The sequence below is a fragment of the Salvelinus namaycush genome, chromosome 14 (assembly GCF_016432855.1).
Source record: "Salvelinus namaycush isolate Seneca chromosome 14, SaNama_1.0, whole genome shotgun sequence".
NCBI lineage: Eukaryota > Metazoa > Chordata > Actinopteri > Salmoniformes > Salmonidae > Salvelinus > Salvelinus namaycush.
The window spans coordinates 20645235-20717323 of NC_052320.1; positions in this window are offsets into that span (position 1 = coordinate 20645235).

Below are 72089 nucleotides of genomic sequence, written 5' to 3' on the forward strand. Positions count from 1 at the left end.
ATAGAAACAGAAAACATAGACTGCCCACCCAAAACTCACGCCCTGACCAATAAACACATACCAAACAACAGAAAACAGGTCAGGAACGTGACAGAACCCCCCCCTCAAGGTGCGAACTCCGGGCGCACCCCTACAACTCAAGGGGAGGGTCTGGGTGGGCATCTGTCCGCGGTGGCGGCTCCGGCGGTGGACGAGGACCCCACTCCACCACTGTCTTTGTCCCCCTCCTTAGCGTCCTTTGAGTGGCGACCCTCGCCCCCGACCATGGTCCAGGAACCTTCACTAAGGCCCCTCCTACATAGAGGAGACAGCTCAGGACAGAGAGGTAGCTCAGGACAGAGAGGTAGCTCAGGACAGAGAGGTAGCTCAGGACAGAGAGGTAGCTCCGGACAGAGAGGTAGCTCCGGACAGAGAGGTAGCTTAGGACAGAGGGACAACTCTGTACTAATGGCAGCTCCGGACTGAGTGGCAGCTCCGGACTGGGTGGCAGCTCCGGACTGGGTGGCAGCTCCGGACTGGGTGGCAGCTCCGGACTGAGTGGCAGCTCCGGACTGAGTGGCAGCTCATGACTGGAGGGCAGCTCATGACTGTAGGGCAGCTCATGACTGTAGGGCAGCTCATGACTGTAGGGCAGCTCATGACTGTAGGGCAGCTCATGACTGGAGGGCAGCTCATGACTGGAGGGCAGCTCATGACTGGAGGGCAGCTCATGACTGTCTGGCGGTTCTGGCAGCTCCTGACTGGCTGGCGGCTCTGGCAGCTCCTGACTGGCTGGCGGCTCTGGCAGCTCCTGACTGGCTGGCGGCTCTGGCAGCTCCTGACTGGCTGGCGGCTCTGGCAGCTCCTGACTGGCTGGCGGCTCTGGCAGCTCCTGACTGGCTGGCGGCTCTGGCAGCTCCTGACTGACGGACGGCTCTAGCGGCTCCTGACTGACGGACGGCTCTAATGGCTCGGGCCAGACGGGCGGCTCTAATGGCTCGGGGCAGACGGATGGCTCAGAAGGCGCTGGGCAGACGGATGGCTCAGACGGCGTTGGGCAGACGGATGGCTCAGACGGCGTTGGGCAGACGGATGGCTCAGACGGCGTTGGGCAGACGGATGGCTCAGACGGCGCTGGACAGACGGATGGCTCAGACGGCGCTGGGCAGACGGATGGCTCAGACGGCGCTGGGCAGACAGATGGCTCAGACGGTGCTGGGCAGACAGATGGCTCAGACGGTGCTGGGCAGACAGATGGCTCAGACGGTGCTGGGCAGACAGATGGCTCAGACGGTGCTGGGCAGACTAACAGTGCAGGCGGCGTTGGGCAGACAGCCGACTCTGACCTGCTGAGGCGCACAGTAGGCCTGGTGCGTGGTGCCGAAACTGGAGGCACTGAGCTTGAGACACGCACCACAGGGAGAGTGCGTGGAGGAGGACCAGGGCTCTGGAGACGCACTGGAAGCCTGGTGCGTGGTGTAGGCACTGGTGGTACTGAGCTGGGGCGGGAAGGTGGCGCCGGATATACCGGACCGTGCAGGCGTACTGGCTCCCTTGAGCACTGAGCCTGCCCAACCTTACCTGGTTGCATGCTCCCCGTAGCCCGTCCAGTGCGGGGAGGTGGAATAACCCGCACTGGGCTGTGTTGGCGAACCGGGGACACCATGCGTAAGGCTGGTGCCATGTACACCGGCCCGAGGAGACGTACTGGAGGCCAGATATGTTGAGCCGGCTTCATGGCACTTGGCTCAATGCTCACTCTAGCCCTACCAGTGCGGGGAGGTGGAATAACCCGCACCGGGCTATGCACACGTACAGGAGACACCGTGCGCTCTACTGCGTAACACGGTGTCTGCCCGTACTCCCGCTCTCCACGGTTAGCCTGGGAAGTGGGCGCAGGTCTCCTACCTGCCCTAGACCCACTACCTCTTAGCCCCCCCCCCAAGAAATTTTTGGGTTGTACTTGCGGGCTTTTCGGGCTTCCGTGCTAGACGCGTCCCCTCATAACGCCGGTTCCTCTCTCCGGTTTCCTCCGCTCTCCGAGCTGCCTCCAGCTGTTCCCATGGGCGGCGATTCACTTCAACTTTAGCCCATGGTCCTTTTCCTTCCATGATTTCCTCCCAAGACCAGAAATCCTGCTTCGTGCGCTGTCCGTTAACCCGCTGCTTGATCTGGGTTTGGTGGGTGATTCTGTAACGGTCGTCGTAATATTCCTCCTCCTCCTCGGACGAGGAGAGGAGAGAGGGATCGGAAGACCAATTTGCAGCGAGGTATGATGACATAATGAACTTTATTAACAAGACGAAACTAAACACACGAAGAACACTTGATAATTTTACAAAACAACAAAACGACGTAGACAGACCTGAACGAGAGAACTTACATAAAACATGAAGAACGCACGAACAGGAACAGACTACATATACTAACGACAACGAAACAGTCCAGTGTGGTGCGAACATACACTGACACGGACGACAATCACCCACAAACAAACAGTGAGAACAACCTACCTTAATATGACTCTCAATCAGAGGAAACGTCAAACACCTGCCTCTAATTGAGAGCCATACCAGGCAACCCAAAACCAACATAGAAACAGAAAACATAGACTGCCCACCCAAAACTCACGCCCTGACCAATAAACACATACCAAACAACAGAAAACAGGTCAGGAACGTGACAATAATGTATCTATTTCTATGATGAAACATACCGATATGTAGCCATACCCAGGGGGTCATTTGGGTTTTTGCATTGGAATTATATTGAATTATGCTTATATCATGCGATACCACAATAAACATAAAAGCTCAAATGCTTTTGATCAAGAAGTTGACCAGGTTCAATTGCACGAAATCGCTGCTGTGCTCTATCAGCACCATGGACAGCGCCCTACACACTAAAGCAAGATTGTGATTTTAAAAAAACAAAACAAAAAACAGCTAGATTGTTTCAATCTTACATTTTCAAATTGCAGCCTCCTTGATTCTCTGTATCGATCATTCCATTCTCCCCGAAATCTTCTTGTTAGATCCTCCTCAAATGCCAGTTGGATTAGTTGAGCTTTCCTCGGGTGTAACATGCTTCTTCTGCTCACTGAACACGTTTGTCAAAGTGGAACATTTATTATCGCATGTAGCTGTGGATGCTCCAAAAGTCTGGCCATGTTTCAGTGCACGGTCGGCATAGCAGAGAGAGGCCCAGAGAATCATTGCAGGATATCAAGTAGGGTCCATTTGTCCTCATGGGAGCCAGAGCGGGCGATATCAGTCTGCAAAAACTGGCGAGCACACTAAACTCAGCTTCCACCAAATTTGTTTTGCTTAGATCCAGCAGTGGTTTCACATTTTTCACATCTAGAAAGTCATGGCTCTCTGGGTCCAGGGCACACAGAGCCTCCTTGATGCTGTTGCTGCTCATCGCTCTCCTTCTCCTGCTTTGTTTGGGTACTTTGGTGAAGCCAATTTCTGATACCCATCGTGGCAGAGATTAGCTGTTTCGAGCTAATAACACTAACGCTTTTTACAGCTAGCTAAGAAGCTACCTAACTCGGTAGTGGTGAAGCATGAGGCAGAGTTGATTGAAGTAGGTTTAACGAAAAACTTAACCCCACCTTTATAAATCACAATAAAATATTACAGGCATATTACGTTATTCACTTAGCCTATCACAGAGAAGAGAGATGAGAAGCATTTTTCACACTTTTTATGGGAACCCAAAGGCGACAACCTAACCACCCTATTGCTTTCCATAGCCCCCCCACACACACCGCGGCGCGCTCTGTCCATTGTGCTGACACAGCGCAGAGTATATGCATATTTTTTCCGCCAACCTGTCACCAAACACACACTATACCATTTCCAGGAGAGGCTTTGTTATGGCGAAGGGATGTTGAGTTGAGTGCTGAAGGATGCTGACTACCATAACATGCATACAACATGTTCACAGAATGAATGTAACATATTTCCTGTATGCTGTCTGTTTGCAGAGCTCTATTCTATGCTGAGAAGGATGCCCTGTCTCACGTAGGGAGGACAGCGGCACACAACACAAGCCGGTGAGACATCTCTGGGCCTGATTAAATATGCCTGTGAATATTCCCCGTCTGATTTGTCGCCCATGTAGCTTTGCATCTACATTCACAGATTGATTACAGCTTTACAGGGAATGTTTGACATGGAAGTCAGTTGTTTTCTATGAAATTATGGCATAATTTCTATGATGATATCAATAATAGTGGGATTACAGGTAAACGTCTTTGTATTCCTGCTACTGACTGCAATACAGAAATTAATTCAAGACCTTGAAATAACCTTGAATGCTCTGGACCTTAATGTCTGGATAAATTGTGGTTATGTAGACATACAGTACCAGTCAAATGTTTGGACACACCTACTCATTCAAGGGTTTTTCTTTATTTTGTACTATTTTCTACATTTTAGAATAATAGTGAAGACATCAAAACTGTGAAATAGCACATATGGAATCATGTAGTAACCAAAAAAGTGTTAAACAAATAAAAATAGATTTTAGATTTTAGATTCTTCAAATTAGCCACCCTTTGCCTTGATGACAGCTTTGCACACTCTTGGCATTCTCTCAACCAGCTTCACCTGGAATGCTTTTCCAACATTCTTGAAGGAGTTCCCACATGTAGATGTCTAATATCTGTTAATAATATATGAATATATCCAATATCTATCTCATATATTAGCACCAGAGAGATAGCATTCAGGAATTTGTTGTTAAAGATGGTGAAGCTATCTGAACCCAATATCTCACCTCTCTTTGAAGTGTTTCAACAGTTTCCTGCCACCAGGAGACTATTTCTGTTTCTAGAATCGCCTCTAGGGGGCACTGTGGGAACCTTATTTAGAGGTGTCAAGAGAGTGTGAATCCATTCCTTCTGTCTAGCAGGGTAACTCTCCATGGGAACAGCAAAAAAAACTAAAATTGTCTTCTTCTTCCTCCCCAACCTCCTACACCAGTGATCTAGAAACACATTCTCACTATTATAAAACCAACCTTTAATACTTCCTGTGTCATACTCAAAATGTCAATGCTGTAAGGCCCTTTCTTCTCATAGAAATGCTTCAGAAAGGCTGAAAAAGCTGTATCTGGCCATTAATCAGCTGCACATGATTGAAACATATTAAATTAAATAAAGTCAAACCTTTAAAATCCCAGTGTGATTGCTTCTGTCCACCGGTCTCTCAGTTGGTCTGTCTCTGTCTGATGTTCATGACACTGTTCTAAGGGCCAATCACTTACATGAACAGGGTAATATGCACCTTTCATCTCTCCCCTCCTTCTTCAATTTTCTCCTGGTGAGAAGCTGTCATGGAGAAGTGACTCCAGAGAGCGAGAGGATAGGAGAAGGGAGAGGGGGTGAGCCGAGCCCAGCCACAGATACCAATCTGCAGCAGGCAAAGAGAGGGAGAGGGAGAGGGAGAGGGAGAGGGAGAGAATGAGAGGAGGAAGCAGGTTCCCATGTCATTACCCACTCCACTGCACTAACATCTCAAATTAACAGCAGCCCCATCCTGATTATTACATGTTTTCAGGATGTTGCTCTGTCTCCGAGACCGATCTCCTCACACTCGGCTGGGCTTCACACCCGTTCAGGGGCAAGGCAGCTATGCAAAGACATGCAGCCAGTGGAAATGCATTCCTTCCCTTTTTTAATCTTCATCTTACGTAACTTTTCCCGTTCCAATCCACTGTCTCTCCTGCTCCTCCAGGCTGTAAGGAGGAGAGTCATGTGGCTGGGGCCTGTGTCCCAAATGACACCCTATTTTATACATAGTGCACTACTTTTTGACCAGGGCCCTGTATTGCTGTAGTGCACTATATAGGAAATAGGGTGTCATTTGGGACGTATCCTGGGGCATTGGTGCATAATCATAATCAGGTCTCCAGTGTGTTTTGTCCTCCCTCCCTCCCTCCCTCCCTCTCTCCGTCCTTCCTTCGTTCCTTCCCTCCCTCTCTGCCAGTATACTATGAGGTGCATAATCAGCTATATACTTGACCTTGGCTCGTTAAATTAATTCAGGGAGCATCTTGTCAACTTCTCCTCTCACCAGCTGTGCCCTGGAATGTAACCTTGTCTCCCTGAAGGTCAAGCATACATATTGTATGGAAAAGTAGAGGCTGGTCTACAAACAGCACTATAGAGTTACATTTCCTCTGTCTCCCTCTCTTATTGTCATTGATCCTCTTCTCTCCCTTCTATGTAATAGAAAAACAGCAGCCTTCATCACCAGACTGTGTTCTGTAGAGGAGCTGAGGCTGGGGCTGAGTATCTAGGCCAGTAGTAATGACAGAACCTATGGGGTAACAATGGTGGCAGGTGAGGAAGCCCAGTAAATTAAATTAGAGCTATGGCGCCTGCCTGCATTCACTTTATTATAGAGGGGCTAACAAAGTCCCCCTGCTCCAGGAGATAAAACCAAGGGCTTCTGGCATTTGTTAGTCCCATCAGAGACTGCTCTGATCGGGCCCAAGATGTCCCAGACGAGTCCCTCTATGGCCTGGTGGCTGGGGATAGAATTTAAAAAAGCAGTTCATTCTCTTCCTATCCAGAGTTTTGCTAGAAATAACCATTTCTGCCAATGTCGTTACCCCACTTCCCCTCCCAGCTCCTTTCTCCTCCCCAGCCTGCTTTCAAATTTCATTAAGGGTTCACTAGTACATTAAACAGCCAGCAAATGAAATTCCCATTCTGGGAGGAGAAAGAGGGTTAAATGAGCCTTTCAGGAGAGTTGGATTCAGGCTGACTATTAGCTTGCCAGGCGGTGCGTACACTTATCCTTGGCACACCCTTTAAACCCCTACTGACTGCCTTACAGGAGTACTGTCATTCAGCACCCTTTAAACCCCTACTGACTGCCTTACAGGAGTACTGTCATTCAGCACCCTTTAAACCCCCACTGACTGCCTTACAGGAGTACTGTCATTCAGCACCCTTTAAACCCCCACTGACTGCCTTACAGGAGTACTGTCATTCAGCACCCTTTAAACCCCCACTGACTGCCTTACAGGAGTACTGTCATTCAGCACCCTTTAAACCCCCACTGACTGCCTTACAGGAGTACTGTCATTCAGCACCCTTTAAACCCCCACTGACTGTCTTACAGGAGTACTGTCATTCAGCACCCTTTAAACCCCCACTGACTGCCTTACAGGAGTAATGTCATTCAGCACCCTTTAAACCCCCACTGACTGCCTAACGGGAGTAATGTCATTCAGCACCCTTTAAACCCCCACTGACTGCCTAACGGGAGTAATGTCATTTAGCACCCTTTAACCCCCCACTGACTGCCTAACGGGAGTAATGTCATTCAGCACCCTTTAAAGCCCCACTGACTGCCTAACGGGAGTAATGTCATTCAGCACCCTTTAAAGCCTCACTGACTGCCTAACGGGAGTAATGTCATTCAGCACCCTTTAAACCCCCACTGACTGCCTTACAGGAGTACTGTCATTCAGCACCCTTTAAACCCCCACTGACTGCCTTACAGGAGTACTGTCATTCAGCACCCTTTAAACCCCCACTGACTGTCTTACAGGAGTACTGTCATTCAGCACCCTTTAAACCCCCACTGACTGTCTTACAGGAGTACTGTCATTCAGCACCCTTTAAACCCCCACTGACTGCCTAACGGGAGTAATGTCATTCAGCACCCTTTAAAGCCCCACTGACTGCCTAACGGGAGTACTGTCATTCAGCATCTATTTACAATGGGATCCACTACTTAAAATCACAGAGCTCAAGAATTACTCAAATCAAGCCCCTCTGATTGAGGCTAGAGAGCACTGCACAGGAGCTCTCCTCGGTGCGTCTGAAATGCCACCCTATTCCCTATAGTGCACTATGTTTGAATATAGAGGGACTGGGGTGGCCTTTCAGACGCACCCCTTGTCTGTCTGCAAGGCCACGGTGCTCAAAAGGAATTATCTTTGTTTATGAGGCGACGAGGCCATCCTAAATGAATTTGGGTGGAAAAGCTGCTGTTTGTCGTTAGATGTAGAAACACAGGGGGGGCATGGATTTTAGTGTGAGCAGGATCTGACTGTTTCATAGGAGTCTGGCTTGTATGAGGGAACCCACTGATCAAATCAAATAAAAGTTTATTTGTCACGTGCGCCAAATACAACAGGTGTAGTAGACCTTATAGTGAAATGCTTACTTACAGGCTCTAACCAATAGTGCAAAAAAGGTATTATGTGAACAATAGGTAAGTAAAGAAATAAAAACAACAGTAAAAAGACAGTGAAAAACAGTAGCGAGGCTTTATACAGTAGCGAGGTTATAAAAGTAGCGAGGCTACATACAGACACCGGTTAGTCAGGTTGATTGAGGTAGTATGTACATGTAGATATGGTTAAAGTGACTATGCATATATGATGAACAGAGAGTAGCAGTAGCGTAAAGAGGGGTTGGCGGGTGGTGGGTGGTGGGTGGCGGGACACAATGCAGATAGCCCGGTTAGCCAATGTGCGGGAGCACTGGTTGGTGGGGCCAATTGAGATAGTACATGAATGTATAGTTAAAGTGACTGTGCATATATGATAAACAGAGAGTAGCAGCAGCGTAAAAGAGGGGTTGGGGGGGAGTAGTCATCCTGCTAGTCGGTGTGAGCTGAGTGAACCATGAAGGACGGAGACCACAGGTCACACTCACTCACACACATTCAGGTATCAGGGGGGAAGGATATTTGTGACGCGTAAAATATGAAGAAATGTTGTTGTCTGTCATGTGAAATATATTCATTCTGAGACATTGGATGAATAAATATAAATTTGTATTTATTATAATATATGTGATATATGTGATATATGCATATGTTTTAACCCCTTGTTCATGTTATCCAATTGGTAGTTACAGTCTTGGCCCATCGCTGCAACCCCCGTACGGACTCGGGAGAGGCGAAGGTCGAGAGCCGTGCGTCCTCCGAAACAAAACCCAACCAAGCCGCACTGCCCATTTAACCCGGCGACCATGCACTGCAGCCGGTCTATCACAGGAGTCACTAGTGTGTGATGGGACAAGAACATCCCTGCCGGACAAACCCTCCCCTAACCCAGACGACGCTGGGCCAATTGTGCACCGCCCCTGGACTCAAACCCAAAATCTCTAGTGGCACAGCTAGCACTGCGATGCGGTGCCTAGACCACTGCACCACTCAGGAGGTGGATGAAGATTTCTGCCTGTTTTGTGATTTCAAATAGTCTAATATTGTATTCCATTAGGGGCCTTACCAGTTTTTGAGAGCGGCTGCCTGCCGAAAGCGTGTGTTTCAGGGAAAGCAGGGTCGTCGTCCTGTTTGGATGAAAATAATTTCAGAGTGGTCTAGAAATGCAGGTGGGCCAATTCATAGCCCAAAGTACTGCAGGAGATGTTCAGGGAGAGAAACATAAAGAGCAAAGAATACTTTTAAATCCACAGGCCACACACAGTCTGAAGTGTTACTCATTTTAGTTTCCCCGCTCTGGACTCCTCAGCACCTTTGCGTGGTTCATTTTTACTGAGGTTGAACAGTACCTCCTTACCAGTGGCTCCTGATCTGCTGATCTGTTCAAGTAACCATCCCTATGACTGACCACTTTGACCTCCCTACATTTTAGATTTTGTTGGAAAGACAAATGACTCCACTGGCTGGGTAGATACATTCCCACATGGTTATATGAAGTGGTTACCAACTTGGGGAATGGACCACTGTAGCATCAGACTCCCACGGCGATCGCTCAGCTCCGATCCCTTTGTGACTAATGGTAGAGCTCTTCCTGTGGGGTTAACACCAGGGAGGAAAAGAGAGGGACACAGACAAGGGAAAGAGAGTGAAATGAACACTACCACAGCCATGTAACATTTACACACATTCGTCATGCTAGTGTAAGTATCCCTCTGACTGTCTGTCTGAGAGAGAGAGAGAGAGAGAGAGAGAGAGAGAGAGAGACAGACAGACAGACAGACAGACAGACAGACAGACAGACAGACAGACAGACAGACAGACAGACAGACAGACAGACAGACAGACAGACAGACAGACAGACAGACAGACAGACAGACAGACAGACAGACTCCCAAGTGGCCCCTTCTCTCTCTGAAGGAAACCTTGGAAGATGAGGTGTCATGGAGTCACAGAGCCTGAAACAACAACACTGTCGGGGTGCAGGTCACCCACCCCTATTCTCAGTGCTGCAGACCTCATGGCTGCTAATAGTGTAATTCCTTTAATGGTAGAAAGGCTGTTTAGTGGATTAATTAAGGGATTTGGTTTCACACTGAAAAAGCCCAAGAGGGAGTCCAGGGCCACAGCCAGGGGCCAGGAGAAACAAATAAACCTGTCAGCTCTGTGTCGGGAGGCCTATGGTGAGAGCACACACACGCACAAGCACACACACCACAGGACTGCACAGCAGTCTGGATGCTTGGTTTGCCCACACCACAGTTCCATACCAACAGAGTAGAGTAACCATATACAACCAAAACACAGTTAAAAGACAAATCGGTGCCTAAAGGTAGACCTTGAACAACCTTTTTACAAGCTTTGTAAACATTAGATTTATGTACAGTCACATGTTCTCATCTACTGATATTTACCAGAAGACTGGAACCAGTTTTGTGATTACAAACTAAGAAATGCCCTTCACAGAGGATCTAGGCCTACTACTTCTTAAGCCTAACTGTTTTCATATGGAAAGAACATTTTACATTATTACTGCTTATTTACGAATTGCTGAAATGGAGAGTAGAGAAAAGGCTTATTGTGTTTCAGTTTCTTTAGTAAACATCTGACTTGTCATGTGTCTCCCAGGTTGTTTACATTGTGAGAGACGTGGAGGGGCCCTAAATGTCAATAAATGTCAGCTGTTGAAAATTGATGAGCATTGGATGCAGTGAATGTTTACCGTCCATCTTTATATTAAACATACCCTTTGTTGTCCCAAGTCCCTCCACCACCTGTCCCACTTTCACCATTTCCTCTCCCCGTCCCCTTCCCTGAGTGAGGTGCCAGTTTGGGGTTAATGCCCCTACGGAGGCTGAAGTGAGTTATAACTGAATGATCAAATCCAATTCACTAAAACACTATCAAGCTTCTACTTCTAAAAAGACTCACTCCACACTTTGTGTAATTGCCCACATAACCATGTTATTTAGTGGATCTACACTAATGCAGTCCCCAGGCTTACTGTAGTCAGGGAAATGCTAATGTTGAAAAAAGAGCGTTGTCTTTTAGAATTAAAAAAATCTCAGATGGATTTCTTGGTAGTTCAGCACCCATAAAAAGCATTTCTTTCAACCATTAATGTGATTTGGCTTCATCAACAATACATTTCAATACCTCAGGTTAAACAGTGAAACATTAGCAACAAATTATAAACTCCTGGCTAAACTGCCTTCTCTTTCCTGTCCCAGCCACTTCCGCCCACGCCTGGGGACAGGTTACTTTCCGGCTAGCCTCTAGCCAGCTAACCCTTACAAGGTAAACATCTTATTCTTCACCAAATATATATTATCGCAGATGAAAGGGGAAACCTAGTGTTACTTTAGTTATAAATATCTTTGTTATCATTTGTGCAGAGTTAACCAGGGCCAAAGGACCACACTGACTCAGTTTAGCCCCAGCAGCCAGCTAGCCAGCCAGTCCATCCAGGCTCCAGTGAACCCCAGCTGTGAACACTTCTGTATGGAACAGCAACATAGCAGGGCTCATGGACGACAGTTGCTTGGCAACCCTAAACTCTTGCTGCTTAGGAGGTAGGTGAGGTGAGGTTAAGGTGGTGAGTTGGCAGGGAAGGACCTGAACTCTGAAGTCATAGCCTACAAAGATTCACCTCTCATTCACTTTACAGCGTATGCATACGATCAGTCTGCTCCATGGGTCGGTCATCTCTATTGTCCGTTCTTCATACTCCTCCTGCTATGTTAAGTTTAGGCCTACATGTTCAGCAAACATCCTTATTTTGCTATTGTAGGTATGCAGTTCCATTGTCAATGTTAATCTTTGCTATGAGAGACTATCTATCTTTAATGCATGTCACTGCTTACATCCAGCTTCTTCAAAGGTTAGACTAGGAAATGAACCCTGCATATGGTTGTGTGTGTGAACCTCAGGGAGACCAGTGTGTGATACGGAGGTTCCATAAAACCTTTCTACAGCCAAGGGCATGTCATCATCATTCCTCTGAGTGATCCAATTATGATCAAATTATGATCCAATTCTATCTGCTCCACAGACGGGAGAAGGAGAGGGGGAGGAAGACTGGGGAAGAGGATGGGCAGGAGGGAGGAGGAGGAGGGGGAGCGGAGGACTGGGGAGGAGAGGGGGGAGGAGAACTGAGCAGGAGCATGAGCAGGAGGTGGGGGGCGGAGGAGTGGGGAGGAAGGGGGACAAGGGGAGGACGAGAGAAAAATGAGGAGGGGGAAGGAGGAGGGGGAGGAGTGGGGGGAGGAGTGGGGAGGAGAGGGGGAAGAGGAGTGGGGCGGAGAGGGGGAAGAGGAGTGGGGAGGAAAGGGGGAAGAGCTCTTTCTTTTACCTCAGCCACAGGGATGCAACTGGCACAAAATGGAAACCGTGGAACACTTAGGTAATTGGCTTGGCTTTCTTAGTGTTTTCCCTCAGAAATACATCAGTACATTATTACCTTGACTTTTTTAACCATGTACTTTGTTTTTCACACTTAGTGATTTACTGACAACCGACATGAACTTGTTCTATTAAGAAGAACACCAATAATTCTTGACTAAAGTAACACCTACAGTGTGCTGCAAATCTCAATAGAAAAAAATCCCACATAATAATACATAGTATGTAGCTATTCTTGAAGTTCACTGCAGCCTTTTTCATTGAAAGGGGAATGTGTGTTTCACCATTTTCATTTGTGGTGGCTCATTGGGTCTATCTTTCTGCTACATTAGGAACATGGCCTTATGGATTCTCCATTAACATTGGGTCTTAGGGTGTGTGCCATTGTCTATATTGCAGTTCCACTACAATCTCAACCCATGAAGTGAACATAAGCCTACACACTTAAAGTGAACATATATAGGCCTACACATCTACACACGTGTTGTGCTTTCATAACCAGGAGTTTCCTTGTTAATGATGATCTAATACAGGGGTGTGTTTGGGGATGATCCACAACATATTACCGAGCTACCCTACATCCCCATGCTGGCTTCCGAAGATCATTGTCTAAGATGAGAATGTTTTCTCAATGCAGCTTGCTGGTACAATGAAAGGTATGCATCTTCAATGCATCCGAACTGTTAACCAACTGTATATCTTCATGGGTAAATAATCCATCTGAGAGGTCTATCGGTGAATACAGACAGACAGGCCATCCCTGACAGACTGACAGACAGGCCATCCCTGACAGACTGACAGACAGGCCATCCCTGACAGACTAACAGACAGGCCATCCCTGACAGACAGACAGATAGCCCATCCCTGACAGACAGCCCATCCCTGACAGACAGACAGACAGGCCATCCCTGACAGACAGACAGATAGCCCATCCCTGACAGACAGCCCATCCCTGACAGACAGACAGGCCATCCCTGACAGACAGACAGGCCATTCCTGACTGACAGACAGCCCATCCCTGACAGACAGACAGGCCATTCCTGACTGACAGACAGCCCATCCCTGACAGACAGACAGGCCATCCCTGACAGACAGACAGCCCTTCCTTGACAGACAGACAGCCCTTCCCTGACAGACAAACAGCCCATCCCTGACAGACAGACAGCCCATCCCTGACAGACAAACAGCCCATCCCTGACAGACAGACAGCCCATCCTTGACAGACAGACAGCCCTTCCTTGACAGACAAACAGCCCATCCCTGACAGACAGACAGCCCATCCCTGACAGACAGACAGCCCATCCCTGACAGACAAACAGCCCATCCCTGACAGACAGACAGCCCTTCCCTGACAGACAAACAGCCCATCCCTGACAGACAGACAGCCCTTCCCTGACAGACAAACAGCCCATCCCTGACAGACAGACAGCCCATCCCTGACAGACAGACAGCCCATCCCTGACAGACAGACAGGCCATCCCTGACAGACAGACAGCCCTTCCTTGACAGACAGACAGCCCTTCCCTGACAGACAAACAGCCCATCCCTGACAGACAGACAGCCCATCCCTGACAGACAAACAGCCCATCCCTGACAGACAGACAGCCCATCCTTGACAGACAGACAGCCCTTCCTTGACAGACAAACAGCCCATCCCTGACAGACAGACAGCCCATCCCTGACAGACAGACAGCCCATCCCTGACAGACAAACAGCCCATCCCTGACAGACAGACAGCCCTTCCCTGACAGACAAACAGCCCATCCCTGACAGACAGACAGCCCTTCCCTGACAGACAAACAGCCCATCCCTTGACAGACAGACAGCCCATCCCTGACAGACAGACAGCCCATCCCTGACTGTTAGCGAATCCACGTGTAGTCACATGATGATGGACCATGGTGAGATGGTCTGGCAGGAAGAGGCAGTCATGTGTGAACGGTAATCATGTGGTGTCAATCATATGCTTAGGCTTCAGCCAAGTATCAATCAGCATTCGGAAGCTTACAGACAAATCAGCACAACTGCAGGTGCACTGTTTGACTGGCAGCTTATTCTGTCAGTGGTGAGCAGTAGTAAGAATTCTATGTGTGCATCCCAAATGGCACCCTATTCCATTAACAGTGCACTACTTTTACAGTGCACTATTAATGGAATAGGGAGCCATTTGGGACGCTCCTATACAGCGCTCCTTCTGACATTGTAGATTCTTCTGTGCCACTAGATTGTACGGCAGACACTAGGTTAGTAAAATGTATTTCAATGTGAAGACTAAATATGATCATCAGTTCGGTATCAATGATTCATTTACTCCAGATGAATTAGCTGGTTAGAGGACAGCGTGGTGATTAGTGATTGGCATAGAAACTCCAACAGGCCTTGTGTTTTGTCCCGTAATAGCAGTAGCTGGCTCCATTCAGGTGGCTCATCGTGCCTTTTTGTCTTTGATGATCATGTGAATCTGTTCTGAATGACTATTTTGAGTTACTTTAGATTGGGAATATTAGGTTTGTATTTTAGGAAGGAGGATACTTGTGTTTTGGGATGTATTCCAAGATGAATGACCATCTGTTTCAATGGAAGCTAGCTGGTCCTCCAACAGTCTGAGCCAGTATCCCAGAGGGGCGGGCTGCGTTTCAGGGAGAAATTATGCTTTGATTGTAGGCTCTACAATTGCTTGTATTTACAAAGCAATTAAAAGGGCAATTTGAGCCCATTCTGCCTGTTTCCTGTTAATGACCACAAAATAATAACTGGTGTGGACTAGAAGAGTAGGAAGAAGGTGGGGTGGGAGTAGAGGACGGGGGGGGGGGGGGGGGGGGGGGGGGGGGGGTGCAGGAGGAGGAAGTGGTGCAGGAGGAGGAGGAAGGTGTGTAGGAGGAGGATGAAGTGGTGTAGGAGGAGGGGGAGGAAGTGATGGAGTAGTTGTCCCCCTCCTCCTACACCACTTCCTCCTCCTCCTCCTGACTTCCTCACCCTCCTCCTACACCACGTCCTCCTCCTCTTCCTACACCACTTCCTCCTCCTACACACCTTCCTCCTCCTGCTGCACCACTTCATTCTCCTCCACCACTTCCTCCTCCTCCTACACACCTTCCTCCTCCTCCTGCACCACTTCCTCCTCCTACACCACTTCCTCCCCCACCTCCTAAACCACTTCCTCCCCCTCCTCCTACACCACTTCCTCCTCCTCCTCTTACACCACTCCCCCTCCTCCTACACTACTTCCTCCTCCTCCTACACCACTTCATTCTCCTCCTCCTAAACCACTTCCTCCCCCTCCTCCTACACCACTTCATCCTCCTCCTACACCACTCCATCATCCTCCTCCTACACCACTTCCTCCTCCTCCTAAACCACTTCCTCCTCCTCTTACACCACTTCCTCTTCCTCCTCCTACACCACCTCCTCCTACATTACTTCCTCCTTCTCCTCCTACACCACCTCCTACGTCACTTCCTCCCTCTCCTCCTACACCACTTCATCCTCCTCCTACACCACTCCATCATCCTCCTCCTACACCACTTCCTCCTCCTCTTCCTACACCACCTCCTCCTACATCACTTCCTCCCTCTCCTCCTACACCACTTCCTCCTCCTACACCACCTCCTCCTACATCACTTCCTCCCTCTCCTATTACACCACTTCCTCCTCCTACACCACCTCCTCCTACATCACTTCCTCCCTCTCCTCCTACATCACTTCCTCATCCACCTCCTCCTCCTACACCACTTCCTCCTCCTCTTCCTACACCACTTCCTCCTCCTACACCACTTCCTCCTCATCCTACACCATTTTCTCCTCCTACACCACTTCCTCCTCCTGGGGTCCAAACACATTAAAGCACTTACATTATATTTAAAACAAAAGATACAACAGTATATCTGTCACGTTCCTGACCTGTTTTCTGTTGTTTTGTATGTGTTTAGTTGGTCAGGGCGTGAGTTGGGGTGGGTAGTCTATGTTATGTGTTTTCTATATTGGGTTTTCTCCCGGGTGGCGCAGTGGTCTAGGGCACTGCATCGCAGTGCTAGCTGCGCCACCAGAGTCTCTGGGTTCGCGCCCAGGCTCTGTCGCAGCCGGCCGCAACCGGGAGGTCCGTGGGGCGACGCACAATTGGCATAGCGTCGTCCGGGTTAGGGAGGGTTTGGCCGGTAGGGATATCCTTGTCTCAGTATGTAAAATGTAATAAAATGTATGCACTCTACTGTAAGTCGCTCTGGATAAGAGCGTCTGCTAAATGACAAAAATGTAAATGTAAATGTTAATGGTTTGCCTGGTATGGTTCTCAATTAGAGGCAGGTGTTTGACGTTTCCTCTGATTGAGAACCATATTAAGGTAGGTTGTTCTCACTGTTTGTTTGTGGGTGATTGTTCCTGTGTCTGTGTTTACCACATGGGACTGTTTCGTTTGTTCGTTCGTTTTAGGTAGTCTGTTCCTGTTCGTGCGTTCTTCGTCTATATGTAAGTTCGTTTGTTTCAGGTCTGTTGACTTCGTTTATTGTTTTGTAGTTTGTTCTAGTGTTTTGTCAGTGTTTCGTCTTTCATTTAAATAAATTAGTATGTATTCATCACCCGCTGCGCCTTGGTCCGTTCATTCAGCACAAGACGAACGTTACAATATCATATAAAATTATTACACCACTATGTATCTACAAAACAAAATGTATAATACCACCATGCAACAATCTACGTGTGTGTGGAGTGCGTGTGCGAGCGCTTGTGTGTGTCTGCACCTTTGTGTGTGTCTCTTCACAGTCCCCGCTGTTCCATAAGGTGTATTTTTACCTGTTTTTAAAATCTTTCTTGAGCTCCAACCTGAAAATCACAAACATCATGATTTTACCTTGTTTTTTCCGAGTTCTCAGTTGTCTTGAAAGCAACATAAATCCAGAGAATACCAGACATTGATGACAAAGTTTGATGACAAAATTTGCCCACGAAGGACCGCCATGCCACTTTCCTGTTCAAGTAAGCACAGCACAACAAGGTGAGTCCAAAAATGTATTGTATGCTGCTGCATAAATTATGTAATATTCCAGGGAGATATGTATACTGTAGCTAAGAAAGTAATACTAAGTGTATGTTGTGTAGTAAGCTGTTAGTAGCCCATGTGCCTCACCTTAATAATTTGTTCCTTTTTCCCCTCATAATTTAGCCTACTGTTCTGACTTATTGGTACAAATGTAGCCTATAGCCTGTTTTAGAGAAATGTTATCAACGAATAATGTAAGAACTTTCATTGTCTGCTTGTAGGCCCCCTTTATTAATCCTATGGTTCTAACTTGGTGTACAGGAAGAATACTGTAAGAACGGCCCATGTTCTGAATTCTGTCGCTGTACATTCAAAAGTGCTGAACAAATAGTTATATTGACTACATCCGTCCTAGCTCGCTCATTAATGTCTTAATGGAAATTACGGATTGCCTCTTATCCGCTCGTCGTCCCCTTATGCCATTGTTTGTACATCTCAATTGTCAGTAGAAACCATATTTGTTTAAGCAAGTCAGCTATATCAGCTATGTTTTTTTAAAGGCAGTAAATAAGGCTATTTTGCTGCCTGACAAGGCTCCGCTGATAGCCAGGTGTAACAGTGGTAAGGTGTTGGGACTCTGCTGTTAGGATAGCTTTATATAGGCCCTAACAGTTTGTGGGCACCGTTTGTCACCGTTATAGTCCAACTAATGTATTGTTTAGTGTTGTGTTGTGGAGTGACTTTGCTGGCATGCATCTAAAACAATATTTTTTTAGTTTGCCCCACCAAGATTTACATGCTAGAACGACACTGAACACAGCATACAGTGCACAATAACTAAAGAAAAATATATCATGCTAATGAGTGATACATGTTATCCCCTCCCATGACTGTTAGTGTGTCCACGTTGTAAGGTACAGCAGGGCATCTGTATAGAGAGCCTAGAAAAGCATGAACTACAGTGAGCTTTCAAAAGTATTGGGACAGTAACACAGGTTATTTTCATCCAATTCAGGTGAACCGTGTGGAAATGACAGCGCTTTTTGTACATAGTCCCCCCACTTTAGGGGACCAAAATTATTGGGACAAATTCACAAATATATGTTTATTAAAGTGGTAGAAAGTTTAGTATTTAGTGTCATATTCCTAGCACGCAATGATAACATCAAGCTTGTGAATCTAGAATCTTGTTAGATGCCTTTGCTATTGGTTGTGTTTCAGATTATTTCGTGCCCAATAGAAATTAACGGTAAGTAATGTAGTGTCACTTTATTGTAAATAAGGAGAGAATATGTTTCTAAACACCTCTACATTCATTTGGATGATCAAATTAATGAAACACCAACGTAATTTCTTAAAAGGGCGTTGGGCCACCACGAGCTGCCAGAACAGCTTCAATGCGCCTTGGCATAGACTCTACAAGTGGAACAGGAAAATGCACCCCACACACCATAACATAAACTTTCTATCTCTCATTTACTTAAGTGTTCCCTTTATTTTGGCAGTTACTGGTTGCCTATAGTCGGGAGGCCGCAATTTGGGCAGCATGCATGCTAAACATACAGCTTGTTATGGCCAAAGACATACCATATAATCCATAGAAGAGTTTTGGAACTTCTCACCCTGACAATTTGAGTGTTAAACTCATAGGTACGCTAGATTGGCAGTCCTGGTTTGAATGAGAACTGCCATCTATGGATTATATTTCTATGGTTGGTTGATGCTGTCTGTTTGCCTTTTGCAAATTTCTAAATACAATTGCGGTAAAAACAAACAGTTTGGAAAGCAAATTCCTACCACTGAAAATAGAAGACAAGTCTGTTTATAGAACCAATTGGAAAAAGGTGTTCTCAACAACTATCAATTTTTTATGAACAGCTGCACTGTTTTTCAAAGTAGCTCGTCTTGAGGAGCGCATCGGCCATCACCATGAGTAGTAGCCTATGGTTGAAACTTCATCATTAGTTGAGTCAGTGTGCCACTGGAAATTGTATTTAGTATTCAGTCTACTGTGGCCTATAATATACTGTATGTGTGTTTATGACTTCATTGGCCTGGGCCATTCTTTATTTGAATTCAAGACCAGATTGATTTCAGTTTGTCAGAGTAGCCACTCATTTCAGTCATTTGTGTGGTATTAAAAACGATTCAGCTAATGTCTTGTCGGGTAAATGTTGTGGAATACCATGAAATGCTCTTTTAATAACTTCTTGTGGCTGCAGGGGCAGTATTGAGTAGCTTGGATGAAAGGTGCACAGAGGTGCCCATAGTAAACTGCCTGCTCCTCAGTTCCAGTTGCTAATATATGCATATTATTATTCTTATTGGATAGAAAACACTCTGAAGTTTCTAAAACGGTTTGAATGATGTCTGTGAGTATAACAGAACTCATATGGCAGGCAAAAACCTGAGAAAAAATCCAAACAGGACGTGGGAATTCTGAGGTTGGTCGATTTTCAACTATTGAACACACAGTGGGATATGGATGAGTTTGCACTTCCTACGGCTTCCACTAGATGTCAACAGTCTGTAGAACCTTGTCTGATGCCTCTACTGTGAAGTGGGGCCGAAGGAGACAGGAAATAGTCAGGTCTACCATGACCTGGCCATGCTCTGACCATGTGCGTTCACATGAGAGGGAGCTTTGTTCCATCGCACATCTGAAGTCAATGTAATTCTCCGGTTGGAGCGTTACTGAAGATTTATGTAAAAAATATTCTAAAGATTGATTCAATACATCGTTTGACATGTTTCTACTGACTGTTACGGAACTTTTGGACATTTCGTCAGCTTTTAGTGAACACGCTTTCTGACTTTGGATTTGGTTACAAATCACGCTAATAAAAATAGCTATTTGGACATAAATGATGGACATTACCGAACAAAACGAACATTTCTTGTGGAAGTGGGAGTCCTGGGAGTGCATTCTGACGAAGATCAGCAAAGGTAAGTGAAGATTTATAATGCTTTTTATGAGTTTTGTTGACTGCACAATTTGGCGGGTAACTGTATGGCTTCCTTTTGTGGCTGAACGCTGTTCTCAGATTATTGAATATTGTGCTTTTGCCGTAAAGCTTTTTGAAATCTGACACAGCGGTTGCATTAAGAACAATTGTATCTTTAATTCTATGTAAAACATGTATCTTTCATCAAAGTTTATGATGAGTATTTATGTTATTTGACGTGGCTCTCTGCAATATCTCCGGATATTTTGGAGGCATTTCTGAACATGGCGCCAATGTAAACTGAGGTTTTTGGATATAAATATGAGCTTTATCGAACAAAACATATATGAATTGTGTAACACGAAGTCCTATGAGTGTCATCTGATGAAGATCATCAAAGGATAGTGATTCATTTTATCTCTATTTCTGCTTTTTGTGACTCCTGTCTTTGGCTGAAAAAAATGACTGTGTTTTTCTGTGATTTTGCGGTGACCTAACATAATCGTTTGTGGTGCTTTCGCTGTAAAGCCTATTGGAAATCTGACACTGGTGGGATTAACAACAAGATTACCTTTAAAATGGTATAAGATACATGTATGTTTGAGGAATTTTAATTATGAGATTTCTGTTGTTTGAATTTGGCACCCTGCACTTTCACTGGCTGTTGTCATATCATCCCGTTAACGGGATTGCAGCCATAAGAGGTTTTAAAAGGGCAATTTTTGGGGGGGTTGGAGGCCTACTAACAAATGTTCCCTATGTGTGGAAATCCTCAAAACGCCTCTGCTCAACTGTATCCTATGTCATATCGCAAATCATATAATGGCTTTATAATTACTTATAATTTATAATAAAACATTTTCTATGATCTCTTAATCCGGCACTGATCATACCGCCCAACAAATGCTAACCTCCACTGTTATTGTAGTGGTGAAAGGTTAGCACAAAACGAGTGTCATACTGGATATGGAGAATTTTCAGAAGTATTTTTTGTAATTATACGTGATCCAGAAAAGTTATTTTCAGCTGCCAGCACGCATACTCAAACAATATGAAGCGCTGTGTGCTCCAAACAACTATTGTTGGCTAGTTCTTCTGTCTGTAAATAAACTGGCGGAGTATTGGTTGAGCCTGCTGCAACTATTGGATTAGAACAAGCCGCTCTCCATCTGTTCTCATTTCCCCAGACAGACACACACGGGGCTGTTTCACTCACTCACAGTCACGTCTCCCCTTCTCCAAACATCATGTATGAATCAGTATCCGTAGCTAGTCATTGTTGTTCAATCTAGTTATTTTCTGTAGACATATGGTTGTTTTTGTCTGTCTACTTGGCGTTGTTTAGTAGGCCTACTTGGTCTGTCCTTATTATAATTCAATTTCTGAAGATGTCTGTCGTTATGTCACGATCCAAGTCCATGCTTTTTGCTATTATTATTTATTCTCGCCCAGGCATGTTTACAGAGCAATATATAATATTATTACAATTATGTCATTTATCAGACTCTCTTATCCAGAGCGCCTTACAGTAATGAGTGCATATATTTTAGTACTGGTCCCCAGTGGGAATCGAAGCTGCAACCCTGGCTTTGCAAGCGCCATGCACTACCAACTGAGCCACACAGACTACATAGTTATTCAGATTGTACAAATGTTGTGGCATAAGTGTCAGGAGAGAAGTTTTGCTCCACCACATAGTAAAACAATATATGGGGCAAGGGAATTAGCCAACCTTCATCTATATCTGTGTCTGGAATAAATGCAGGCAGTAGTAGCCAGGCATGCATTAGGCCATGTATTAGCCTTTTAATTTGATAATTGAATAGAACTAAGTAAGTAAAAGGCCCTAATGTGCATTTTCATCTGTCGGGCTCATTTACACTCTACTCTAAAAAGAAAAGGTTCCTGGAAGATCTTTTAGGGGTTCTTCTAACTGAAACTGTGGGGTAACCCCTATTAATTCTTTGAAGAGTGGCAAAGCAGAATTCAAAAATCTAAATATGAGGTAAACTCCCAGCAGAGCTCCAAGTTCAATGGGTATATCCTCTGGCGTGTTACTGTTAACTCTATGGAGTACCACGGTATGAGTCCTAATACCCATAAAACCTGGAGGTCAAATACAGAAATGGTTCAAATCGTTTTTCCACCATTCATTTTTCCATAAGGGATTTTAGAATGACATCATAAGGTCTGTGTTTGGTGTAGGCTTACCCTGGCTTGACGTTTTGATAACCATGTAAATCTCTCTCGGACTAGGTAACTTTTATGAAGATATTACCTGCAATTACTCCCCAAAAATGAAATGCATAGAGAACCACACATCCTGGCGCATGCTTTGACGTCATCACTCCTCAGAATTTCTCCACGCAGACTCTCAGCAACAAGTAGCAAGGAACCTAGCAAGTAGTCAAATAGATAACTAGTAGATATTATAACCTTTTTGTAGTTTCTCGTTTATATAATTGATATTGTGTATTTCTTGTGTGTATTGTTTTTGAGCATCTTACCTACCTTAGCATTTTTTTATTACTATCAATATTTGAATTACCCTGGCCTTTGCTAACCTCTTCATTGATCAGAAGCAAGGATGGTACTATGCTATGTACCTTGGTTGGCTAGTAAGCTACATTAGCTAAAGTTAGCTAGCTGGATAGCTAGCTCACAAAGGACTTGTGTGCTCGATGTGTTCCCCATACAAAACACAGAAACGGTTTTGTTCCACGAGTGCATCTGTTGTATATGACTAATCAAATGACCTGTGAAGTCAGTTAGACATGTCAGCAGGGATGGAAATTAAGCTAGCCCGAGGCTATTACTTTTCAGACTGTGCTAGTACACAATGTACCAAACTAGCCTGACACAGCAGTGAAATGGCTGGTAGACAATGTGCCAAACTAGCCTGACAGCAGTGACATTTTGCCTTTACAAACATTGCATGCCACAGATTTAGGACCTGAATGTTACCCAGGCCAGTAGAAATCGTAGTCTGCTGGCAAGTGCCCAAAATCCTTATGTTCCATCGCTGCATGTCAGTCCCTTTCAGATGATCCCCATACTACTGTTATTCCTCCTCAGTGACCTCACGGCTGAGGGTTTTCATTTTCCTCTTGACAATTAGAATCAAAAGTACAGTCATATCTACTAGCTCATTGCAACACTTCACCTCTTCAGGCAAATAGTACCCTAGACTGTCCTGATCATCTAGTTGAGCAATTCCTCCAACCCAGCAGAAATGTCCCATCCACATACAGTAGTAGGATTTTAGTTGTGCAAATCAAATCACATCAAACTTTATTGGTCACATACACATGGTTAGCAGATGTTATATGAGTGTAGCGAAATGCGTGTGCTTCTAGTTCCAACAGTGCAGTAATATCTAACAACTAATCTAAAAATGTCCAACAACTACCTAATACACACAAATCTAACAAGTAATCTAACAATTCCCCAACAACTACCTAATACGCACAAATCTAAAGGGGTTAATGAGAATATGTACATATAAGTATATGGATGAGCGATGGCCGAGCGGCATAGGCAAGGTGCAGTAGATGGTATAAAACAAAATAAAATACAGTATATACATGTGATATGAGTAATGTAAGATATGTAAACATTATTAAAGTGTCATTATTTAGAGTGCCATTGTTTAAAGTGACTAGTGATCCATTTATTAAAGTGTCCAGTGATTGGGTCTCAATGTAGGCAGTCTGATGGCCTTGAGATAGAAGCTGTTTCTCAATCTCTCGGTCCCAGCTTTGATGCACCTGTACTGACCTCGCCTTCTGGATGATAGCGGTGTGAACAGGCAGTGGCTCGGGTGGTTGTTGTCCTTGATGATCTTTTTGGCCTTCCTGTGACATCGGGTGCTGTAGGTGTCATGGAGGGCAGGTAGTTTGCCCCCGGTGATGTGTGGTGCAGACCGCATCACCTTCTAGAGAGCCTTGTGGTTGAGGGCGGTGCATTTGCCGTACCAGGCTGTGATACAGCCCAACAGGATGCTCTTGGTTATACATCTGTAAAAGTTTGTCAGGGTTTTAGGTGACAAGCCACATTTTTTCAGCCTCCTGAGATTGAAGAGGCGCTGTTGCGCCTTCTTCACCACACTGTCTGTGTGGGTGGACCATTTCAGTTTGTCTGTGATGTGTACGCCCAGGAACTTAACACTTTCCACCTTCTCCACTGCTGTTCCTTCAATGTGGATAGGGGGATGCTCCCTCTGCTGTTTCCTGAAGTCCACGATCATCTCCTTTGTTTTGTTGACGTTGAGTGAGAGGTTGTTTTCCTGACACCACCCTCCGAGTGCCCTCACCTCCTCCCTGTAGGCTGTCTCGTTGTTGTTGGTGATCAAGCCCACTACTGTTGTGTTGTCTGCGAACTTGATGATTGAGTTGGAGGCGTGCATGGCAACGTAGTCGTGGGTGAACAGGGAGTACAGGAGAGGGCTGAGCACACAGTGTTGAGGGTCAGCGAAGTGGAGATTTTGTTTCCTACCTTCATCACCTGGGGGCGGCCCGTCAGAAAGTCCAGAACCCAGTTGCACAGGGAGGTGTTGAGACCCAGGGCCTCTAGCTTAATGATGAGCTTGAAAGGTACTATGGTGTTGAATGCTGAGCTGTAGTCAATGAACGGAATTCTTACATAGGTATTCTTTACGTCCAGATGGGATAGGGCAGTGTGAAGTGTGATGGCGGTTGAGTCATCTGTGGACCTGTTGGGGCGGTATGCAAACTGAAGTGGGTCTAGTGTGGCCAGTCAGGTGGCGGTGATATGATCCTTGACTAGCCTCTCAAAGCACTTCCTGATGACATAAGTGAGTGCTACGGGGCAGTAGTCATTTAGTTCAGTTATCTTTGCCTTCTTAGGTTCAAGAACAATGGTAGCCAACTTGAAGCATATGGGGACAACAGACTGGGATAGGGAGCGATTAAATATGTCCGTAAACACACCAGCCAGCTGGTCTGCACATGCTCTGAGGACGTGGCTAGGGATGCCGTCTGGGCCAGAAGCCTTGCGAGGGTTAACATGTTTAAATGTTTTACTCATGTCAGCCACTGAGAAGGAGAGAGGGGGGCCGCAGTCTTTGTTAGCAAGCTGCTTTGAGGATAATACAGTGGCACCGTATTATCCTCAAAGCGGGCAAAGAAGGTGTTTAGTTTGTCTGGAAGCATGACGTCGGTATCCGTGACATGACTGTTTTTGTTTTTGTAATCCGTGATTTCCTGTAGACCCTGCCACATATGTCTCGTGTCTGAGTCGTTGAATTGCGACTCTACCTTGTCCCTGTACTGGCAATTCGCTTGTTTGATTGCCTTGCGGAGGGAATAACTACACTGTTTATATTCAGCCATATCACCAGACCTCTTTCCATGGTTAAATGCGGTGAATCGCTCTTTCAGTTTTCCGCGAATGCCGCCACCCTTCCAAGGTTTCTGGATAGGGTAGGTTTTAATAGTCACAGTGGGTACGACATCTCCAATGCACTTATTTATAAACGCACTCACCGAGTCAGCGTACAGATCAATGTTGTTCTCTGAGGGTGACCGGAACATATTCCAGTCCGCGTGATTCCTATTGGTCAGACCAGAGTTGAATTGTTCTCGTCACTTGTACATCCTGTTTGAGTTTCTGCCTATAAGCCGGGACTAGCAAGATGGCGTCGTGGTCGGATTTGTAGAAGGGAGGGCGGGGGAGGGCTTTGTATGCATCGCAGAAGTTAGAGTAGCAGTGGTCGTGAGTATTAACATTGATCTCAAATTTGCTTTGTTAAAATCACCAGCTACAATAAATGCAGCCCCCTGGTATATAGTTTCCAGTTTACATAGAGTCCAGGGAAGTTCCTTAAGAGCCGTCCTGGTGTTCGCTTGAGGGGGGATGTACACAGCAGTGACTTTAACTGACGAGAATTCTCTTGGTAGGTAGAATGGCCGGCATTTGATTGTAAGAAATTCTAGGTCAGGTGAGCAGAAGGACTTGAGTTCCTGTGTGTTGTTATGATCACACCATGAGTTGTTAATCATAAAGCATATACTGTTGGCACGATACATGGAGAAGCCCGATGGCTGGACCGATTCCAACAAATCCAAATATACCAGTTATATGCATATCATATCTTCTGGGCTCGAGAAGCAGGCAGTTTAATTTGGGCATGCTTTTCATCCAAAATTCCGAATGCTGCCCCCTACCCTAGAGAAGTTAAAGGGTCATTGACCACCTTCACAAGTGCAGTCTCAGTGCTATGATGGGGTCTAAAACCAGACAGAAGCGTTTCGTATACATTGTTTGTCTTCAGGAAGGCAGTGAGTTGCAGGCAAAAACAGCTTTTTCTAACATTTTTGAGAGGAATGGGAGATTCGATATAGGCCGATAGTTTTTTATATTTTCTGGGTCAAGGTTTGGCATTTTCAAGAGAGGCTTTATTACTGCCACTTTTAGTGAGTTTGGTACACATCTGGTGTATAGAGAGCCGTTTATTATGTTCAACATAGGAGGGCCAAGCACAGGAAGCAGCTCTTTCAGTAGTTTAGTTGGAATAGGGTCCAGTATGCAGCTTGAAGGTTTAGAGGCCATGATTATTTTCATCAATGTGTCAAGAGACATAGTACTAAACAACTTGAGTGTCTCCCTTGATCCTAGGTCCTGGCAGAGTTGTGCAGACTCAGGACAACTGAGCTTTGGAGGAGATTTAAAGAGGAGTCCGTAATTTGCTTTCTAATGATCATGATCTTTTCCTCAAAAAAGTTCATGAATTTATCACTGCTGAAGTGAAAGCCATCCTCTCCCGGGGAATGCTGCTTTTAGTTAGCTTTGCGACAGTATCAAAAATACATTTTGGATTGTTCTTATTTCCTCAATTAAGTTGGAAAAATAGGATGATCGAGCAGCAGTGAGGGATCTTCGATACTGCACGGTACGGTCTTTCCAAACTAGTCGGAAGACTTCCAGTTTGGTGTAGCGCCATTTCCCTTCCAGTTTTTTGGAAGCTTGATTCAGGGCACGGGTATTTTCTGTATACCAGGGAGCTAGTTTTTTATGACAAATGTTTTTTGTTTTTAGGGGTGCGACTGTATCTAGGGTATTGCAAAAGGTTAAATTGAGTTCCTCAGTTAGGTGGTTAACTGATTGTTGTATCTGACGTCCTTGGGTAGGCGGAGGGAGTCTGGAAGGGCATCTAGGAATCTTTGGGTTGTCTGAGAATTTACAGCTCGACTTTTGATGATCCTTGGTTGGGGTCTGAGCAGATTATTTGTTGCGATTGCAAACATAATAAAATGGTGGTCTGATAGACCAGGATTATGAGGAAAAACATTAAGATCCACAACATTTATTTCACGGGACAAAACTAGGTCCAGAGTATGACTGTGGCAGTGAGTAGGTTTCCGTAGACATGTTGGACAAAACCCTCTGAGTCGATGATGGCTCCGAAAGCCTTTTGGAGTGGGTCTGTGGACTTTTCCATGTGAATATTAAAGTCACAAAAAATGTGAATATTATCTGCCATGACTACAAGGTCCTGACGAACCACGTCCAGATAAAGCGTCCGGAGTGAAAAAGTTGAATGAAAAAAAGTTGAGCGAGGGAAAACAAAAAATATAAACGGTCATTTAAAAGTAAAAACCGTAAAGTTGGCAGGTAGCAAAGTAAGGTTAGCAACAAAACGCACAGCAGCACATAAACAAGTCTACAAGTTGTGACCGGAAATGACTTTTGATAAAATAATTTATATGTCTAAAGATAATGATTAAATAATTCCACTCTGAAACCATATAATTGTATGAAATGTATTAGAATCATAAAACTATAATCTGATGATGTGTGTAGTTTTAGTCAGAATTAGAACAAGGACCTTTTGTTCCTTTTTAGTATGTAAGCAGGGTGCAAGTGGGAAACAAATGATAAGAGAAGCTATCAACAGACAAGTTGTAATACTGTGTTCCTTATAGGATATGCTGTCTCCACCAGTGGAGGGGAGAAACTGTTAGGCTTGCAGAAAATTATGAAACATGTTGCAGATTAAACAATGTATCTGTGTAGTGGAAAAACACAGACTGTCTAAGCAAGGCGTAGCTTAAGATTTGAACTTGTTTGTGTGTGTTATAAAGACTGGGTTTGCATTTTTGATGATAGAACGTTCTCGTGAATAAACACTTTGATTTTTGTAAGTTTGGACTCTGTCTGTCTCATTCAACCAGAATCTTACAAACTCTGGGTTGCAGACTGAGTAGATTAATTGAAGTTAACTACCGCTTCTCTCTCCCGGATCCGGGATCCTCCTCATCAAAAAAGCTGACTAGCATAGCCTAGCCTAACGGGACAGGGATATCATATAATATAATTTCATGAAATCACAAGTCCAATACAGCAAATGAAAGATAAACATCTTGTGAATCCAGCCATCATTTCGGATTTTTACACAATATGTATTTATATTAGCTAACCACAATAGCCAAACACACAACGGCATATTTTCACCATGTTTCCACCGCATAGGTAGCTTTCACAAAACCCACAAATAGAGATAAAATTAATCACTAACCTTGAACAACTTCATCAGATGACAGTCTTATAACATCATGTTATACAGTACATTTATGTTTTGTTCGAAAATGTGCATATTTATAGCTACAAATCCTGGTTTTACATTGCAGCCACCATCACAAATAGCACCAAAGCAGCCAGAATAATTACAGAGAGCAACGTGAAATACATAAATACTCATCATAAAACATTTCTGAAAAATACATGGTGTACAGCAAATGAAAGATAAACATCTTGTGAATCCAGCCAATATTTCCGATTTTTTAAAGTGTTTTACAGCGAAAACACAATATAGAATTATATTAGCTCACTACAATAGCCAAACACATAACGCCATTTACTCCCCGCCAAAATAGCTTTCACAAAACCGACAAAATAGAGATAAAAGTAATCACTAACCTTGAACAACTTCATCAGATGACAGTCTTATAACATCATGTTATACAATACATTTATGTTTTGTTCGAAAATGTGCATATTTAGAGCTGCAAATCGTGGTTATACATTGTGAATAAGTAGCAACAATTCACCAGAATGTCCGGAGATATTTTGGACACTCACCTAATCTGACCAAAGAACTCATCATAAACTTTACATAAAAATACTTGTTATATGGCAAATGAAAGATACACTGGTTCTTAATGCAACCGCTGTGTTAGATTTTTAAAAATAACTTTACCACAACATACAGCATGCGTTATTGTGAGACAGCGCTCACCTATTCTCCGTGGTGTTGGAGTCAACATATTACACAGAAATACGAAATAACATCATAAATGTTGTCTTACTTTTGCTGTTCTTACATCAGAATGTTGTGCAAGGAGTCCTAGGTCCAGAATAAATCGTTGTTTGGTTTTAGAATGTCCATTTCTTCTGTCGAATTAGCAACTTTGGCTAGCCATGTGGCGCGAACATGCCCATCATCTCTTGACGCATGGAACGAAAAATTCCAAAATTCCCAATAAACGTTGAATAAACTGATCAAACTCGGTTGAAAACTCCTACTTTATGATGTTTTTCTCATATGTATCAAATAAAATCAGAGCCGGAGCAATTCGCCGTGTATACCGAACGCTCTTCACAAGACAATGTCGAGTTCCCCCGCGCGCCATCGAAAACTGACAAAATACCGGACCTGCCACTCCAAAAGCTCTTATTCGGCCTCAGATCAAGCTAGACACCCCATTCAACCTTCTACTGCCTGTTGACATCTAGTGGAAGGCGTATGAAGTGCATACATATCGATAAATAAAAGCCAGTTGAATAGGCAGGCCCTGACACAGAGCCTCGTTTTCAGATTTTTCACTTCCTTTATGGAAGTTTGCTGCCAAATGAGTTCTGTTTTACTCACAGATATAATTCAAACAGTTTTAGAAACTTCAGAGTGTTTTCTATCCAATAGTAATAATAATATGCATATTGTATGATCTAGAACAGAGTACGAGGCCGTTTAATTTGGGCACGATTTTTTCCAAAGTGAAAACAGCGCCCCCCTATTCACAAGAAGTTAATGAACATTGACAACAAAATTCTCATAACAGTTTACAAGTTGTGACCAGAATTGATGTGCAAAGTGCTGTCAAGGATTGAGCACAGGTCTCTGCTTGCGCTAGTGAACGGTAGCTGACGGTGTCGGCTAGAGATTACATGCAGGAGCTTCCTGCATGAATTTGTAGTCTCGCTAAGGTCTTCTATTTTGCTAATTAGAATTTCACATTTTTGGGAGTAAATTGAGGCGAATATATTGATAAAACTCACCTTGTCCAAGGGAGAACTACATGGTTATCAAAACGTCACGCCAAGGTAAGCCTATACCAAACACATACTTCATTTGAGGTGTTTGTAAAATTCACTATGTGAAAAATGAAAGGTGGAAAGACAATTGGAAATATTTTCGTGTTTGACCGGCTAGTTTTTTGGGGTATTATGACGGGTCCACTGTGGGGGATTATAGGCTTTAAAGCGCACTTCCGGGTTTTCCGATCACGAGTGAATCCGATTAGGAGTATCAAGTGTGATGAAACGAACATGATTACCAATACGAGTATGACAAGATCAGCACACCCCTGCATTTTGGGGGTGTGGTCTGTAACTTTCTCACTCATCATTATTCATGATTCATTCAGGATTATCTGTAATCATGGTAGCATCCACATTAATGTAGAAGTGTTTAGAAACACATTTTATTCTTATTTACCATTCATTTCTATTGAGCACAAAATTATCTGAAACACAACCGAAACAAACAGCAAATGCATCCAACAAGTTTGTAGAGTCACAAGCTTAACGTAATCATTGCGTGCTAGGAATATGGGACTAAAACCTTTGACTACTTTAATACACATATAAGTGAATTTGTCCCAATCCTTTTGGTCCCCTAAAATGGGGGCAATGTACAAACAATACTGTAATTTATAAACGGTTAACCCGATATGGATTAAAATATTCTCAAATTAAAGCTGACAGTCTGCACTTTAACCTCATAGTCATTGTATAATTTCAAATCCAAAGTGCCTGAGTACAGAGCCAAAACAACACAAATTTGTGACTGTCCCAATAATTACGGAGAGCACTATATGTGGTGGTTGAACTTTAGCCAATAGTAATATAACATTACATGGTATTTTAACGACTCCCAGGATTCATATTCTCTCACAAAAATTACACATGAACTCAGCTTGTTTGAAGTCTCACTTTTCCCCCTCTGTAATTATTAAGCTATACCAAAGAAAGCAGCAAATGAAGGTCACAACTACAGAACATAAATCTGTGTTCAGGCTGATCAATGTACTGTAAATTAGGGATTTAACTCTGAAAATGCTGTAGAAATAAATAGTGAAAAGAAATATCCAAAAGCATAACAATAATATTCCCTAAAATAAATCTGTATTCAATGTCATATGGCTCAGACGTTTGTATATTCTGCAACATTTGGAACTCATTTGACCAGAAGCCACGTAAAAGGCTGCATTTGTTCTGTGGTTCACCACATCTTCCAAAAGCAAGGTTTAGACTTAGACAGCTAAAAAAATATCTGTTCTACCTGTCAGTTCCCATGACCACAACATCCTGTGACAAGATGTCAGTGCTGACACACGGAGAAAAGTAAGAAGTAAAAAACCTTACAGGGAGCTATGATCTCTAGCTTGTCTTTGGACATCATGTCGGTTGGAGCCTTTCCCACAACATCAGCAGTGTGTTTGGAGGTGCTCAGGGCTCAAGGCTGGCACTGGTGTGTGTCCATGCGTGTGTGCATGTGTTTGGTGGTGCTTGGTGCTCAGGGCTGGTACTGGGGCAGGGGAATATTTGTAGCTGGCACATTACAGGGGTTCAGCTGGTTGCAATGCTGTACTCCCACACACATACATACAAACACACACACACTGCTCCTGACGGACAGACCATAGGCTGCTAGGATTGACGACAACACCTCCACCACACTGACTCTTAACACAGGGGCCCAGAGGTGTGTCCTCAGTCCTCTGCTGTACTCCTTGTTCACCCACGACTGCGTGCTTTTGCATGACACCAGATCCATCATCAAGTTTGCTAACAACACCATGGTTGTAAGCCTGATAACCAACAATGACGAGTCAGCCTATAGGGAGGAGGTACACTATATGACCAGAAGTATGTAGACACCTGCTCGTCAAACATCTCATTCCAAAATCCTTGGCAATAAAATGGAGTTGGTCCCCCCTTTGCTGCTATAACATCCTCCACTGTTCTGGGAAGGTTTTCCACAAGATGTTGGAACTTTAGTGAGGGGACTTGCTTCCATTCAGCCACAAGAACATTAGTGAAGTTGGGCACTGATGTTGGGGGATTAGGCCTGGCTCGCAGTCGGCGTTCCAATTCATCCCAAAGGTGTTCGACGGGGTTGAGGTCAGGGCTCTGTGCAGGCCAGTCAAGTTCTTCCACACCGATCTCGACAAACCATTTCTGTATGGACCTCGCTTTGTGCACTGGGGCATTGTCATGCTAAAACAGGAAAGGGCCTTCCCCAAAATGTTGCCACGAAGTTGGAAGCACAGAGACGTCTAGCATGTCATTGTATGCTTTAGCATTAAGATTTCCCTACCCTGGAACTAAGGGGCCTAGCCCGAACCATGAAAAACAGCCCCAGACCATTATTCATTATCCACCAAACTTTACAGTTGGCACTATGCATTGGGGCAGGCAGCATTCTCCTGGCATCCGCTAAACCCAGATTTGTCCGTCAAACTGCCAGATGGTGAAGCGTGATTCATCACTCCATAGAACGCGTTTCCACTGCTCCAGAATCCATTGGCGGCACACCACTCCAGCCGACGCTTGGCATTGCAAATTATGATCTTAGGCTTGTGTACGGCTACTCTGCCATAGACACCCATTTCATGAAGCTCCCGACGAACAGTTCTTGTGCTAACATTGCTTCCAGAGGCAGTTTGGAACTTGGTAGCGAGTGTTGCTACAGAGGAGAGTCGATTTCAGCACTCGGCAGTCCCGTTCTGTGAGATTGTGTGGCCTACCACTTCGCAGCTGAGCCGTTGTTGCTCCTAGACATTTCCACTTCACAATAACAGCACTTACAGCTGACCGGGGCAGCTCTAGCAAGGCAGAAATTTGACGAACTGATTTGTTGGAAAGGTGGCATCCTATGACTGTGCCACGTTGAAAGTCACTGAGCTCTTCAGTAAGGCCATTCAATGTTTGACTATAGAGATTGCATGGCTGTGTGCTCAATTTTATACACCAGTCAGCAACAGGTCTGGCTGAAATAGCCAAATCCACTAATTTGAAGGGGTGTCCACATACTTTTGTATATCTAGTGTAAGTGAACAGGCATTGTGGTGTCATGACATCAACCTCTGTCTCATTGTCAGCAAAACAAAGAAGTTGATTGTTGTCTTCAACAGGACTGCAGTAGAGAGAGTCAGCAGTTTTAAGTTCCTCAGTATCCACATCACCAAGGACTTGTCATGGACCAACAACACCACCACTCTTGTCAAGAGGGTGCAACAGCGTCTCTACTTCCTAAGGCGTCTGAAGAAATCCGGCATGCCGCTCCGGGTCCTCTCCAAATACTACCGCTGCACCATCGAGATCGCCCTGACAGGTTGAATCATGGCCTGGTACAGGAATTTCTCTGTCCATGACCGCAAGGCCTTTCAACAGGTGATGAAGATGGCCCAGTACATCACTGGGACCGTGCTCCCACATATCCAGGACATCTACTCAAAACGGTGCCTGAGGAAGGTACGCAGCATCATCAAGGACCCCACACACCCCAGCCACGAGCTGTTCTCTCCCTTACCGTCGGGCAGCCGGTATCGGAGCATAGGGTCTGTTACCAACAGTCTCAGAGACAGTTTCTATCTTCAAGCCATCAGACTGCTGAACACTTGAACTGGACTGACCACCTGCTCTGATTCTCCACACCGTAGCACACATGCACTCACTCATGCACACACCCACACAGACATACACACACATATACAGTCAGGCTTCACACACATCACACCTGCTACTACTAGACACTTATTATACTGCTCAGTTTATACACTGCTCCCCGTGTAAATATTGAACTATAAATTATGCCGTCCTGTATTATACGTAGACAAAAAAAAATATTATATTCTACAGAGCCATTTACTTTGCGTTCGTATTCTTATCTTTTATTATTTGTTATTGTTGTTGCATTGTCGAGAAGGAACCTGCAGGTAATCATTTTGTTGAACAATGTATACCATGCGTATCCTGTACATACAACTAATAAAACTTGAACCTGAAACTTGAAACACACACACACATCAGAGCAGACAGGTCGAGAGAGCTGATTGGCAGCTTTAGGAATGTGTGTTGTAAAGGAGATTGTTTTCTTGTGTCCTGGAGAGACACAGGTCAGGGAGAGGCCATCACAGGACATGAGCTGTCCATGCAGGGAGAGTGAGCCTACACAGCAACTGACACACAGGGTTGTGTTTAGGGTCAGGCAGAATGCAGGCTTGTTTTTGTGACCTGTCAGGTGCTGAGGAATCTGATGGTACATTCTGTATGGCTGAAAGGCTGATGTGTTAATGGCCGTTATTATGGATGATAATACATTTGTAAAATTGGTAAATATATAATGAGCAAAAATATAAACGCAACATGCAACAATTTCAACGATTTTACTGAGTTACAGTTCATATCAGGAAATCAGTCAATTGAAATACATCCATTAGGCCCTAATCTATGGATTTCACATGACTGGGAAGGGGCACAGCAGTGGTTGGGACTAGGGGAGCATTGGCCCACCCACTTGGGAGCAAGGCCCACCCACTGGGGAGCCAGGCCCAGCCACTCAGAATTAGGGCTTTATTACAGACCGAAATACTCCTCAGGGTCATCAGCTGTCCGGGTGAAGAAGCCAGAAGTGGGCTGGCGTGGTTACACGTGGTCTGCGATTGTGAGGCCGGTTGGACGTACTACCAAATTCTCTAAAACGGCCATTGGAGGCGGTTTATAGAAATTAACTTTAAATGATCTGGCAACAGCTCTAGTGGACATTCCTGCAGTCAGCATGCCAATTGCACGCTCCCTCAAAACTTGAGACATCTGTGGCATTGCGTTGTGTGACAAAACTGCACATTTGAGTGGCCTTGTATTGTCCCCAGCACAAGGTGCACCTGTGTAATGATCATGCTGTTTAAGCAGCTTCTTGATATGCCACACCTGTCAGGTGGGTGGATTATCTTGGCAGATGAGAAATGCTCACTAACAGGGATGTAAACAAATGTGTGCACAGCATTTGAGACAAATATGTTTTTTGTGCATATGGAAAATTTCTGGGATCTTTTATTTCAACTCATGAAACATGGGACCAATACTTTACATGTTGCATTTATATTTTTGTTCAGTGTCTATGTTTTTCTTGGAGATGATGAGAATATTCCTCACATGCAGTCAGAAAATCATATCTACCTGTTCTTCAAGGAAAAACCATGCATTGTTTATTACATCATGCATATTTAACAATGACATTAGTTTGGATGATGATCATCAATCCAATTCATACATGAGTAATCAAAGTGGCTATATTCGATGCATCTCTTAGATTGACTAACATTTCATTTATATAAAATGTTACCTCTGTTTTGCATGCATCAAATACAATTATATTGCCAATCCAGTATCTCAAGAAATGTCTTTGGAAAAAATTAATTTTGGAGGCAATCCTAAGGCTAGTCATACATTTTTTATATTATTTTTTATAGATAATGATAGCAGCACAGAAGTCCTGCAGGATACATTTGGTGGTGCTTCAGAGTGAATTCATCTAATTTAAACTTAAATCTGCAGCAACATGGAGTTATGAGAGAGAGAGAGAGAGAGAAAGAGAGAGAGAGATACTGTGAGACTTTGTTTTTTGGCTTGGAATATGGTTATGGGCCTGGGTGTGCTTGTGCGCGTGCATGTGCGCATGCTGTGTGTGTATATCTGTATGTCTAATTCAATTACTCCATACCTTGTAAGGTCCTCCTCAAGGTCTCTGTGGATTTCCTTTGGTCACGTATCCCCTGCGTCCATCCCCCTGCTCTCTGACACACTGACGAACAAGTTAATGACAATGTCACATTCTGATCCTGGCATTTCTCCATTGACACCCTCAATCCCCCATCTACATTTCCTATCTGCATGGGCCGGTGGCTGGGCCGGCTGGGGCGCGTGGTAAAGGCCAACCAGGATTAAAGTATCAGGGTATCACCATGGACGTGATGCGAGCCGAGCGGAGCTGCCTCCTCGACGGACAGGCAGGCAGGCAGCAGGCAAGCCTCTAAATCCCTGTCTAGAGCGAACCAGGACACACATGGCCGCTAAGCTCTCATCAGTCTCACCCTCTGCCTTGAGACGCTACTCTCCTCTCATACCCAGGAGATCAGACAGACATGTAATGTAGTGGCGGATGTAATTGCTTCGTCCTCTATTCGATCCCTGTCTTCTAAGTCAGGGTGATATTATTAACCAAATGACATGAAGGTGAAGATAGGGTTTTCATGTCTGGGAACCTGGTGGTGATTTTGTCTCGGAGCATGGTGGGCAATGAACGTGATCAGTTATTAATCAGTTATTAATGATCAATGAATTTGATCATAGAGACATCAATCTCAACAACCGAATGCCAGCATTTTGCATTTACAAGAAGTAATATGAATGACATTATTAATGAAATATCATGTGTTTATTGTTCGGTATTGGAGAAATATTAACAATATGAATGATATTTTATTTCTATCTTGGGTTCCAACGCTACCGGTAGTTGACCAAAGCTACTGGAATCTTCAGTAATTTTGGTAAAAAAACTGAAAATCTATGGCAATCTATTAGAACTTTATTCATATATAGTATTCATTTTTTTTATATATCTGTGTCTATATTGTCCATGAGTTTCTAGTGGAATAGACCATATGGTTCAAGAGAAAATAGACTAATTAATAAAAATAGCATCTAATCAGCAATGGCTATCACACCCTGATCTGTTTTACCTGTCTTTGTGATTGTCTCCAACCCCCTCCAGGTGTCGCCCATCTTTCCCATTATCCCATGTGTATTTATACCGGTGTTCTCTGTTTGTCTGTTGCCAGTTCGTCTTGTTTGTCAAGTCAACCAGCGTTTTTGTATCAGCGCCTGCTTTTCCCCAGTCTCTCTTTTCTCGTCCTCCTGGTTTTGACCCTTGTCTGTCCTGACACTGAGCCCGCCCGACCACTCTGCCTGCCCCTGACCCTGAGCCTGAGCCTGCCTGTCGTCACGTAGCTTTGCCCCGTCTCTGGATTACCAACCTATGCCTGACCTGACCCTGAGCCTGCCCGCCGTCCTGGACCTTTGCCCCTGTTGCTGTAATAAACATTGTTACTTCGACACGGTCTGCATCTGGGTCTTACCTTATCCTGATAGTACGAACTGGCCATGTCAGAACCAGCAGACCCGGGCCGGCTGCGCGACGCCATCTCCTCCCAAGGAGCCACCATCGGGAGGCACGAGGAACTGCTTCGTGGTCTTATGGAGGGGGTCCAAGCGTTGGCTGAACGCCATGACCGGGCAACAGTTTGCTGGAGCAATTCCGCGGGTTGTCTGGGAGGCAGCCTACCACGGTGGTAAACCCACAGCCCCTCAGTAACCCAGCTGCTAGCAGCGCCATCTCATCGGTCACTCCACCTTCTCGGGAGCCCCGTTTACCCCCTCGGAACACTTCAATGGAGAGTCGAGTACCTGTCGGGCGTTTCTAGCTCAGTGTGCCCTCATTTTCGAGCTTCAGCCCTCCTCCTTCCCCTCGGATCGCTCCAAGGTAGCCTATCTCATCACGCTGATGTCCTGGAGGGCTTTCACCTCAGCTACTGCTGTATGGGAACAGCAGCCAGCCATATGTGTTAGTCTGAAGGGGTTTGTGGGAGAGGTGAAGAAGGTTTTGTATGCCCCGTTCTCCGGGAGAGAAGTTGCCCGGGAGCTAATCCAGCTTCGGCAGGACTCCTGCAGTGTGGCTGACAATGCGGTGGATTTCCGCACAGTGGCAGCGGAGAGTGCTTGGAACCAGGATGCCCTGTTCGATATGTTCCTGCATGGTATCTCGGAGGAGGTCAAGGACGAGCTTGCTGCTCGGGAGTTACCTACGGATCTCGATTCCCTCCTCACTTTGACCATCAGAATCGATGGGCAACTAAGGGAACGATGGAGGGAGAGGAAATTTGACTTCGCTCGCATGTCCAGGGATTCCACCTTGCCTCCGAATCATCCCGGAAGTCCCAGATGATCCCGAGAGAACCCGAGGCCTCCCGACCTTCACTGAGAGTTGCCGGAGACGGCTGAGTCACCACTTCCCGAACATATGCAACTAGGTAGAGCTGGGCTATCGCCAGCGGAACGGCAATACAGGATCAATACGAAGAGTTGTCTGTATTGCCGGACTCTTGGTCATTTTGTGTCCTCTTGTCCTTTAAAGAGATCAGGCTCACGGGTAGGAGTGAATACTCTGGTGGGCCATATGGAGAACTTTCCTGCTTCCCTTGCTCACACACTGTGCATGCCATTCTGCTGTGGGGTAGCCAGTCTAAATCTCTTCGGGTCCTGATTGACTCTGGGGCCAATGAGAGTTTTTTGGACGCTACCCTGGCTTCCAAGCTGAACATCCCCACTCAGCCCCTCTCCACTCCCATGTATGCTAGAGCACTGGACGGGCCCTCTATAGGCCGGGTCACTCATATTACCACTCCCATCAACCTATGGGTGTCAGCGAGACTAATCAATACCTGCTCAACAAGTCTCCCCAGATTCCTGTGGTATTGGGATTCTCCTGGCTTCAGTGACACAGTCCCCTCATCAACTGGTCTACTGGTGCCATCATGGGTTGGAATCCGTTCTGCCACGCCCAGTGTCTGAAGTCAGCGTAACCTGCCCTGGGATGTCTTCCTGGGGGCTCGGGAAGGTGCCCAGGACCTCCCCACCATTCCCGCGGAGTCCCAGGACCTTCGGGAGGTATTCAACAAGGCCCGGGCCACTTCGTTTCCGCCGCACAGGGCCTAGCACCACTCCGCACCGGGGATGACTGTACTCGCTGTCGGGACCGGAGACCAAGGCTATGGACACCTACATTGGGGACTCCCTAGCTGCAGGATTTATACGTCCTTTGTCCTCTCCCACTGGCGCAGGAGCCCATGCATCAACTACCGAGGACTCAATGACACAACAGTGAAGAACATCTACCTGCTACCACTCATCTCCTCAGCCTTCGAGCCTCTCCAGGGGGCCACCGTGTTTTCCAAGCTGGATCTACGTAACGCCTACTACCTGGTGCGGATACGGAAGGGGGATGAGTGGAAGACCGCCTTCAACACGGCCAGCAGCCAATGCAAGTATTTGGTCTGGCCATTTGGCCTCACCAACGCCCCTGCTGTGTTCCAGGCTCTGGTAAATGATGTTCTCCGTGACATGTTGAACCGGCTCGTCTTCGTCTACATTGATGACATCCTTGTCTTCTCACGCTCCCCCCAAGAACATGTGCTCCATGTCCGACAGGTTCTTCAACGCCTCCTGGAGAACCAGCTGTTTGTCAAGGCAGAGAAGTGCGAGTTCCATCGCTCCACCATCCCCTTTCTGGGGTACATCATCTCTGTCCAGATGGATCCCGGGAAGGTGAGAGCGGTGGTGGATTGGCCCCAGCCTTCATTCAGGGTGCAGCTGCAAAGTTTCCTGGGTTTCGCCAACTTCTAGCGTCGTTTCATCCGGGGTTACAGCACCCTGGCTATCCCCTGTTATAACTCACTTCTCCCAAGGTTCTGCTGACCGGGCGTTCCGGGACCTCAAACACCCCTTCACCACTGTGCCCATCCTGGTTGGTGGAGGCCGATGCGTCGCAGTGTTCTGCCCTGGACCTGAAGATGCACTGCCGTTCAAAAGTTTGGGGTCGCTTAGCCTTTTCTCAATAGGGGGTGCTGTTTGCACTTTGTAATAATTTCGTTCCCAAATTAAACTGCCTCGTACTCAATTCTTGCTCGTACAATATGCATATTATTATTACTATTGGATAGAAAACACTCTCTAGTTTCTAAAACCGTTTGAATTATATCTGTGAGTAAAACCGAACTCGAGTTGGAGCAATTTTCCTATGAGGAAGTGAGAAATCTGAAATCTGCAGGCTGTTCTGAGGTCGGTTTATTAATTTGCATGTATTCTATTGGTTGAGATGCACTGCATACGCCTTCCCCTCGATGTCAGCAAATAGTGAGAATTGGAATGGAGTTGCTAGGCAGATCTGAGGCCTTATAAATGGGCTGGCAACGTGGTGTCCTCTCTTTTTTCCCTTCGCCATGACGCAAGACAGACCTCAGGATGGCGTTCTAGAAAGCTCCCGTTATAGCCCTTAGATATATCTGGCTCTGATTTTATTCGATATAGGTGTTAAAGACATCATAATGTTGTTATTTTAAACCGAGTTATATCAGTTTATATCAGTATATTGCGATTTTCGGGTATTTATTTGTGCTGCGTTCTAGGGAGTTGGGCACGTCTGGCCCACATGGCTAATGTTTACTGCTAATTCCAAAGTTGAAGGCGACAATCTACAACCGAGCAACGATTCTTTTGGAAAAAGGACAACTTGCCCAAGATTCTGATGGGAGCTCATCAAAAAGTAAGAACTATTTATGATGTTAATTCGTTGTTCTGTTGAAAAATGTAAAACTCATATTCCGCCATTAATTTCGGTGCGGTCTCGCTTTAACGCACGCTGTATGTCGTAGTAACGTTAATTTTAAAAATCTAACACAGCGATTGCATTAAGAACTAATGTATCTTTCATTTGCTGTCCAACCTGTATTTTTTAGTCAAGTTTAGGATTAGTTACTGATTAGATTAGGTGCCTCTCCCAAGATTTCTCCCGACATATTGTTGGCAGCTTGGCTACTATTTGTATAACCACGATTTGTGCCGCTAAATATGCACATTTTCGAACAAACTCTATATGTATTGTGTAATATGATGTTATAGGACTGTCATCTGAAGAAGTTTGAGAAGGTTAGTGAAAAAATTAATATCTTTTGCTGGTTTATTCGTTATCGCTATTGTTGGCTTGAATCAATGCTGTTGTGTGGTTGGCTATTGTAGTAAGCTAATATAATGCTATATTGTGTTTTCGCTGTAAAACACTTAAAAAATCGGAAATATTGGCTGGATTCACAAGATCTTTGTCTTTCATTTGCTGTACGCTGTCAAGCTGCTCCCACAACAGCTCAATAGGGTTGAGATCCGGTGACTGTGCTGGCCACTCCATTATAGACAGAATACCAGCTGACTGCTTCTTCCCTAAATAGTTATTGCATAGTTTGGAGCTGTGCATTGGGTCATTGTCCTGTTGTAGGAAGAAATTGTCTCCAATTAAGCGCCGTCCACAGGGTATGGCATGGTGTTGCAAAATGGAGTGATAGCCTTCCTTCTTCAAGATCCCTTTTACCCTGTACAAATCTCCCACTTGATCACCACCAAAGCACCCCCAGACAATCACATTGCCTCCACCATGCTTGACAGATGGCGTCAAGCACTCCTCCAGCATCTTTAACATTTTTCTGCGTCTCACGAATGTTCTTCTTTGTGATCCTATCTGTGTTCTTTTGACCATCGTAATCTTTTCTTTTTATTGGCCAGTCTGAGATATGTTTTTTTTCAGCTCTGCCTAGAAGGCCAGCATCCCAGATTCGCCTCTTTACTGTTGACGTTGAGACGGGTGTTTTGCGGGTACTATTTAATGAAGCTGCCAGTTGAGGACTTGTGAGACCTCTGTTTCTCAAACTAGACACTCTAATGTACTTGTCCACTTGCTCAGTTGTGCACCGGGGCCTCCCACTCCTGCGCTGTTCTGTGAAGGGAGTAGTACACAGCGTTGTACGAGATCTTCGGTTTCTTGGCAATTTCTCACATGGAATAGCCTTCATTTCTCAGAACAAGAATAGACTGATGAGTTTCAGAAGAAAGGTCTTTGTTTCTGGCCATTTGGAGCCTGTAATCGAACCCACAAATGCTGATGCTCCAGATACTCAACTAGTCTAAAGAAGGCCAGTTTTATTGCTTCTTTAATCAGTACAACAGTTTTCAGCTGTGCTAACATAATTGCAAAAGGGTTTTCTAATGATCAATTAGCCTTTTAAAATGATGAACTTGGATTAGCTAACACAATGTGGCATTGGAACACAGGAGTGATGGCTGCTGATAATGGGCCTCTGTACACCTATGTAGATATTCCATGAAAATCAGCCGTTTCCAGCAACAATAGTCATTCACAATATTAACAATGTCTACACTGTATTTCTGATCAATTTGATGTTATTTTAGTATACTTTTTTAATTTTTTTTTCAAAAACAAGGACATTTCTAAGTGACCCCAAACTTTTTAACGGTAGTTTACATCCCTTTGCCTTCTTCTCCCATTACCTCAGTGCCACAGAGAAAAACTATGATGTGGGAAATCGTGAGCTTCTCGCAGTGAAGATGGCATGGAGGAATGGAGGCACTGGCTGGAAGTAGCGGAACATCCGTTCATCGTATGGACTGACCACAAATATCTGGAGTATCTCCGCATCGCCAAAGGCCTCAACTCCAGGCAAGCTAGATAGGCCCTGCTGTTCATACGGTTCAACTTCTCCCTCTCTTATCGGCCGGGATGCTAGAATGTCAAGCCGGATGTACTGTCTCGCCGTTATAGCCCCACGGCTATTACCCCGGAGTCCAAGACCATCCTTCCCACCTCGTGCCTGGCAACGGCACTCAGCTGGGGTATAGGGAAAGAAGTCAGGGAGGCACAGCATTCCCAGCTGAATCCCCGGGGGGGGGGGGGGGGGGATCCAGATAACCGGATGTTCGTGCCTGACGTGGTCCGCTCCACGGTCCTGGAGTGGGCCTACTCCTCCAGACTGGCCTGCCACCCGGGGTCCCGCCTGACCCTGGCATTTGTGTGACGAACCTTTTGTTGGCCCACCATGGTCCCTGACGTCTCCACATTCATTGCCTCTTGCACAGTGTGTGCTCAGAAAACACAATTAAAAGCAAAGAACCTACTGGAAGCCTCTCCAACGTAATCCAGATAGAGTCAGCAATTCCCCAGGGCAGCTTTCTAGGCCCCTTACTTTTTTCAATCTTTACTAATGACCTGCCACTGGCTCTAAGTAAAGCCTGTGTGTCTCTGTATGGTGATGACCTAACACTATACATGTCAGCTACCACAACAAGTGAAATCACTGCAATAATTTACAATAAGCTGCTGTCAGTTTCAGAATGAGTGGCAAATTATTCCTAAACATTCCAAAAACTAAAAGCACTGTATTTGGGACAAATCATTCACTAAACCCTAAACCTCAACCAAATCTTGCAGTGAATAATGTGGAAATTGAGCAAGTTACAGAGACTAAACTACTTGGAGTAACCCTGGATTGTAAACTGTCATGGTCAAAACATATTGATACAACAGTAGCTATGATGAGGAGAGGTCTGTCCATAATAAAGCACTGTTCTGCCTTCATAACAACACTATCAACAAGGCAGGTCCTACAGGCCCTAGTTTTGTCGCACCTGGACTACAGGCCAGTCGTGTGGTCAGGTGCCACAGAGGGATTTAGGAAAAATACAATTGGCCCAGAACAGGGCAGCACGGCTGGCCCTTAAATGTACACAGAGAGCAAACATTAATAAAATGCATGTCAATCGCTCCTGGCTCAAATTTGTGAGAAGTATTGACATAATGAATGCACAAGCTGTCCGTTTAAACTACTAGCACACAGCTCAGAAACACATGCATACCCTACAAGACATGCCACCAGAGGTCTCTTCACAGTCCCCAAGTACAGAACAGACTACTGGAGGCACACGGTACTACATAGAGCCATGACTACATGGAACTATTCCACATCAGGCAACTGATGTAAGCAGTGGAATCAGATTTAAAAAACAGATACAAATACAACTTATGGAACAGCGGGGACTGTGAAGAGACACACACACAGGCCCAGACACACACATACACACACATGATAACATACGCACTATACACACACATACACATGGATTTTGTATTGTAGAAATTGTATGTGGTTGTAGAGTAGTGGCCTGAGGACCCAAACTGAATGTTTTGTGAAATATATTGTAATGTTTTTAAAATGGTATATAACTGCCTTCATTTTGCTGGACCCCAGGAATAGTAGCTGCTGCCTTGGCAGGAACTAATGGGGAGCCATAACAAATACAGACTATGTTTTGTAAGCTATACTGTCTATTTTGTTTAGGCTAAACTGACTATTTTGTGTAGGCTATACTGTCTATTTTGTTTAGGCTATACTGTCTATTTTGTTTAGGCTAAACTGACTATTTTGTGTAGACTATACTGACTATTTTGTGTAGACTATACTGACTATTTTGTGTAGACTATACTGACTATTTTGTGTAGACTATACTGACTATTTTGTGTAGACTATACTGCCTATTTTGTGTAGGTTATACTGACTATTTTGTGTAGGTTATACTGACTATTTTGTGTAGGTTATACTGACTATTTTGTTTAGGTTATACTGACTATTTTGTGTAGGTTATACTGACTATTCTGTGTAGGTTATACTGACTATTTTGTGTAGGTTATACTGAGTATTTTGTGTAGGTTATACTGAGTATTTTGTGTAGGTTATACTGACTATTTTGTTTAGGTTATACTGACTATTTTGTGTAGGTTATACTGACTATTTTGTGTAGGTTATACTGACTATTTTGTGTAGGTTATACTGACTATTTTGTTTAGGTTATACTGACTATTTTGTGTAGGTTATACTGACTATTTTGTGTAGGTTATACTGACTATTTTGTGTAGGTTATACTGACTATTTTGTGTAGGTTATACTGACTAATTTGTATAGGTTATACTGACTATTTTGTTTAGACTATACTGACTATTTTGTTTAGGTTATACTGACTATTTTGTGTAGGTTATACTGACTATTTTGTGTAGGTTATACTGACTATTTTGTGTAGGTTATACTGACTAATTTGTATAGGTTATACTGACTATTTTGTGTAGACTATACTGTCTATTTTGTTTAGGTTATACTGACTATTTTGTGTAGGTTATACTGACTATTTTGTGTAGACTATACTGACTATTTTGTGTAGACTATACTGACTATTTTGTGTGGACTATACTGACTATTTTGTGTAGGTTATACTGACTATTTTGTGTAGGTTATACTGACTATTTTGTGTAGACTATACTGACTATTTTGTTTAGGTTATACTGACTATTTTGTGTAGGTTATACTGACTATTTTGTATAGGTTATACTGACTATTTTGTATAGGATATACTGACTATTTTGTGTAGACTATACTGTCTATTTTGTTTAGGCTATACTGACTAATTTGTTTAGGCTATACTGACTATTTTGTATAGGCTATACTGACTATTTTGTGTAGACTATACTGACTATTTTGTGTAGACTATACTGACTAATTTGTGTAGACTATACTGACTATTTTGTTTAGGTTATACTGACTAGTTTGTGTAGACTATACTGACTAATTTGTGTAGGCTATACTGACTATTTTGTATAGGCTATACTGACTATTTTGTGTAGACTATACTGACTATTTTGTGTAGACTATACTGACTAATTTGTTTAGGTTATACTGACTATTTTGTGTAGACTATACTGACTAATTTGTGTAGGCTATACTGACTAATTTGTGTAGGCTGTGTTTTATAGTGCCGCTAACTTTCCAATTCAGGTTTAAACTGTTACTGTGCATTGGTGCTCAAATTCACAGCGTTAGTCAGAGTAACACAGTTATCCCGTTCAGAGTGTTGCCAGTTTTTCTGTTATCTTTCACAGATGCATTTAGATAAATTCACTGGCTTGTTTTCACACAAAGTCTCAGGAACCTAGAAGGAAATGTGTTTCTTCAACATTGCAAAGTGGAACCTATCCTCTTATAATTACAAAGGATAAGGATATCCAAGGTTTCCTTGTTAGTATGCAAAACAATGCATCCTATATCTCACCATGCCTCATTTCCGATGGTGGAGGGGGAAAATTTGAAATCGGCAGGAGATTACCCCATTAAGCAATTTGGTTCTGCTTAATAGTGGCTTGTTTGATTTGGTCTGGGCCATGAGATGAGCGACGAGCGTGTGAAATGATTGGGATGCATCGTGGTATCTTGTTCCTGCCAGTCTGCTGCATGTGTGTGTGTGTGTCGCCTGCGCCGCGTGCCGAGCAGGCGTCCTCCACTGTAATAAGAGGTCATCCCTCGTGGAGTGTGAAAATGTGTCTAATTAAAGAAAATGCATTATCAAGAGCCCAGGCAGAGTGAATGGCCCGCGTAAAAATAAATATCCAGCAATTTCCTGAGATTCATATTCTGATAAACATCTTATTAAACCATCCACTCACTATCTAATGGAAACGTATTGTGCGAAGAAGACTTGAGCTAATTCTTTACGTGCATGTGTGTGTGTTGGGATGCAGTATGAGTGAATGAGTAATACAAAACCTTTCCAACTTCTGTGAGGTATGGCCTATTTTGGATTTTTGCTCTCCTTGCAGTTAAGTGGGAGTGTAAATTACTTACTGCTGTGGGCGCATGTACTTAATTGTTTTTTTAATCATCATTATTCATCTGCCCCTGACAGCTTGATTGATGTGTTGAATGCTGGGCCATCTGCACATCTCCTGCCTGCCTGCGCCTCTCTCTGCCTCTCTCTCTTTTCCCTCTCGCTCTCTTTCTCTCTCTCTCTCTTTCTCTGTGTCTATCTTTCTCTCTGTTTCTTTCGCTACGCTCTCTCTCGCTTCTATTTCTGATCCTCTGCTGCCGCGTTTCCCTGCGATGACAACTTGGTCCAACTGTCTTCAACATCTTGTTATGACATTATTCGGATGTGTGAGATTGTGACACAAACACACACATTTGTTCTGTTCCCTAACTGTGCCATGCCTGTGAAATGCCTTGGAGCAAGGACAAAATAATAATAAACACTTCAACATCACATTGGAAGGAGCAGCTCAGATGCAATTACCCTGTCCTCTCTGATTGGCTCTCAGAGGAAATTAATCGTATTTTTCTCTTTAAGTTGATGAACCCTCACACGTACACAGATCCTTCCATCACAATATCTCCCTCAAAATCTCTCAATTGAGACGTGTGTTTTAGGCACTCAGATCAGACATTCAGATTATATTTAACCCAATACAGCGAGCGGTTCGTTCACCCTGAAGAGAGGAGGAGGGGAGTCAACTGGTGGTATGGAGCAGAGCTGTGAAATCAGAATACCTGTAAAATGGTGGTTGGCCTTTATCTCTTGAAACAATCATTACAGGCTTGGTTCCAATCATGGCTGTTTTATAACAAGTCTTGTAGTCTCTGTGAACAACCTGTGAAACCTTCCAACTCACTCTTTCTTTCTCAATCTTTCACTCCCTCAATTCCCCTACCGTCTTGACAGTGTTGGGTGAGTGGTAGGGTTGGCGTCAGTGGTGGCCTGCTGCTGGGTCTCTCTGTGGCACACGAGGTTGGTGGCACCTTAATTGGGAAGGATGGGCCCATGGTAGTGGCTGGAGCAGAATAGGTGGAATGGTATCAAGTACACCAAACACATGGTTTCCATGTGTTTGATGCCATTCAAATTTGCTCCATTCCAGCCATTATTATGAGCCTCAGCAGCCTCCACTCCTCTATGGGTGGGCCATTAGTGATAATGGGCCACCTGTATTACTGCATAACTGCAAGGCAGCGCGCGCGCGCGCGCGTGTGTGTGTGTGTGTGTGTGTGTGTGTGTGTGTGTGTGTGTGTGTGTGTGTGTGTGTGTGTGTGTGTGTGTGTGTGTGTGTGTGTGTGTGTGTGTGTGTGTGTGTATAACTGTGGCGTAGGTGGGTGGTCGCGGAGAGCCAGCCTGGCAGTGCTCCCCTGCACCTCTTGAGTCCCTGTCTGTGTGTCTGACCGGTAGGTACCCACTCTGATCTGACAGGTGGAGGGAGCTGCTGGAACATGGCTGTTATCCGGAAATGAGTGACCATTACCTTGTCACATGCACGCTATGACTCATAGGACACACAACGTGCTCCATCGTCATATTGTACTGTCTGTGATCTCATCCTACGTTCTTGTCACTGTTGTCTATGTGTACTTGTGGAAAATGTAAATGTTGTTGGTAACAGGGAAAGGTCAAAAGTTGTTAACAGGGATGTGATCTATTTTGTACCTGGACAGTTCCAGGGCTATGGGTCTCCATGCTGTCTAGCCTTTTAAAAGTGACTCTCTGCATTTTCCTCACTCTCAAAGGCAATATGTGCTTCAGATTTATGGATGATTTTGATGTGTTTGCTTCCTGTAGTTCTAATTTCTTTCTCTCTCGCTCCTCCCCCCATCTCTCTCTCTCTTTCTTGACTGGTTGCTGAATGTTGAGATGGGTCAGAGAGAGGGAATGGGATTCTGGAATTCCAGCTGAGTCGACAGACAGACAGGTTGCCAAGACAGGTTGCCAGACAGACAGGTTGCCCTCGTGATATCTTCAAACATGGCTGGGAGGTAAGAAAAAAATAAAAGCACCACAGCGAACCTCTTTGAAACCTTCCAAGTTAGTATGAAATCGCAGCCTGTGAGCCCCTTTGATCAGCTTCACGGATTCATTATCCTCACAATTAAAACCATCACCTGGGCCAAGATGGAAGAGTCATGGGCAGCGTTCAGTAGGACACAATGTTGGGGAATGTTCAAATATAAATATATCATATATCATGTAGAACGAACATACCTCACTCTCATTCTAAGGAATCACGTCAGCTCTATCCATGATGTTTGCCTACTGAATTTGGCCCAGGAAAGTAGGTCTTCTTCAGACTCCACACACAGGTGAGCCATCAGCCACCCAGTCAAACACAAACACAAACAGGTGAAGGGCCTCACAGACTACAGGATTTGTCTGTCAGCGTCTTGCCAGAGTGAACTTGGCCTGTCTTTACACACCCTCTCCCTCCGGTGGAAGTAGCGTGGCAGACACCAAGGGGTTTAATGGAACCTGTGACAGGGAGTGTAGCGTTTATGGGACCCATTGATTAGCATTCACTGCATTGTTGAATGGTGTGTGTGTCCATCTTTAAACTTTAATTTGTCACATACACAGGTACAGTGAAATGCTTAACTTGCAAGCCCTACCCAACAGCGCAGTATTCAATATCAAAACAGTATTAACTAATAAAAGGGTAACAGAACAGTTCAGTCAGACTATCAGGGTAACAGAACAGTTCAGTCAGACTATCAGGGTAACAGAACAGTTCAGTCAGACTATCAGGGTAACAGAACAGTTCAGTCAGACTATCAGGGTAACAGAACAGTTCAGTCAGACTATCAGGGTAACAGAACAGTTCAGTCAGACTATCAGGGTAACAGAACAGTTCAGTCAGACTATCAAGGTAACAGAACTGTTCAGTCGGACTATCAGGGTAACAGAATAGTTCAGACTATCAGGTTAAAAATGAATGCAGTATTTTAATGGTGTGTGTAGCCAGGGGTGATGAGCGTCAATAAATGTAGTTCCCTATCAAGGTTGAAAAGTTTACTATCATTGTTCAGTCTCAATTACACCTTTAAATTCCCTGAAAAGACTCATTCATGTTTTCTAGACATTGTGATCTTGACTCCATTTAAGAAGCCTTTACAACTCTCCATCGAGCTGAAGTTGCTTTGTCCGCATCTGTCCAAGGTCAACTACAGACACTGTTCCTCATACTGCACCAATTACTGCTTTAGCTTCAACCTTGGGGAGAGGAAAGCTTTCATTCTAGAAACTCAAGCACGTAGCCGAGGGAAGTAGGGGGGCTGAGGGTGCTGAAGCACCCGTTGAAAAATCTGAATTAACAAAATATATATTAATAAAACATGTTGATATATATATTTTTACTAGTATTTTACTAGTATTAGACCTATACAGGTGTCTGTAGTAGCATGGTTAAAATACATTTTTCAGCATCTCTCCTTTGGCAAAAAAGCAGTTGTATAATTAAGAACAGTATCTTGCAGGATTCCATAGTTGGAATTGTAAGAGTTGAAGCCCTGTCCCTTTCTCCGCGATTGTCATCATAATGGTATCCAGAAAGAAGAAAACCCTAACCTCAAAACATTACATCAAAAGATGCAAAGTTATGGGCAATGACACAAAACATCCACATCAAGTTAAATATTTTTCTTGATCAAATAACATGGAAAACAACCACTTTTTGAGCAGTATTAATTTACCATGCTTACAAACCACTTAATGTAAATGTGCATTCTTTTATTGTACATAGGCTGTTTATCTAGGGTCGTACCTGTAGACTTTCCATCACCATGAAGAAAAACAATGATTATGTAATGTGATGATGTGGCTCAGTTGGTGCTTGCAATGCTAGGGTTGTGGGTTTGATTCCCATGGGGGACCAGTATAAAATGTATGCATTCACTACTGCAAGTTGATCTGAGTAAGTGTCTCATGAAAAAGGAATAAATAGACCATTTCACTTTTTACATAGAAAGTGTTTCAAGAAACTTGAAAACCTATATAAGTATTTTTATATTACACAAGTATTATCAGATTAACATAATAACACCTCTACCTTACCTGACACTCTAGACCCACTTCAATTTACTTACCGCCCCAATAGATCCACAGACAATACAATTGCCATTGCACTGCACACTGCCCTATCCCATCTGGACAAGAGGAATACTTACAGTTGAAGTCGGAAGTTTACATACACCGTAGCCAAATACATTTAAACTCAGTTTTTCACAATTCCTGACATTTAATCCGAGTAAAAAATCCTTGTTTTAGCTCAGTTAGGATCACCACTTTACTTTCAGAATGTGAGATGTCAGAATAATAATAGAGAGAATGATTCATTTCATCTTTTCTTTCTTTCATCACATTCCCAGTGGGTCAGAAGTTTACATACACTCAATTAGTATTTGGTAGCATTGCCTTTAAATTGTTTAACCTGTTTGGCGTGCAAGCCCGACGTCGGTACACTTATGACAACAGCCACTTCAAGTGCAGGGCGCGAAATTCAAAATATATATTTTTTTAAATATTTAACTTTCACACATTAACAAGTCCAATACAGCATATGAAAGGTACACATCTCGTGAATCCAGCCAACATGTCCGATTTTTAAAATGTTTTACAGGGAAGACAAAATATGTAAATCTATTAGCTAACCACGTTAGCAAAAGACTCCACTTTTATTACTCCATCAGTTTTTGACTCCATCAGTAGCTATCACAAATTCGGCCAAATAAAGATATAAATAGCCACTAACCAAGAAACAACCTCATCAGATGACAGTCTGATAACATATTTATTGTATAGCATATGTTTTTTTTCGAAAAATGTGCATATTTCAGGTATAAATCATAGTTTACATTGCAGCTACATTCAGAAATTGCACCGAAAGCAGCCATAATATTTACAGACACCAACGTCAAATACCTAATTACTCATCATAAAACATTTCTGAAAAATACATAGTGTACAGAAAATGAAAGACAGGCATCTTGTGATGCCAGACAATATTTCCGATTTATTAAGTGTTTTACAGCGAAAACAAAATGTAGCGTTATATTAGCTTAGCACAATAGCCAGAAACACTTGGGCGCCGGCGACTACGACAGATATATGAAACAACATCATAAAATGGGTCTTACTTTTGCTGATCTTTCATCAGAATGTTGAACAAGGTGTCCTTTGTCCAGATGAGTCGTTGTTTGGATTCAGAATGGCAACTTTCTCTCTCCATTTAGCAAGCGCGCTAGCCGGGTTGCACGGATCTCTCCATGTAAACAAACGGAAGAGAACGGAACACGGCAAAACTCCCGAAAAAATTTCAATAATCTGATGAAACTATATTGAAAAAACATACTTTACGATGATATGGTGACATGTATCAAATAAAATCAAAGCCGGAAATAATAGTCGCCTATAACGTCAGCAAAACAAAAGGCAACCCCACTGTCCAAATCGCGTTCTTCAGAGTACCGGAAATTGGGTACACGTCATTCCAAGAGGATTTATTCCATCCCAGATCGAGATAATCACCTCATTTCTTCTCTCACAGCCTTCTTGACACCCAGAGGAAGGTGTATGATGTGCATGTATGCTAATAGCTCTTGTGCCCATTTATAGGCAGGAAGAGGAAGAGAGCATCGATTTCAGACTTTGAACTTCCGGGTCAGGAAAAGTGCTGCAGAATGAGTTCTGTTTCACTCAGAGAAATAATTCAAACGGTTTTAGAAACTAGAGAGTGTTTTCTATCCAATAGTAATAATAATATGCATATTGTACGAGCAAGAATTGAGTACGAGGCCGTTTGAAATGGACACATTTTATCAGGCTACTCAATACTGCCCCTTGCAGCCATAAGAAGTTAACTTGGGTCAAACATTTTGGGTAGCCTTCCACAAGCTTCCCACAATAAGTTGGGTGAACTTTGGCCCATTCCTCCCAACAGAGCTGGTGTAACTGAGTCAGGTTTGTAGGCCTCCTTGCTCACACACGCTTTTTCAGTTCTGCCCACAAATGTTCTATAGGATTTAGGTCAGGGCTTTGTGATGGCCACTCCAATACCTTGACTTTGTTGTCCTTAAGCCATTTTTAAACAACTTTGGAAGTATGCTTGGGGTCATTGTCCATTTGGAAGACCCATTTGCGAACAAGCTTTAACTTCCTGGCTGATGTCTTGAGATGTTGCTTCATTATATCCACATAATTGTTCTTCCACATGATGCCATCTATTTAGTGAAGTGCACCAGTCCCTCCTGCAGCAAAGCACCCCCACAACATGATGCTGCCACCCCCGTGCTTCACGGTTGGGATGGTATTCTTCAGCTTGCAAGCCTCCCCCTTTCCTCCAAACATAACGATGGTCATTATGGCCAAACAGTTCTAGTTTTGTTTCATCAGACCAGAGGACATTTCTCCAAAAAGTACGATCTTTGTCCCCATGTGCAGTTGCAAATCGTAGTCTGGCTTTTTTATGGAGGTTTTGGAGCAGTGGCTTCTTCCTTGCTGAGCGGCCTTTCGGGTTGCGTCGATATAGGACTCATTTTACTGTGGATATAGATACTTTTGTTCCTGTTTCCTCCAGCATCTTCACAAGGTCCTTTGCTATTGTTCTGGGATTGATTTGCACTTTTCGCACCAAAGTACGTACATCTCTAGGAGACAGAATGTGTCTCCTTCCTGAGCGGTATGACGGCTGCGTGGTCCCATGGTGTTTATACTTGCGTACTATTGTTTGTGCAGATGAACGTGGTACCTTAAGGCGTTTGGAAATTACTCCCAAGGAAGAACCAGACTTGTGGAGGTCTACAATTTTTTTTCTGAGGTTTTGGCTGATTTATTTTGATTTCCCCATGATGTCAAGCAAAGAGGCACTGAGTTTGAAGGTAGGCCTTGAAATACATCCACAGGTACACCTCCAATTGACTCAAATGATGTCAATTAGCCTATCAGAACGCTTCTAAAGCTATGACATCATTTTCTGGAATTTTCCAAGCTGTTTAAAGGCACAGTCAACTTAGTGTATGTAAACTTCTGACCCACTGGAATTGTGATACATTGAATTATAAGTGAAATAATCAGTCTGTAAACAATTGTTGGAAAAATGACTTGAGTCATGCACAAAGTAGATGTCCTAACCGACTTGCCAAAACTATAGTTTGTTAATTAACAAGAAATTTGTGGAGTGGTTGAAAAATGAGTTTTAATGACTCCAACCTTAGTGTATGTAAACTTCTGACCTCAACTGTATGTAACAATGCTGTTCATTGACTATAGCTCAGCATTCAACACCATAATACCCTCCAAGCTCATCATTAAGCTCGGGGCACTGGGTCTGAACCACGCCCTGTGTTACTGGGTCCTGGACCTCCTGACGGGCTGCCCCCAGGTGGGGAAGGTAGGAAACAACACCTCCACTTGGCTGATCCTCAACACAGGGGCCCCACAAGGGTGCGTGCTCAGTCCCCTCCTGTTCTCCCTGTTCACCCATGACTTGCGTGGCCACGCACGCCTCCAACTCAATCATCAAGTTTGCAGATGACACCACAGTAGTAGGCCTGATTACAAACAATGATGAGACAGCCTACAGGGAGGAGTTGAGGGCTCTGGGAGTGTGGTGCCAGGAAAATAACCTCTCACTCAACGTCAACAAAACAAAGGAGCTGATTGTGGACTTCAGGAAACAGCAGAAGGGACCACATCAACAGGACCGCAGTGGAGAAGATGGAAAGCTTCAAGTTTTTCGGCATACACATCACGGACAAACTGAAATGGTCCACCCACACAGACAGTGTGGTGAAGAAGGCGCAACAGCGCTTGGCACCTAAAACCCTCACAAACTTTTACAGATGCACAATTGAGAGCATCCTGTCGGGTTGTATCACCGCCTGGTATGGCAACTGCACTGCACGCAACCATAGGGCTCTCCAGAGGGTGGTGCGGTCTGCCCAACGCATCACCCCTGGGCTCAAACTAATTGCCCTCCAGGACACCTACAGCACCCGATGTCACAGGAAGGCCAAAAATGTCATCAAGGACAACAACCACCCAAGCCACTGCCTGTTCACCACGCTATCATCCAGAAGGCGAGGTCAGTACAGGTGCATCAAAGCTGGGGCCGAGAGACTGAAAAACAGCTTCTGTTTTCTCAAGGCCTTCCGACTGTTAAATAGCCATCACTAGCACCTTAGAGGCTGCTGCCCTATATACATCAACTTGAAACCACTGCCCAATTTAATAATGGAACACTCGTCACTTTAATGTTTACATATTTTGCATTACTCACCTCATATGTATATACTGTATTCTATTTCATTCTACTGTATTTTAGTCTATGTCGCTCCGACATTGCTCGTCCAAATGTTTATATATTCTTAATTCCATTCCTTTACTTTAGATTTGTGTGTATTGTGTGTATTGTTGTAAAATTGTTAGATATTCCTACACTGTTGGATCTAGAAACACAAGCATTTAGCTACACCCGCAATAACATCTGCTAAACGTGCATGTGATCAATAAATGTAATTTGATTTGATTTTAACTGTTTTGTACAAATAATTATCAGACTCAAGTTACAAATGCTGGTAAACACTCAAATACATTTTGTTTAAATGTTTTCACAAAAGTAGTGCACTGGGTCTTTCCTAGTCCTGTATTAGCGGACCAACATAGATGTCTTCAGCGCAAGCATTTCTTTTTTTCTGGCCCAAACTACTTCCAGTGGCTATGCTCAAGCTCATGTTCCAAGCATCTCAGCTGTAGAGCAAAGGTATTTACAATTTCCATTTGTCCATGTAAAATATGTTTACTCTCTAGAGAAACCCAGTAGTGATGCAACTGTGAACTCGGGACTGGGAACTCGGAAATCTCAGACTTCCGACTTAATGTAAGTGTGGGGAAAACTGGGAAATATTGGTTTAAACAGTCATCCAACTCAGAATTCCAACTTGGGAACTCTGGCCTCTTTCTAGAGCTCCGACTTTTGAACCTGAAGATCACTGACATCATGGTTTGACCTCGCATTTTTCTGAGTTCCCAGTTGTTTTGAAGGCGACATAAAACCAGGGGTAGACTATGGCGTATACGTCATGATGTGACGAAATTACATTCATAAGGAAACAGTATTGTTCTGCATTCCTCCAGCAGTTGGCTTGCTCTCACTCTTCTTCACGTGTGTATTTTGTGTGATTTCACTTATGTTTTGGTTTGGAGTGTCACTGTGGTTTCATAGGAGCATTGCCAACAATCACAGGGGTGCACCAACAGGAGGAGAACGGAGCAACTTGCGGCCCGATTGTCACTCCCCTTTCATGAGAATGCAGGTACAATCATTCAAGATGTATTTCCATTGGTTCACTGCATATTGATGTGTGTATTTGAAGCCTTGCAGAGGCAGCAACAGCTCAGCGCACCGACGTGTAAGGACCTCAGACAGAAATGGGGCGGAGCATACTGAAGACACGTACTGAAGTATCAAGGAAGTGCACCGTTTTTTAACAATTTTCCATTGGCTTGGACTCACCTGATTTCAAAGAACACATTGTGGTTTTCAAGGAATGGATTGCTTAAATTTAAATATTTATTCAAAGACAATTGAGGCTTTGTACTGCACAACATTTATTTGTGCCTCAGGCCTTACCCAGAGGAGGCAGATCTGGAGTAGGCAGAGCAAGAGGACAACCTGGAACGGACTTCCCCAAATCCAACAACTGGAGAAAGACTTTTTTCCCTTTTTGCAGAACAATATTTAGAGTTCTGGTGCTCTAACTCTCTAACTCTCCACCAGCTGGCATAGTCTGTACCTTTTTTCTTCATTAAAAAAATATACAGTTGTGAATGAAAACCAACACTTTGATTTTATTACACAGACGTCTAGTCAAACCACACGAGGACTGTACACACTACACAGACAGACAGTATACCCAGCACCTGCTCTCCCAGACCCGATATGAATTGAGTTATGTTCCAATCAAACAAATCACTGCTTGTTCCAAACAAGCCTATGAGTAATGGATTCAAGAGCGGTGCTGTATTTGATTACCCCTGCTCTGCTCTGCCGTGGCTTGACTAAGATCCATTTGAGTCTTGAGTGGTAGGCTACATGGAGCTAGGTATTGCTGCTGTGGAACTTCAATATGGATGCCCTCCAGCTATTGACCCAGGCCATCTGTAAGTGGGCTGTGCTGTGCTTTTAGTTTACTCACACACTAGATGGGTCTGCGTCCTCTACCTCCTGGCAGTTTACAGATACTTGTGATGGCAGACAGAAACCTGTCTTGTTTTCCTTTTCCTCACTGAAGAGAATGGGGCTAGCCTACTTTTTCCTTAATGTCTTCAAGTATGAAGCTTTGGGGGGGCATGGACCATTTTTCCATCATGGCAATAACAGAATGACCATTTTAAAGTGCTGGATCATCACAAGTATTTAGACACATTTAGGAGTAAGTAGCCTAATAATGTAGTTAATCAGTGGTCTCTTTTCCTTTGGCAACATAGAGCGGAGTTGGGTGGATCAAGAGATCCCTCTTTGCTGAATATTAGAGGGAAATGCATTAGTGAACTACCAGTTTTGCAACTGAATATAGAGGTACTTGGAACAGTTGATCAGATTGTACTTTAATAACGCAAATGTGAAAGACCGGGATGTGTTGGACACCTTCCCAGTGGTTAAGAGGCGACTTGGGGATGGAGAGAGGGAATTGATTAACGTTAATGCAGCGCAACAAAATGGCTACTTAATGGGGTCTGGATTCCAGAACACTTTCAGAGAGGGAAAATAAACTTAAAGGGATTTGTTGGAAAAAAGCAGATAAGGAGCAGCAGAGTGGAGGGAATTAGTGCTGAGGCTGGTTTTAAGCGTTCTTCTCATTACTTAAACAACAATGTTCTGTCGCCCCCTGGGAGCACGGGGACTCGGAGGGCTGTGAAAGTTGTACCTGATCATTATCTCAGAAGCAGAAAGAGCATGCATCTCAGAGCCAATCAACGGCACTGTTGGGTGCTCTAATGGCTGGCACTCAACAGAGGGTTACTGTGAATATATATGACTGCACACGGCAGTGTGTACTCACCTGGAAAGCGCATTACAAGGACCAATAATGGTCTGTCTGTCTTTCACTGCCTCTCTCTTTATCTATTGAGAGAGAGGATAAGCAGAAAGAGATACTTTGCAAAAAAAATAACTTAATGATAGATATTTTTAATTGGGCTTCAATCCACCATTTCAAAATTGGCCTATTTATTTTTAATGCAAATGGTTGATTCATTCCCTAAACTGAGTAGCTTAGACAATGTTTTTCTTCTTTTGAAGACCTGTGAGACTGTAGTAGGGCTATTGTATCGGGTCGTTTATTACTAGGTAGTAGCACCGTGTTATGCCCATAGGTGGCAGTACTCTAGCAGAATTGGCACCAGCATCTCCCCTCAAAGTATCCTTCATTGTTGAGACTTCTTAAGTCGCAATGCGCACCAGAACTGGCCTAACGGTATTGTAGAATGGGTGTAAGACTAAGAGGCTTATTATATGTTTGGATTACATTCGATTATATTAATAATATTCCTTTTTTTACTATATTAATAATTTTTTATACAATTATCTCTATTTCAATACATCAAATATAGCTTAAAAACGTATTCAATGCCGGTAGGCTACACCAATGTAACTGAAACATCTTAAATACATTATTATACAAGCGTTAAAGATTGTACCCACTTTATGGTGACCTTTTATTCCTTGGTAATCAATAATAAAAGCATATTTTCCCAAAGCCTATAAATGAGATGAAATCAGAGGAAAAATAAATTATTTATCCCAAAAGAGAATGACTTTATTGTGTCATCTACACTATCTTTCTACTTTTACTGGAGGCTGTTTTGATTGCCGCAAATTACACTGAGCAGAGCATATGGCCAAACAACTTTTCGGAGGCACCGCACTGAAACAGTTAACACATGCACCATGCAAATGAGTCCGTGCTGTCGAAGTGTACAGGGGGCAGGATTTAAACGCTGTGGTTTGCTAGCGGTACTGTACGCTGGCGGGGTGCGCCGCAGCTTTCCAATGCCAGTCTAACGCAGCCCTGTCAGAAAGCGTGTGTGAATTTGTGCGGCAAGGTTGCTATGCAAACCGAAGATAGTCTACCCGCCGATGGCAAGCGAGGCTACAGCCGAATTCATAGTACAGGACATTACCCTGTAAACTGAAGGAATTCGCTGTATCATAGGCATGCTCATGTAAATTACCATTTAAAAAAATTGGAGATCAACCGAAGTTGAGCGCGCTGAATTTTCAGCATAGATTCGTTATTGTGGATTTACCTAATAGTAGCCGTGCGAAACCTAGAATCGGCTTTTAGGGATCTTTAGGATATAAGTAAGGGGGCATTGGGTATCCAACATTTTATAGGAATTTGGAGTAAATAGGAGTACTCTAAATTGTTTGAGGAACGCCGCGTCAGACTTTCTCGTGGTACTCGTAGCATTTTCCGTGGATGTAAGTAGAATAATCCATCACCTCAACGAAGAGAAGACCATCACAGCTTGTGTGATCAGAATTAAAACATCAGCAGCAGCTCCCATTGAAACCGAAAGGTGAGTGATAACGTTTAGCCTATGTTATTTATTTTTTATCTACCTAGAAATAAAACTATTTATTATCAGTTTGGTTTTACATTTCGATGTCGATGCTGATGATAGCTACCAGCACAATTTTGTGTCTTTTGCCTTGACACTTCTGCTGAATAATTAACTGTAGCCTAGTCTGCCACAAGAAGGATGTAGATAATAATACGGCTGGTTATTACAAGGTTGTGGGATATTAAGCTGAATGAAAAAATGCCCCAAAAATAGATTGGATGAATTTCAGTGTTGTTATTATTCCAATAGTACCTGTTACTTTTCAATGAACGTGTAGACAAAAGTAGGCATACGGGTTAAACAGGTTATAGACTCGTGCGTAAAACCACAATTACGCATAGCTCCTTTCAGCCAGGTTTTGGGCTTTTCCGGAGTCATATGTATGGCTCTGTGCTTTACCATCCACTCTATGACTTCACGGTCAACCTTTAATCATAATGCAGCTGTCATCAGCTCATTAAACTAATTTGATTGAGTTTGATATCCAGACAATCCTAAAATATTCATATTGCATTGTTCTGGATTGATGTTATAAGACCTCTATTAAGCTGCAGTATTAAATCAGTTATCCGTTATTTTTAACTGACTATCATCCCAACGTATTTTCAATTACTTCCAATAATCAACAGACCAGTATCTATAGCTAATGATTCCCTCAGCATCAGCTCGCCATGCTGACCTTGACTGTGAACCTGCTATTAGGGGTAAGTTAGAGCAGTGCTCCACAGAGTGAATATAAAAATGTCCATTATAGTGGACAGACAGATTGTAGTGCCTATTTTAAGCCTTGTGTCTCATAAATACCATCCAACACGTGAGAACAAATGTGATTATTTTGCTCCATGTAACTTGTTTCTGTTCTTTACTGCGTTACCCGGGGCAGAGGGTTGGAATAACGGTTTTAAATGTACTCTCCGACACCGATTAGTCTACTCTTTCATCCATCCTTCTAACTTGTTAATATTCTATAACACTGTTGATTTATGATAAAGGTTCCTATTACAATGTGGTTTGCCGCAAGACAGAATAACAGTCGCCGTTTTCCCCAAGCCTTGAAAGCAGCTAGAATCTAGACTGCTCATCTGTCGAAGCTCTGGACCAGCAGATGCACTCACAAATCTTCATTTTCCGTCACACACACATAGCGCCCGGGAAAGCGCTCATGACAGTGACTCTAAAGGAAAATAAATGTTGTCTTAAGTAGAAAATTGCCTTACATTTGCATGACAATAACTTGCATCTGCCCATGACTGACGGAGAGCATATTAATCGTTGTGACCATGCAATCAAACATTGTTTCTTCTTGGTAAAATCAGTTTTTGTATATCTAAAGCGTGACCTACTCACATAATTATTTTAATATCCCTCTCAAAGCGAAACAGCATTTTAACCCCAGGAACAGCCACAAGGGTGGAAATTGCATCCCTGGAAGAACAAACCACTAAACTCAGCCTTGGTCTGATTATCACATGCTCATTATATTCACCTAATTAACTCCAATCTGAAGAGAAGCACAGGCACTGATAGTCTGGAATGGTAATAGCAGCGTTTCCCAAACTCGGTCCCTGGGACCCCAAGGGGTGCTACTTTTTTCTTCTTCCCCCTGACACCACACAGCTGATTCAAATGATCAAAGCTTAGTTGATTAATTTATTATTTAAATCATGTGTCGTGATTGGGCAAAAACCAAAACGTGCACCCCTTGGGGCCCGAGGACCGAGTTTGGGAAACTCTGGGTTATAACATTACCAGTGTGTTTGGGCAGTGGGGCACTACCAGTTATAACATTACCAGTGTGTTTGGGCAGTGGGGCACTACCAGTTATAACATTACCAGTGTGTTTGGGCAGTGGGGCACTACCAGTTATAACATTACCAGTGTGTTTGGGCAGTGGGGCACTACCAGTTATAACATTACCAGTGTGTTTGGGCAGTGGGGCACTACCAGTTATAACATTACCAGTGTGTTTGGGCAGTGGGGCACTACCAGTTATAACATTACCAGTGTGTTTGTGCAGTGGGGCACTACCAGTTATAACATTACCAGTGTGTTTGGGCAGTGGGGCACAACCAGTTATAACATTACCAGTGTGTTTGGGCAGTGGGGCACTACCAGTTATAACATTACCAGTGTGTTTGGGCAGTGGGGCACTACCAGTTATAACATTACCAGTGTGTTTGGGCAGTGGGGCACTACCAGTTATAACATTACCAGTGTGTTTGGGCAGTGGGGCACTACCAGTTATAACATTACCAGTGTGTTTGGGCAGTGGGGCACTACCAGTTATAACATTACCAGTGTGTTTGGGCAGTGGGGCACTACCAGTTATAACATTACCAGTGTGTTTGTGAAGTGGGGCACTACCAGTTATAACATTACCAGTGTGTTTGGGCAGTGGGGCACTACCAGTTATAACATTACCAGTGTGTTTGGGCAGTGGGGCACTACCAGTTATAACATTACCAGTGTGTTTGGGCAGTGGGGCACTACCAGTTATAACATTACCAGTGTGTTTGGGCAGTGGGGCACTACCAGTTATAACATTACCAGTGTGTTTGTGAAGTGGGGCACTACCAGTTATAACATTACCAGTGTGTTTGGGCAGTGGGGCACTACCAGTTATAACATTACCAGTGTGTTTGTGAAGTGGGGCACTACCAGTTATAACATTACCAGTGTGTTTGGGCAGTGGGGCACTACCAGTTATAACATTACCAGTGTGTTTGTGAAGTGGGGCACTACCAGTTATAACATTACCAGTGTGTTTGGGCAGTGGGGCACTACCAGTTATAACATTACCAGTGTGTTTGGGCAGTGGGGCACTACCAGTTATAACATTACCAGTGTGTTTGGGCAGTGGGGCACTACCAGTTATAACATTACCAGTGTGTTTGTGAAGTGGGGCACTACCAGTTATAACATTACCAGTGTGTTTGGGCAGTGGGGCACTCACCTTATGACTGTATTATTTTAAGACACAGATTTAGTCAGACTTGATTCCCGTTTTCTGGAATCAAGTGTACATGAAATACATGATATCTAGATAATCTCTTTATGCAAGCTACAAGAACAAAGTAAATTGCATTGCCATTCTGCTCAATGTAGCACTTTCAGGAGATCTCTTTGACGAGGAGCAGTGCAAGTGGAGATGTTGAGAACCTCAACATCACACATTCTTTAATCAATAAGGTTAACTACATGAAGCTCAGAGAAATGACCTCCATTGGAGAAATTCACATCAAACTGGTTGGCTGGCTGGTTGATCGTGCACTGCCATTGCCTCACCGTCTCTCCATTCCCCTTTCTCTCAACATGTGTTCCAGCATTTTGATTGGATTTTATTCAGCTGTCAGGACAGGAAGAATCTCAGTGCTATTGATTAGCTTTTGCCAGTTTAGTACATGTCTTTTTCCTGCAGGGTAATCGGGAGGTCTTATGTGATTAAGGATGGTTTGTTCACCACTTTCAACAGCTTTATTTTAGAAAGGGTAAATGATGCATCTCAATGGACTCCCTGAAAGCATTCTGGTAGTACACACATGGAGTACCAACGCTGTGTTGATTAAGTACTGTGCTCTTTTTAGATGACCGGTATCTCAGTTATGTTGAGTTTTTCCATTCTGCCTGGTAGCATGGTAGCTGTTTTCTCCTTTCTATTCAAAAGCTGCTGACCACTGAACAGCGTCACGTATGTAGTGTAGAATGTATACCCTGGCCCCTGTTCCCAAGTCTCCTTCCTTGTGATGATGAGACTCTTCCTCAGGATGGCACGACGGCTCAAGAGCGTCCCCTGTCGACCCCGACCACGACTCTTTAGACTTCAGCAGCTATCAAGCAGACCAGGGCAAGATCTGAACAGAGCCTGCTCTGCATCTCCTCAATACCATCAGCAGTCAGGCCTTTAGAGCCTAATAATACATATTTTTGTTTGTACTTAGTACCAAGTGAGTAGGTTAGTGGTGGTGGTGACAGAGGTGCATGCACAGATAGCCTACTCTGTGCTTTTGTATGTGCTGTGTGAGTGTCACCAGCATGCAGTGCACACTGGCTTCTCTTCTCCTATATTGGCTAGGCTCCCTCTACCAGGCAGCCAGGCCCGCCCTCCCATGTTTAGATTGAGCGATTTTGACAAGTCACTATGCATGCAGGCAGAATCCTTGACCTATTTCTTAACGAGTGAACAGTCTAAACATGTTCAGTGGTTGGATATTCTGAAATAGGCTCCCCCTTAAAGACCCCCCCCCCCTCACACACATACACACGCTTGCGTACACAGGCACTCCAATGCCTTGTAGGCTGGCTGCTGTGTGTTCACTTGTTCCTTGCAAATCTAGGTCTCCACATGATCTGCTTGAATGTAGGCTACTCACCATATTTGTTTGTTTAGTGCAATTGGTCTCCCCCTCACCGCAATGTTTATCTGAATCTGTCAACTGTCCAGCTGTCACAACAGAGATCTCTATCTCTGACCTACACACACTCCACTCATGCCTGGGTGTACATGCGTGCATGTGTGTGTGTGTGATAGAGAGGGAAGGTGAAGATTGACATAAGAGAGACTTATAACATCTGTGACATTGATCAAGTGGAGTGTAGCCAGGGAGAGTGTTTAGTTGGAAAGTGGTTGTTGTATGGTGTTAAGCAGAACTATCTCTCTCCTCATGCTGTTTAAAGGCTGGCTCCTCACCCAAGACAGGTTCCTCAACCATATCACTGAGTTCTCTGAGCTTTCAGTCTCTCTCAACCCTGTAAACAACAGGCTTTTATTATCTGCCTGCTAGGCAGCTTCTTTAGGCATCATGTCCAGCCCACCTTATTTAGAGATAGCTATGCTTCTGTTAGTCATAATTATCCCAGAGGACTTAGAGGAGTAGACAGTAGCCAGTTCCGATGCTTTTCACAGCCTTGATTTAGGAAGAGGGGGAGGCTAAGGGTTCTACTCATCCATCAGCCTAGTCACAAATATGTGCGGAATGAACTGAACCTTGCACATCTCGTTATGTAATGCATTTGAAAAGTGCTCCTTTATGTCACTATAGCCAGGGCTACCCTGAAAGTCTTAGTCGTGCTGTGGTAGTTTCCATCATGTTGAGTGGTTGTGTGCGTAGCCTTTAGTGACTTACTGAATCGTTGAGACCAGTTTAGGTTGATGGCTACAGGCCTCTACATTGGTAAATAGCCGCTGGAGTCGGTATGAGCAGCACAGGGAGTGAAAATCAATGCGACTGCTCTGCATGACATTTTCCAATACATTCACAGAAACTCTAATGCACCAGAAGACTCCAAAGACCGCAAGTACTGCTTCTGAAATCATAGGACCTGTGAGTCCGAGGTGGGTGCTTTTCCTTTTTAACTGCTGTGTGTGTGATATTGTGTTGAGAGTAGCGTGTTTTACTATATACCGGTATTGATGCACGGAGCGGTTTGGGTTTTTACTATACATCCTATAACGGTATAACGGTGATACACCGTGTGTAATGTCCATTTTTATAGTTCACTCCGCTACTTGAGTCATCCCTCTCCGCTGTCTCGCTCTCTGCATGCCGCTTTCCACACATACCTAGTCCCACCTCCTGTCACTCAAGGAGCGCATTTGTTGTTGCTTGACCACGAGACACTTTCATACAATCTGCATGGTCAATGCAGCACATGCAACGATGTTGTTTCCACTTTGATCTTAATATAAATCCACAAGCGTTCTATAATTACAATATTAGTTTTTACATCAGCAAACAGCTAGTTTGTATTTACTTAGCAAGTTAAGCTAAATTGTGTTAGCCACTAATGCTAATCACTAGTTAGCTAGCTAATAAAAGTACTGAGTCAGAGCAAACGTAGCTAGCTAATACAGCCTGATACCAGTGCTGGTGGAGGCCTAAATCAGTATGTTGTTTGTGCAACAGTATCTTCTAAATCAAAGAGGAATAGGCAAAGCATGAATATGTTGGCTATATGAATAAAGATTTAATGTAGCCAAAGATTATAGGGTCCCCTAGGAAACACGGAACATCACTTTGGTTCCTACCCTGTCACAATAACTCATCCATAGCATTTTCATTCGTTGTCATGTCAAACAACACTGTATTCAAAGTGCCCACTTACAATTGCGACCTGGCCAATATAAAGCAAAGCAGTGCGACACAAACAATAACACAGAGTTACACATGGAATAAACAAACGTACAGTGAATAACACAATAGAAAAAATATATATACAGTGTGTGCAAAAATGAGTGCAGAAATTGATGGAAATGCAGGAAATTATTTTAGGTTGATGTTGAATTGAACAGTATAAACCAATCAGAATGGAGAAAGACCCATTGAAATCATTTAGAATATAAGTGTTGCCAGTCTGGGTCACCCACTACTCATAAAGAAAATGTAGAACTTGTATTAATCAAAAACATAAAATACTGTCAAAATTTGAAAAAATGCCATGATATGATATTTTGGCCATATCGCCCAGCCCTAGATAAGAGAGGTTGTTTCCCCATGTCTGTCCGAGTGCTGCTGGCAGAGGCCCTGCAGTGGGAGGTTGGAGGGCTGGAGAGTTGGACCCCCCAGATAGAGCAGTTGAGCAGCAGACTCCAACCAGTCTGTCTCTCTCGCTCATCAGAGGGCCAAGCTGAGGGGGGAACCGTTAATGTCCTACCTCTTTCTGGCAGTAAAGTGTCCAGGGCCCTTATTCATAAAGACTATCAAAGTAAGACTCCTGATGAGTGCTGATTTAGGATAAGTTTAGCCTTTTAGATCATAATGAATAAGACTACATCGACAGGGGAGACCTGGTCCAAGATCAGCATTCTTTTTAAAAACGGGTCCAAACCCCAGACCTCACCATGCATCCATCCCCCTGGCTATTGACGGCAATGAGGCTAATGCTGAACTCCAGTGTGCCCTCTCCTCTACCAGTCCCAAAGGCCTGCCAGTTAGCTGAAACAAAGCCTTTTGCCCAACTACTGAATCCAACAGATGGAGAAATTGACAGTAAATGAAAGTAGGGGAGAAAAGGAAAAGAAAGGTAACTTAGTGGAGCGTGTTAGAGCAGAGTGTTAGGAAAGTGTAACACCCTCAGAAAGCACCATTGGTGTAACATTGAAGGAATTTCCCCCCTGGTTGTGGTGCCACAGTGATGTAGAGCCCCCAGTGTGTGAGGTGCTGAGCCCATGGCAGCTCTCTCTCCAGGGCCCAGGCTTTGAGAACCTTTTATTGAGATACTCATAGAATTGCCTTCATGACACATTTCCATGGGACAGGATCTCTCGCCGTTCTTTAGTGCCTCAATCTGTCCGCCGCACTCGATGCATCAGTCAGCCTCTCGCTCTCTTTCTCAGTCACAGAACAGGCCCTTTAGGCATTCACCACCATGTCCACATGTCTCTGCCCAGACCCAGTCTCACTGTTTATCTGATCCCTCCTGTCACAAGCCATGCTATATTTTACCTGCTGTAACAAAGTTACCCTGTTGCCGTAGATAAGAACAGCAATCATGGAACCAGGACCTGCGGAATAACAAGTCTGCCTGTTTGTTTGTCAGTGAACTTCACACTGGCTGTAAGTCACAGGCAGCCTGTCAGACCCAGTAGCAAGCCAAGCATTACCTCATAGCTATGAGGGTTGTTTTGATTATTCAAGAAGGGGCTGAAATTGACATTTGGGTTGTTTGTGTTGCCAGAACAAAACCCTCAGGCTGTTTCTCCACCTCAAGACCCCACTATTTGTTGTGCCGAGACGAGACTGTTCCCGAGGCAGCACAACAGCCTAATCAAAGCATTGGAAAAGGGGGGAAAAGACCTTGAGGCTCGAGCTTTACATTCAAATGCTTTGACTTTTTCCGTTTTCATGAAAGCACTGAATGCATTGTCTCTGTCTCTGAATTCTCCCTTTCAGTCTTGGTTGAATATAAGTCAGTTTAGGCCTGGAAGCATCAATAATCAATTAGCTTGTGTCATGGGAGGATGTGCTGTTTTGTTTAGTGTGGAAGTTGACAATAAGTGAGCAACAAAAGGGAGAGAGCGGGTGAGAGGCATGCAGGCAGGGATGGAGGGAGGGAGGGAGGGGGCTGAGCACAGCACAGACACCAAGGGCAGCTGTCAGTAGCAGGCAGACGATAGTGTGACAGTGCCTGCGTCCCTATTCCCTATGTAGTGCACTACTTTTGAAAGGGTACATAGGGTTCTGGTCAAAAGTAGTGCACTAAATAGGGAATAGTGTGCTATTTGGGAATGTGTGTGTATGTGGGGGTGTGGTAGGGGAACAGGACGCTGGGCACAGTGGCAGATAAGGTAAAGAACGCCAATGTGCCACATGCTGACAGAGTCCACAACGCCCCCTGGTGATGTGGATGGACGTCCTGCCTGGCCCTGCCACCGTCACCATGGTTACCACTCATGGTGGGGGCAAGGCAAGCAGCATTGCATTGGCTAGTCTAGTCTGCTCATGTGCTGTGAGAAAGAGTTCTGAGCCAACGGCAGCTTTGTCTCTACTCCACTGCTCGGACTGCTGTCCAATTACAAGCAGACCAATTACAAGCAGACCAATTACAAGCAGCAGCAGCAGCAGTGTATTACTGCTCTACATTAGCTCTTTTTCATCCAGTTCAAAAAGCTATGTGTAATCTGCTGCTTCACACTATATTGACTTAAGCTTTATTCTTCCTCACTTGGAAATGTTGCATACAATTCTTACAATTTATCCATTTGCATCAGTGCCAAATGAGCCATCCTCCCTTCACCAGCCTCCACTGATTTGCGCTATCTAAAATATGGTTACGCAATTCTTAGTCAGAAGAGCGAGGAAGGAACAGTGTTATGGGGATGAGTATTCTGTAGTGTGTTGCCCTTGCCTGGTCCTGTAGTGCTGGAAGGCTGGTTCTCTGGAGCGCCGTGACATGTATCCAAGATGTCTGTCTGCTTTGTTACAATTCTTAAGTCAGCCAGGGCCTTATCTGTGTGGATAGCTCCTCTTCCCCATCGGAGACACCTTAACTCATCCTCTGCCTTCAGCTGGGAAAACCAGAGGAGATAAAGCTCCCAAACTCATTCCTGAGAAAAGATAGTGAACAGAATACCTCAAACCAGAAACCCTTTCCAAATAAAACTCCCTCTTTCCTCTGGCGACCAAAACAAATCCAACCAAAGCGATGATAAAAGACCTCGAAACTCCAACTTCAGACTGAAAACCCATCCATCCTATCTTGGCTATCCTTCTCCCTGTATGGTTGGGTTTGTCTGAAAGTCCGCTTTGTGCAGACAATCACAGAAGGGCAGGCAAGCTACTGACATGCCAGGAAGATTGGACACACTCCTTTAAAAACATGGAGGGTCCATTCTTAGGCCTTCAACACTGGGTCATGCCACAACAGTCTGAAGGAACGGGAAAGGTATTTGGGAGTCTGGAGTCGGGAAATGTGTTTTTAAGATCATGGATAAGGCTTGTTCCCTCCCATTAGTGTACCTCAGCCTGCAGACTCTTTATTTTGGCCCAGAAGGACACAGAGTGTTCAGGCCAAGGGAAATGAATTCGGTCTCCCTCGGGTTGGCTAGTTAAGGTATGTTGATGCATACAGTACCTTAAGAAAGTATTCACACCCCTTGACTTTTTCCACATTTTGTTGTGTTACAGCCTGAATTTAAAATATATGTTTTTGTCACTGGCTTACACACAATATCACATAATGTCAATGTGGAAGTATGTCTTTAGATTATTTATTTTTTACAAATTAATTAAAAATGAAAAGCTGAAATGTTTCGAGACAATAAGTATTCAAGCTTAAATAAATGTGCTTAACAAGTCACATAATAAGTTGCATGGACTGTGTGCAATAATAATGTTTAACATGATTTCTGAATGACTACTTCATCTGTGTATCCTACACATACAATTATCTGTAAGGTCCCTCAGTCGAGCAGTGAATTTCAAACAGATCCAACCACAAAGACCAGGGAGGTTTTCAATGTCTCGCAAAGAAGGGCACCTATTGGTAGATGGGTAAAAAAAAACAAAGCAGATATTGAATATCCCTTTGAGCATGGTGAAGTTATTAATTACACTTTGGATGGTCTATCAATACACCTAGAATAAAATACACCTAAAATAAAAATATTAACAGTTACTGAGTTGAATGGCTATGATAGGAGAAAACAGAGGATGGATCAAACAACATTGTAGTTAACAACATTGTAGTTACTACAATGTTGTTTGATCCATCCTCTGTTTTCTCCTATCATAGCCATTCAACTCAGTAACTGTTTATATTTTTATTTTTTTATGTATTTTTTGGTCTTTTATTTTACCCCTTTTCTCCCCAATTTTGTGGTATCCAATTGGTAGTTACAGTCTTGTCTCATCGCTGCAACTCCCATACGGACTCGGGAGAGGCGAAGGTCGAGGTGCGTCCTCCGAAACATAACCCAACCAAGCCGCACTGCTTCTTGACACAATGCCCGCTTAACCCGGAAGTCAGCCTAAATGACAGAGTGAAAAGAAGGATGCATGTACATTATAAAAAATATTCCAAAACATGCCTCCTGTTTGCAATAAGGCACTAAAGTAAAACTGCAAAGAAATTAACTTTATGTCCTGAATACAAAACGTTATGTTTGTGGCAAATCCAACACAAGAAGAGTACCACTCTAAATATTTTCAAGCATGGAGGTGGCTGCATCATGTTATGGGTATGCTTGTCATCGGCAAGGACTAGTGAGTTAAGAACTAAGCACAGGCAAAATCCTAGAGGAAAAAACCAGACACTGGGAGATGAATTCACCTTTCAGCAGGACAGCTTATGTAAATTAGATATTTCTGTCTTTAAGAAACATTTCCAAAACCTTGTTTTCACTTAGTCATTATGGGGTATTGTGTGTAGTTGGGTGCTTTTAATGAAAATACATTTTGACTTCAGGCTGTAACACAACAAAATGTGGAATAAGTCAAGGGGTATGAATACTTCCTGAAGGCAATGTACATGTATGACTCTTAACCACATATGACCAGTATATGACCTATATATGACCTACATTTGACCTGTATATGACTGGTATTTGACCTACATATGACCTGTACAGTATATGACCTGTATAGAACCGGTATATGACCTGTATATGACCTTTATATGACCTGTATATGACCTACATATGACCTACATATGACCTGTATATATTATGACCTACATATGACCTGTATATGTGGTGAGCAGTGAGAACCAGAGACTGGGTGAAAAGGGCTTTTTTTAAGAAGGCATCTTGTCACATTGTGTTATGAGTAGGTTGAGGCATGTGGGAAGAGGAAACTTGATTTATGGGAGCGTATAGCCGAATGTATAGCTGTCTCTGTAAAGGTTTGATTTAATATGTTTCTAGAAGCTGTTGTTATTGATTTTGACCTGCCCCTGACCTTTCAGGACAAGGCTTTGGAATTCACCCCCAGCTGTGTGGCATTGGAGGGTGAACAAGCAACAATGAATGTTGTTTTCTCTTGTCAGTCATCCCATCAAATAATATCAAGCAAATAGCCATTGTGATTTGGGTAATAAACTAAACAAACATCACTATCGTCTTTTTAAAATTCTGCAATTTGTTCCTGTCTTGCCAAGCATGATAATTTATCACGATGAATCCATTAGCTGGAAGTTGGGTTAAGTTTTCCCACTCCTCTTTCTTCTCCGCTCTGAGAAACTGTCCTCTCTGTGCACCACTGTAACAACCGCTAGTCTGCCTGTCTATCATAAGCAATGGTATGGGAGACATGACATACAGATCTTCGAGCTGAAAGAGACACAATTATTACAAACATAAGCGCCTCCTAGGTCTTAAATTACAACCGCCGTGCAAAATAAATAATATGGTGACATCATGTATAATTCACTGATCAACAGCAATGTGGGTCAAGGAACAGTGTTTCTTTTCTGTAGCGTTTAAGGAGAATGAAGGGGAGAATTAGGGGATCTAAGACAATTATGCTGCGCGGTGTGTGGAGCGTAGTGTGACAGCGTAGTGTGACAGCGCTGAGTCTGGCGGCTGAGGAGATCCTCTGTGTTGTCCATGAAGATGTTGATTAAATATGACTGCTCTGAAGCCCAGAGCTGCCTGCCTGGAGGGAGGGAGGGAGGGAGAGAGAGGAGGGCTGCCTGCCTGGAGGGAGAGGAGGGAGGGAGGGAGGGAGAGAGAGGAGGGCTGCCTGCCTGGAGGGAGAGCAGGGAGGGAGGGAGAGAGAGACGGAGGAGGAGGGGGACGGGTAGGTTTGTACTTGAAACCAGTGAATGAATATCTATCTGCTCATGTCTTAATCTGCAACAGTTTGGGACTTGGGGTCTATTGCCATTTTAAGCGTGATACATACAGAAGGTGAGGAGTGG